General features: G+C 47.1%; 2 protein-coding genes across 2 annotated transcripts in view; one reads left to right on the top strand and one right to left on the bottom strand.

The window, feature by feature from the left end:
- The first annotated feature begins 17,074 nt into the window (after positions 1-17,074).
- On the top strand, positions 17,075-41,273 carry DET1 (DET1 partner of COP1 E3 ubiquitin ligase). The gene is made up of 5 exons (XM_052659483.1): positions 17,075-17,197; positions 24,492-25,584; positions 29,738-29,925; positions 36,856-37,047; positions 40,621-41,273. Exons 2-5 carry the CDS (start codon positions 24,502-24,504, stop codon positions 40,808-40,810), a joined length of 1,653 nt encoding a protein of 550 aa, XP_052515443.1. The 5' UTR covers positions 17,075-17,197; positions 24,492-24,501; the 3' UTR covers positions 40,811-41,273.
- A 26,696-nt stretch (positions 41,274-67,969) lies between these two features.
- The window catches only part of MRPS11 (mitochondrial ribosomal protein S11), a 10,795-nt gene continuing 7,543 nt past the window's right edge, over positions 67,970-71,221 (bottom strand). Inside the window, exons 4-6 of the mRNA XM_052659821.1 lie at positions 70,556-70,685; positions 69,023-69,088; positions 67,970-68,355 (exon numbers count right to left, since the gene is read on the bottom strand). Coding sequence (XP_052515781.1) covers positions 68,248-68,355; positions 69,023-69,088; positions 70,556-70,685 — 304 coding nt within the window. The 3' untranslated portion in view covers positions 67,970-68,247. The remainder of the gene's footprint in view (positions 68,356-69,022; positions 69,089-70,555; positions 70,686-71,221) is intronic.

Here is a 71,221-nt window from a genome sequence, read left to right as displayed (position 1 = left end):
TAGACACAATCCTTGCACAAGGTTGCTTCATGGTAGAAATTGATATTTGACCTTGGAGAGCCCTTTAAGCTCTGTGGCACAGGTTCTCAAATAGGACTGGTGACCCTTCCTTTTCTCTCTAATAGCATTTGACTGAGCATCAAATACACTTAGGCACAAGAGAGCACTTTGAAAACTATAAATTCTGCTTAATGCTGATACTATTATTATCACATAAAATGAAATGGCAAAAATATAATGAGCTAAGAACAGCTTAATCTAAGATTTACAACTAGAGCACACACTAATTTTAAATTAGGTTATAGACAAAGAGACAGCACTCAATTTTCCCCTTCATGTGTCCCCAGGGTGTTCTAAGCAGTGCAGATAAAGGCGTTTTGCCTAAGGAGGTGGGTGAGAAGGTCCTGGGTTTAACGGTGGGCATAAATCACTCCTTTGGCAGTCTTCTGTGTTATCCATCAGGGGAGCCTTTTAGTGGAAAATGCCAGAGGCTGCAACAGAAAGAAGCAGGTAGAAGTGATCTAGGAGGCAGACGTTCCAGAGAGGATACTAGTGAGTTCCCGGCATCCTTGAGGCCGGAAAGCTCAGGAGACTTGCCTCTGGGCCTCTGTCTTCTCTTGCCCTTGGGAAGGTAATTGATGAATTAATTAATATGCACAGGAGATGCACCTCGCTGACTGACTGCTGCTGATCCTCACTGTTATTACTAAAATGAGCTCAGCCCTTCAGCTGGATTGGGAGAAACCAGTTTGCTGGGGAAATCACAGTAAAATTGTTGCTGTCCTCTCATCAGGTGGGAAATCTCATTAAGTGCTCCAAGGACCTTGGTTTTATAGGTTTGTGCTCCACAGCCCCTGGCAGCCTTGGCTAGGATTTCATTCTAAAATAACATTTCCTTTTGGTAAAAAATGTTTTGCTGCTCCAGGCTCTGCTGCTCAATGACCTTTCTGAGCTTTTGACTCCAGGGGACCCAGAGGTGAACTGGAAGTTTGCAATTTATGTCAAACACACACATGCACACACACACGCACACACACACATCCTCTTAGTTGGCCTACAAAAACAAGTGGGGACTTCCGTAACTGTCCAGATGGGAGAGATCCTGTGTTCTCATCGCATCATATCAGGGGGACCACAGTGGTATCATCTTATGGCTGATGACGTTAGCTTTTTATGACTGCACTGGGTCTTCACGGCAGTGCATGGGCTTTCACTGTGGAGAGCAGGGGCTATTCTTGGTTGTGGCGGGCAGATCCCAGAGGGTGGGCTCAGTAGTTGTAGTGCACAGGCTTAACTGTCCTGCAGCACGTGGGATCTTCCCAGACAGGGGATAGAACCTGTGTCCCCTGCATTGGCAGTTGTATTCTTAACCACTGGACCACCAGGAAGTCCAGGAGATCTTCACATATAAAGAAATGATCACTTTGTCTGTGATATAAGTTGCAATTTTTTTCCCCAGTTTATCATTTGCCCTTGCCTATTGAGGTCTTTGTCACGTAGAACTTTTAAAAACTGTATGGTGGCTGAATATATCAGTCTTTAGGGGTATCTGTGGTTTATGTCATATTTAGAAAGGCCTTTCCTATGCTAAGATTATTTTTTTAATTATCCATAATTTGTCTAATTTTGTTTACATTTAAATCTTCAAACCAATTTGGTGCCTTTCACTCCTATACAAATTGTAATTTGATTTCTTTTTCCTACCCTAAGAATTATTTGAAGTGAAGTGAAAGTCGCTCAGTCGTGTTTGACCCTTTGCAACCCCATGGACCCCTCCAGGCTCCTCTGCCCATGGGGATTCTCCAGGCAAGAATAGTGGAGTGGGTTGCCATGCCCTTCTCCAGGGGCTCTTCCCGACCCAGGGACTGAACCTGGGTCTCCTGCATGGCAGATGGATTCTTTACCACTGAGCCACCAGGAAAGAATTATTTAGGGGAATATTTAATTTTTCTAGGCAGATAATATTTTGGTTATCCCTTTAAAATTATTAATCTTGAATATTATTTCATTGTGTTCAGAGGTTTTGTACTCTGTATGATTTTTGAATTTTAGAATTTGTCCAGTTTTCCTTTGTAGCCTAAGACAGAGTCAGTTTTTTGAGACTGCTCTCTGTATGCTGTGTATGTATGCATCATTTTATTAAATTTTGTATGTCTTTGTGTGTATATATGCATGTACATATAAATGAAACATACATTTATATATTATCAAATTTAATTATGTTAAGTGAAAGTGTTAGTCTCTCAGTCGTGTCTGACTCTGTGATCCCTCGGACTATAGCCCACCAGGCTCCTTTGTCTATGGAATTCTCCAGGCAAGAACACTGGAGTGGGTTGCCATTCCCTTCCCCAGGGGATTTTCCCAACACGGGATTGAAACCATGTCTCCTGCATTGCAGGTGAATTCTTTACCGTCTGAGCTATTCCCTAAGTAATTGTGTTATCAAGTCTCTTATTTTTACGTAGTATCCAATAAATATGGTCAAAACCTTCTACCACATGGGTTTATTGATTTTACTTTATTTTTCTATCCATTTTTTGGTCTATATATTTCAGTCATGCTCTTAAGTGCATAAAGAATCATGATTTTTATTTACTTTTGTAGCTAAACTGGTAAAGAATCTGCGTGTGATGCAGGAGGCCCTGGTTCAATTCCTGGGTGGGGAAGATCCACTGGAGAAGGGATAGGCAACCCACTCCAGTATTCTGCCCTGGAGAATTCCATGGACAGAGGAGCCTGGCAGACTAAAGTCCGTAGGGTCACAAAGAGTTGGACACGACTGAGCAACTTTCAGTTTCACATACACAAGTTAGTACACAAATACATCCTCATTGTTAAAATGCGAACAATACAGAAATGGAAGTGAAAGATCGCTACTCAGTATTCTGTACACTAAAACAACAATGAGATACCATTTTCCCAATAATAGATTGGCAAAACTTTTACAGACTGTTACCATTCTCTGACGGCAAGCACGTAGAACATATACATAGTCTCACATTGCTGGTGTGTGTGTGACTAGGAGGGCCCTTGCAGCATTGCCTGGCACGTGTTAAACGTACAGTGAATGCAACCTCTTATGACAAGTGAAATTGCTGAGTGTGATACCACCAGGTTGTCCACCTAAAGAGCTTTCCCCACTCTACATCAAACCCACTCTGCCGAGTCCCCATCTGGCTTCAGTGAGGGAAATCCAATATAAATCATTGTTTCCTCTCCTACCATCATGCTTGTGCAAAGGTTCGGGGTTGCTGGAGATGCTAAGGCATTGGGGTGACTCCCCAGCTCACCTGGGTTTCTCTGAAGCCAAGGATCACTGGCCGCCCACGTGGTTACTTCTCACCACGAGGTCTTGTGCTACACGTGGCTTAAGGAACCCTTTGGTGAGGTTGGGAGCCCAGGTGCCTCAACCCACCTGAAATTGAATCCGAGCAGAATCCTGTGGGACTCTCCCGGGGACAGGCTCTACCCCCCGACCCCGCCCCTTCCAAGACTCCTCACATTATCCCTTGTTCTGTGGCTTAACATTTTCCTAGAGGGGAAAGGCCTTTGCCTATAGGCTGTTTCTGCATTCTGTCCTGTTCTGATTAAGGAATTTCAAGTCCTCCTCAGCTACTAGAATTAAGGAGACAGAAAAGAAAAAGTGTAAACAGATAAAGTGTGATATTTCATAAATAATTCTGGCACAATATCCTTCATGGTGATTCCATCTTAAAGCCTAATACTCCTTTCTTCTTTCCCAGCTCGATTTGCGTATGTACCCCTAACACACAGACACACACACACACACACACACACACACACACACACACACACTCCATTTAAAAAGACAGCTGGAGCAATGTGAGTCAATGCCAGCCAGGCCTTTCTTGCACCTCTCAGTGGAGCAGAGGCTCACGTTCAATAGCTGCTAACTAGGCTCTCTGACCATGCCGCCCTCTTGGTCTTTTCTGTAGGATATTCAAGGTTGCCTGGCAACCACAAGCCCGTTGGCCTATCACATGGTTTCCTTGAAGAAAATGGCAAAGCACTCGCTCCTGACGCAGTCCCAGCAAGGCCTAATTAGTGTGAACCAGGAATCAATCATAGAAGGGGGGAGGCGCTATAAAAGGGTTTAAAGAGCACAGAGGACAGTCTGTGATGAGTGCCTGGGAGCTGGTGTGAAAATGGCCATCGTTTCTTAATTTTACCCCTTGCTGTCTCCATGATGGAACCAGGATGGGGCATAGCAAGGTGGATGGTAGCAAGACTCCTGTCTGAGCTACTACTGAAGGAATTGAAGGAATCTTTAATCTGGAGAAGATTCCTTTAGAGAATTGGAGACATGGTTGTCTTTAAATATTTGGAATCTGAGAGTGTAAAAAAGGGATTAGTCTGGTCCTGGGTGTAGCATGAGGGAGAAGTAAATGTGGGCCCATTATGAGGTAGTGTTTTTTTTTAACTTTATATTTTATATTGTAATATAGCCAATTAACAGTGTTGTGATAGTTTCAGGTGGACTGCAAAGGGACTCAGCCATACATATACATGTATCCATTCTCCCCCAAACTCCCCTGCGGCCAGGTTGCCGCATAACACTGAGCAGAGTTCCCTGTGCTATACAGTAGGACCTTGTTGGTTATGTGTTTTAAATATAGCAGTGTGTACATGAAGGAGTGGTTTTGAAAACTACATGTTTCCTAGAGGAAGGGGCTAGTCTTGGGGAGGTGGTGTATTCTCTGCGGCACAGGCATGCTTGCTGGGGAAGGATGTGCTCAGATGGACACTGATACCCTTGATATGTGCACGTACATCCACAACACCTCATCTTGGACAGGTCAGCATTCCTGAGTGGTTGCAAGTAGCTCAGCGTGTAGGCACTGAGTCTGTCTCATCCATATCCTGGGTCCTAAGAACCAGACACCCTCTGGTCTCCATTGGCAAGTGCTGGGTATGCTGTTGACCTCCTCCTCATACACCATGGAAATCCCAGCCCAGGGTCTCCTGAATGCACAGATGGGGTGGGGACCAAGGCTGGTGTGACCAGGGCTGCTGCTGGGAACACTGAGCGCAGCAGTGGGGTTTGGGTGATCTCATGGGTTGGATGGTAAAAAGATTCACCCACTCTTGCTGGGCAAGAGTGAACAGGGCACAGGTCAAAGGTTATAAGAAGGACTTCTGAAGTTGGAGTCAGGGCCAGAAAATTATGGAGTACAAGAGAGGAGATGGAGAGAGAGAGAAGTTGGTGCCACACAACATCAAAATTCATTTCAGGTGCTGGGTGTGTCAAACTGAGATAAGAATAGGTAAGCAGGAGAAGCAGGCTCCCGAGGGGCAAGCTACTACACCCTGACCAGTGCTGCCATTTCCCGCGTATCTGCCACATGCCAGCATCTTTCCATTGAACTGTCTTTGATCAGTTACAACTGGTAAGGCAGTCAATAATATCCCCTCTTTACAGGTGTGGAAACTGAGGCATGGAAGGGCCAAGTGACTTGCCCAGAGTGACTTACAAAGAGAGGAGTCAAGATGCAAATACAGATACGCCTCCTCCAAATGTCATCTTTGGTACTGATCGACCCCCACCCCACCCCCTCACTCCCCCTACCCCCCCCACAGCACCCCCTTCACCCCACCCCCACCCCCCCGCATCAGCAAGCAGAGATCCAAGCATCAAGGCTCCAGTTGTGCACACAGAGCCTGGGCTCCTTGGTTGTGGGATGGAGGTATGTGTTAACCTAAGAGCTTGGCAACATTCAGTTGTGCGCTCCTTTTTTTAAATAGTTTTTTTTTTCTTTTACATTCTAAAGTAGAAGGATAACAGAGACGGTACGTGTGTAAAGGACATTTAGGCATACAGCTGGATGATGTTTTACAAATGCATACGTCTGTATAATCATCACCAAGACAGGATATAGGCTATGCATTTGTAAAACATCAAATCATCCAGGGACTTTTCTGGTGGCTCAGTGAATAATAATCTGACTGCCCAGCAGGGGACGTAGGTTCAGTCCCTGGGACGGGAAGATCCCCTAGAGAAGGAAACAACAACCCAGTCCAGTATTCTTGCCTGGGAAATCCCATGGACAGAGGAGTGTAGCGGGCTACAATCCATGGGGTTGCAAACGACACGACTGAGTGACTAAATAACAAGGCAAGATACAGGATATTTCCAGCAGCTCCACTTGTGTTTTTCTTAACACAAATCGGAACTCTATCAGAACAGCTAAGCATATACATCAATGGGTCATACGGTGCTAGACAGAGCCTAACAAGGTTTGCTAACACAGGCACTGTTTTCTCCCCCAAATGCTATGGTTTCCAGAGCCCAGCAGAGGTGGGAATGAGGCTGTCGGTCAGTAGATAAGATCCTCAAGCCCAGCATCTGAGATGGTTGATCATCTCTGGGCTGCAGTTCCTATTTTGTCTGATAATGGGGAGAGGGCAGTCTTGTTTAAACTCTCCCTGTTCCAGCCTCTGTTATCCAAACATGCTGCCCTGTTATCTCACTGAGGCTAGAATTAACCTGTGTTTAAACTCCCAGGAGCCTCAGGGAGGGCGCATCATTGCTAAAAATCCATCTCTTAATGAAATTAGAGCAGTGTTCCTGAAGTGTTACCTGAGAACCCAGAACTCTGTCTTATAGCTCTGGGGGTATTGGGGGTTTTCATTCCCCCCGGCAGTTGTTCAGGATCCCTGCAGCCCACTGGCCTCAAGAAAGTGAGCAAGGAGGCCTGGGTGACCCTGTCTGGAGGATGCAAGTGCCAGATGGCAGGGCAGGTGCTCCAGCTGACTTAACCACTTATCAGATGCCCCCAGCGGACAGTAATGTTTTCAGAAGGTGGCAGGAGAAGGTGTCCCACTCCACCATCTCCTCCTCCCATTTCTTCAACCTGCCCCATTTGGTCAGAAGGCCATCTACTAGTGCCTAGCTGCTGGCTTCACTTGGTCCCCATCGTACCAGATCCCTGACAAAGGCTGCTGGCTAGATCCCTAGAAGGACATTGGCTGCCTCTGAAACTCACCATTTATAGACTGCCAGGGGGGTGCACTATGAAACTCACTCCCTGGCTGCCTATAGGGGAGATTCCTGTTGGAGTAGAGGGTGATTGGTCTTACTGCAGTCTCGTTGAGGGGCTTGGACATCTGCCGAGGTCATCCTCTATCTTCTCTGCCCTCCTGAGCTGAGCCAGGACTTCTAGTCTTTAGTTTTCATCAATGGGGTGGAAGGAAGAAGAGTGTAACTCTGGGAGGCCTCACCCATGGATGGGGTGGCCAACCTCACATCCAGCTACTGTGGTTATTGGCCATGCGTGTGTGTGTGTGTGTTCAGTGGGTCGGTCTTTTCTGACTCTTTGTGACCTCGTGGACTGTAGCCCACCAGGCTCCTCTGTCCATGGGATTCCCCAGGCAAGAATACTGGAGTGGGTAGCCCTTCCCTAGGGAATCTTCCCCACCCAGGGATTGAACCTATGTCTCCTGCATTGGCAGGCAGGTGTTTTTTTTTTTTTTTTTTTTTTAACCAGTGTACCACCTGGGAAACTCTGTGGTTTTTGGTTACAGATGGCAAATATCAATTTCCAGTTCCAAATGCCCAACCCAGTGTCTTGGGACAGAAGCCAGCTTCTTTATGAATATACCTAAAGTGATCCTTTTTTTATAGTCAACCTCTGGGGAAGGTGAATGTCCCCAGGGCCACAATCTTTCCCAGCACCTCTGCTCCTGTAAATGGCAGAAAGGAGCCTCCAGGTCAGCGTGGCTCCTTGCACACTTGTGTTTTCCTCTCACCTTCTCTAACTTCTGCGGTGATGGAAAGAAGGAAACAGACTCATAATGAGGAGAACAGGAAGAGGGACCCACAATAGATTAAGTGATTAACAAGTTTCTGGAAGCCAGAAAGTAATGGGTAATACTGAGCCCAAACAGCTGAATACTCTCATAGGACACAGTTATCACTTCCCCCAGAAAACTGCCAAATTCAGAGTCTGATCAAGAGAGTGGTCGGCGTGGTTAAAGAAAAAGAGAGTGAAGTCGCTCAGTCGTGTCTGACTCCTTGCGGACCCATGGACTGTAGCCTACCAGGCTCCTTTATCCATGGAATTTTCCAAGCAAGAGTACTGGAGTGGGGTGCCATTCCAAGCAAGAGTACTGGAGTGGGTTGCCATTTCCTTCTCCAGGGGATCTTCCTGACCCAGCGACTGAACCCAGGTCTCCTGAATTGCAGGCAGACGCTTTACTTTCTGAGCCACCAGGGAAGTTACTTAGCATCAGTGTGGTTACTTAGCATCTATTCCAGGAGGAGGTGGAGCACTTGTCTGGGCACAGACCCCTTTGTCTCCTGCTGCGTTGGATGGTGCTTAGAACAGTTGCTCTCAAACTCGACTGCACTTTAAAATGCCTCCAAAGCTCTGAAATATCCCCAAGCCCAGGCTGCATAGCAGATCAGTTAAATCAGAGTGCTTGCTAACGGGCACTTTTCTGGCAGTCCGGTGGTTGAGACTCGGCTCTGTGTTTTCCCAGCAAGGGGCGCAGGTTTGATCCCTGATAGTTTATTTTCTTGGGCTCCAAAATCACTGCAGATGGTGACTGCAGCCATGAAATTAAAAGACACTTGCTTCTTGGAAGAAAAGCTATGACCAACCTAGGCAGCATATTCAAGAGCAGAGACATTACTTTGCTGACAAAGGTCCGTCTAGTCAAAGCTATGGCTTTTCCAGTAGTCATGTATGGATGTGAGAGTTGGACCATAAGGAAGGCTGAGCACTGAAGAATTGATGCTTTTGAACTGTGGTGTTGGAGAAGACTCTTGAGAGTCCCTTGACTGCAAGGAGTTCCAACTAGTCCATCCTAAAGGAAATCAACCCCAAATATTATTTGGAAGGACTGATGCTGAAGCTGAAGTTCCAATACTTTGGCCATCTGATGCGAACTGACTCACTGGAAAAGACCCTGATGTTGGGAAAAATGGAAGGCAGGAGAAGAAGGGTCAACAGAGGATGAGATAGTTGGATGACATCACCAACTTGATGGACATAAGTTTGAGTAAACTCCGGGAGTTGGTGATGGACAGGGAGGCCTGGCGTGCTGCAGTCCATGGGGTTGCAAAGAGTTGGACACGACAGAGCGATTGAACTGAACTGAGGGAAATATGATCCCACATGCATGCAGTGTGGCCCCAAACAAAGCAAAACAAAAGAGAATACCGGGGGGAGGGGTACCCAGAGTTCAGCATTTCTAAAGTTCCCTGGTTGTGTTTATCAGGCAGCCATGGTTGAGAACTATTGGTCCAGGGGACACTCTTCTTTCAGGGCATTGAAAAGGGAGAGATTCATCTTGCTCCCTGGCTGCTGATCCATAAGAGGGGATCCCTGGACATACCTCCTGGCCTGGGCCCTCATCACCTGGAAGGATGACCCAGACTCTCTCGTCACTCTGATCCCTGTTCCCACCCTCTTTGTCTGTCTCTCGGCCCTTTGAGTGATCTTCCTAAGGGTCAACGCTATTCCTGTCACCCGCTTTCCGTTCTTCCTACAGAACAAGTCCAGGCAGTGGAGACCCTTCAAGGATCCCCGTGCTTTCCCTTCCTTTCTTCCACCAGCCCTGAGCTCTAATCTCACTGAGGAGCGAGCTCATCTTATTCTTGTGTTGCTTCCCCCATCCTCAGTGCCTAGCCAGGCACCATGCAGAGAGATGCTCCCATAAACAGCTTGTCAAGCTGAATTTTTTTTAAAAAGTATTAAATAAGAATTGAATCGCTAGTCTATGTCTGACGCAGGATACAGCATGCTTGGGGCTGGTGCATGCGGATGACCCACAGAGATGCTATGGGGAGGGAGGTGGGAGGGGGGTTCATGTTTGGGAACACATGTAAGAATTAAAGATTTTAAAATTTAAAAAAAATAAATTAAAAAAAATTAAAAAACAAATAAAACAAATACATTACCCTATGTAAAAAAAAAAAAGTATTAAATATAGTTGATTTACAATGTTGTGTTAGTTTCAGGTATATGGCAAAGTGATTTGGTTTTATATATATATACCTTTTCAGATTCTTTCCCATTATAGTTATTAAAAGATTTGGAGTAGAGTTCCCGGTACTGTACGGTAGGACCTTGCTGATTATTTTATACTTAGTAATGTGTATGTATTAATCCTGAAAGTGAAAGTGTCAGTTGCTCAGTCATGCCTGACTCTTTTCGACCCCATGGTTTCCCTGTCCTTCACTATCTCCCGGAGTTTGCTCAAATTCATGTCCACTGAGTTGGTGACACCATCCCACCATCTCATCCTCTGTCTCCCTCTTCTCCTCCTGCTCTCAGTCTTTCCCAACATCAGAGGTTTTTCCAGTAAAATACCTTCTATCGTTCTTAAGTGAGGAATTCTACTGTTCTTAAGTGAACAATACAAAGAAATAGAGGAAAACAGTAGAATTCCCTTGCTTAAACACAGTAATGAATATTATTTCCAGTCAACACAGACTCATCTGAGACCTTTTAATCGCTGCCTGATCTTCCACCCTTCTCTTTGATAACCAGCATCCTCTTGCTAGCTGTTCCCAGTCTTACCTATAACATTTTTAGTACTGAAAACACAAAGTGTAAAATGCGAAAAGTGAGAAACATTCGAAGGTATGTCTCGTCTTGTGCTTTCTCACCTACCGTCCCCTCCGCTGCCCGCCCCCTGGACAGCCGTGCTCCAGACCTGGTTAGAGATCACTTCCTCTTTCCCAGCTAGGGAACAGTGGGACTGGCTGTCACCTGCTGTGTGTATCCTCGTGGCCCGGTGCCGCCCTAAACCAGCACCTTCCCCGGCCCACTTTCTGTTTTCCTGTGTGAGTTACTTATCCGGATCCTCCGTGGGTGAAACAGAGGGAAAGAGAGGGAGGGGGTGCCGGCCCTGGCTCCTCCCAGCTCCTCTAGTGGCCCGTGGTCTATTAAGCTGATCGGAGCCCTGGCTTAGGCACCTTTGTTAGCCTTCTGCCCTCGCAGCCCCACAGTTCATGGGCTCCAGGCCCCCAGACAGGGGATGGTGGCTATGGACAGGCTTGTGCCTTGTGGGTGGCCAGGCCACCTCTCTCCTCCTCCTGTTCCAGGTGCCCCCATTACAAGGCAGCCCGGTGTGGGGCCAGGAAGGACTGTTTGTTCAATTGTCACAGCAGAGGGGCGATTTCTGGGTGCTGGAGGGGAGGACCAGCTGTTTCATCTCCAAAGCTAGTCCTGGTTCCCCGACCTGAAAGCCTCCCTAGGTTTGATCGAATCTCTGTGTCTCACAATTGCCTCTAATTTCATTGCCTTCATGGGAAGAAGAGTGCTTTTCCTTGCAGCTAAGATTATTTTTATGTTCCCATTTTTAAAAAATGTTTTTTGCCTCCTGGGGGGAGGTGGGAACCCAGACTCTTCATTTCCAGCAAGTAACATGAGAAATCCTCTTCTGGGATCTCTTCCTGTAACCCACCCACCCCAACTCACACCCCAGCCATCCTCCCCTGTCCTGCTCCTGAGAAGGTGGAACAGGCTGGCTGGGAGGCCCGCTGGGGACCCCTGGTTTAAGGGACACGCTCCACAGGGCTCTGCTCTGTGGTCGAAGCAGCTACAGGCACAGTAAAGGGAGGGGCTGATGTATTTCCCATTTTTCCTTCCTCTCCAGAGACCTTTTTCAAACCTCCCATCTCAGGAACACCCAGAAGGACTTCAACTTTGGCTTAACTCATCCATCCATTCACTCACTCATTCAACACCTACTCATTAAGACTCTAATATGTGCAAGGCACTACACAGTCAAAAACTTCTTATTTAACAGAGACTCTGCTCTTGGCTTCCCTGGTGGCTCAGACGGTAAAGAATCTGCCTGCAGTGCAGGAGATGCAAGAGACCTGGGTTTGATCCCTGGGTTGGGAAGATTGCCTGGAGGAGGAAATGGCAACCCACTTTAGTATTTTCACGGACAGAGGAACTTGGTGGGGGCTACAGTCTACAGGCTCACAGAGTCAGACACAACGGAGCACACACACATCCTTCCAACTAGACAACAGGCTTCTCTGAAGCAGGAAGCATGGCTTATTCATCCTGGTCCTGCCACACTCATCACAGCACCTGGTACCGAGCCAGTGTTCTAGAAAGATTAGCTGAACAAGAAGAGACTGGTGAAGTCACTTGTCTAAAGTCACACTTTGAGCATAGGGTAAAAATGAGATGTGAATCATGGGTTGCTGCTACCAGAAGGCACCTCTGTGTGAATTAGGACAAGGCTCCCTTTCTAAGGGGATTGTCTGCAAAAAAGGCAAGACCTCTGGACCAGAGAGAAAAAGACACTCCTTTCCTAGCAGATGCAGCCCTGTGCCGGGGTCCCTGGGTCCCAGGGTCTCAGGGCTTGGCTGAGCCAGAAGAGCTAGATTTTAGCCCCTTCTCACTCCCCACGGTTTCCAGCCGGGGCAGAGTGAGGGATGGCCTGTTTAAATGCAGATCAGCCACATTCCGAAACCTGTGTTTTTCTTTTCTGCCACTCAAACAAGAGCAATTCTCCCCGGACAGGTTCAAGTCAAGAGAAAGCTGTGTGTGTGTGTGTGTGTGTGTGTGTGTGTGTGTGTGTGTGTGTGTGTAAGACGGACAGGTTCAAGTCAAGAGAAAGCTGTGTGTGTGTGTGTGTGTGTGTGTGTGTGTAAGACGGACAGGTTCAAGTCAAGAGAAAGCTGTGTGTGTGTGTGTGTGTGTGTGTGTGTGTAAGACGGACAGGTTCAAGTCAAGAGAAAGCTGTGTGTGTGTGTGTGTGTGTGTGTGTGTGTAAGACGGACAGGTTCAAGTCAAGAGAAAGCTGTGTGTGTGTGTGTGTGTGTGTGTGTGTAAGACGGACAGGTTCAAGTCAAGAGAAAGCTGTGTGTGTGTGTGTGTGTGTGTGTGTGTGTAAGACGGACAGGTTCAAGTCAAGAGAAAGCTGTGTGTGTGTGTGTGTGTGTGTGTGTGTGTGTGTGTAAGACGGACAGGTTCAAGTCAAGAGAAAGCTGTGTGTGTGTGTGTGTGTGTGTGTGTAAGACACACAGAGAGATTTTTGCTAAGAAATAGTAAAAGCTCAAACAGCTGCTGCCATGTTCCTCTTGACTGCAATTTGGATAGTTATTATCCCCCCTACCCCACCTAGAAACCGAACAGAACAAAACTCATCCAGTTGTCTGAGCACTGAGTCTTAAGTGCAAGAGGCAGTGGGAAAATGTCTGAGAAAGACTGAAGGTTGCAGACTCACTGAAGGTTAAGGAAAAAAAAAAGCTTCCTCGGGCAGGAAGCATTTAGCCAAGAGCATGGGGGAAGGTACATCTTCACACAGTTGACAAGACTTTGGGTTTGAAATCTGAAAGCTGAGGAACTGCAGGCAGAAACTGAACACTTCTTGCAAATATCAATAAAGTAAGATAAAATAAAGGCTTTCCAATAAAGTAAGACTTACAAAGTGAGCCTCATAAGGCAAGAATAGGGTGAGGTTTCCACAGGAGGGCTGACTGAGACTTAGTCTCGGTTCCTGTGTGCAAAGTGGGCATAATACCTAACACACAAGGTTACCCAGGGGAGTGGATGGGATCACCTAAGCGAAATGACTGACATGTGCTCTGGTGTACAGTAAATATGTACTAAATGACAATTTCAATTGTTTCTTGGCCCCGCCACGTGGCATGTGGGATCTTAGTTCCCAGACCACGGATGGAACCTGTGCTGCCGCCCCCCACCCCACCCCCGCAGTGAAAGCACAAAGTCTTCACCACTAGACCACCAGCGAAGTTTCACAGTTTCAATCATTTTGATTAAAGATTGATGATGATGATGATGATGGTGATGGGGTGGTGGTGATGTAACTCTCAGGATAAGAAATGTCTGCCACTGAAAAGAGAAGTGAAGAGAGCTCACCAGCCTCCGCTAGAAAGGGAGAAAGAACAAGAGCCTCTTGTCCTGCTTTTTGTTCCCTTCTCCTCTCATGGCAAATGCAGAAAGCAAGTAGAGCTGCTAAAAGCCTTGGCAGAAGGGCCACGGGAGGACAGAGTGAAAGGAGAGAGGCTCTCCAGCCCTTCAGCACCCCCATCACTCCAGCATCCCACCCCCCAGGGACCCTGTGTGTATGGAGACTCTGGAGAAGGGCAAAGCAGGCAGGGGCCTGGGGTGCAGTGGGGGTGCAGGACTTCCTGTTTTTCCCAGGGTGAGAGGACAGTCGTCGGGGGGAGTGGAGAGGAATCAGAAGTTGGAACGTCTGGGAGAGGCAGTTCTGAAGACCTGTGGCAACAGAGAGTGGCATCCACTGTGCTTGAAGACCGTGGCGCTGAGGCGCAGCCCCGCAAAACAGGAGATGCAAGACAGAAATGGCCCCTCTCCTCCCACGGCATGTGCACGCAGTCCTGTCTCACTCTCTGTGACCCCACGAACTCTAGCCCGCCAGGCTCCTCTGAGCTGGCTTCAAATGTACCCCAGGCTAAATATTCTGGTCCTTTCTGAGCAAAAGCATGCAATTACTTAGGCCCAGTACCTTGGCATATGTTTGCCTTTTCCCTTCCTTCCACACTGCTATCCGATCCATTGGCAAGTCCTATTGACTCCATCGCCGTATATATTCCAAATTTGACCACTTCTCACCACCTCCACCTCTCTGACATCAGTCCAGGTTACCATCATCATCTCTTGTCCAGACTGTGACAGTAGACTCCTGGCTGGTCTCTTAATGGCCCTCCTTTCCCTGCGGCAGCCAGGGTGAAATTTCTAAAACGTAAGTCTAGTTGTGCTTGTCCTCTGCTTAAATCCTTTTGTGCTCTTGATTTCATTCAGAATTGAAGACAAAGTCCTTGCAAAGACCTACAAAGTAGGCATGGTCCTGCCTCCGGTTGCTTCTTCAACCACAAACTCCGATAGCAACAGCAGCTGGAAAAATGAAACAGAATCCACTTCCTAGAAAAGGCAGGGAGAAAAGACAACCTTGGGCCTCCTCTGCCACTGGCAGATTTCCAGGAAGCGCAGTGTAATGACCTCCCCACATGAGACTCTGCAGTAAATAGACAAATAGCAAGAAAAGTCATGGGAGGTCGGGGTATTTTCAAGGCATCACTGTGAGTAAAGTTAAAAATTAAAGACAAGTCTCACACAGGGAAAAAATGCTTACAGTCCTAACAAAGGATCGATATCCAGAATATAAAGATACTTTCCATATATCAATAAGAAATAATATCCCAGTAGGAAAATGGGCAAAGGATATGTAAAGGCAACTCATAGTAAAACTGTAAATGGCCAATAAACACCCAAAAAACAGTCAACCTCATCATAATGAGGAAAATTCAAGTTAGAGCAACGAAATACCTTGTATAAATAAGAAAGATTGATGACATGAGCAAGGGTGTGCAGAAAGAAGAGTGCAAATTAGTACAACCTTTTTGTAATGAGCATTCTCTATCTCAAAACTTTTTAAAGGCTTCCCTGGTGGCTCAATTGTAAAGAATCTGCCTGCCAACGCAGCAGGTTCAATTCCTGATCCAGGAAGCTCCCACACGCCACAGAGCAACTAAGGCTGGTGCCATAACTACTGAAGCTGAGCTCCAGAGCCCAGGTTCTGCAACAAGAGAAGCAACTGAAATAAGAAGCCCATGCACTACGGTTAGACAGCAGCCCCTGCTCGCCACAACTAGGGAAAAGCCCGTATAGCAACGAAGACTCAGCACAGCCAAAAAATAAATCAATAGTCATTTAAAATAGAAAAAAAAAACAACAACAACACCTTTTAAAATGCCTGACTTCCCTGGTGGTCCAGTGGCTAAGATTCCACTGCAGAGGGCATGGGTTGGATTCCTGGTGGGGGACGTTCCTCATCTGTAAAAACCAATAAACATTCCTTACTCACTGAGATGCTGTAATGGACAGAGGCGTTCTTTCATGGACTGACTCTTCCTTGAGTGCCAGCAAGATGCCAAATACTACTGAAGGTGAGGATAGACGAGAATACAGAACTAAACCCCCGCTCTCATGGAATTTACATTCTAGTGGGGGCAAAGAAAACAGAACAAAGAAAGAAAACAAAACAAAAAACCAAAAAGGGGACTATCAGATAGAGATGAGTGCTATTAAGAAATAACACGATGGAGGTGAAATGAGAACTGTCACAAAAGCCTTCTGAGGAGCTGGCATTTGCTCCAAGATCTGAATTGTCTGGAAGAGGCTGACACCAGGAAGTTCAGGGGCAGACTCTCCAGAAATAAGACAAAGCAGTGGCTTCTGGGGAGACAATGTTCTTTAGACCCTCAGTGGTGTCCGACTCTTTGGCAAAGCCATGGACTGTAACCCGCCAGGCTCCTTTGTCCATGGGATTTTCCAGGCAGGAATACCAGAGGGGGTTGCCATTTCCTTCTCCAAAGAGACAATGATATTACCTAAATGAAAGTCAAGTAAAGGTTACAGGATTAATTTAGCGCAAGACATTTTTACTATACATCTGCTGTGTGCTAGTAAATATCTTAGGCATAGAGATCAGTACAGCCCCAGTCTTTAAAGCACTCATTATTGAGGAGGAAACAACAGAAAACCGATAGTTTCTCAGCTGATGAAATGGTGCATATAATCAAGAGGTGACCATTTTTAATTCATATTTTTGCAAATGTGCCCAGAGGGTGCAGACATTGCCATAGATCACTCAATTGCCCGGTTTAGGGTTGTTGTTCAATCGCCCAGTCGCATAGGACTCTTCACGACCCCATGGACTGCAGCACACCAGGCACCCCGTCCCTCACCATCTCCTGGAGTTTGCCCAAGTTCATGTCCATTGAATCAACCATCTCATCCTCCGTCGCCCCTTTCTCCTCCTGCCCTCAATCTGTCCCCGGATCAGGGTCTTTTCCAATGAGTCGGCTGCCCGCATCAGGTGTCCAAACTATCGGAGTTTCAGCTGCAGCATCAGTCCTTTCAATGTTTAGGGTGCCTGGTTCCATTTTTCTTTCGCAGCCACTGTAACTGTATTGGCTTTGACCCTCCCTCCGGGCACCAGGGTGCGCTGTAACGTCCCTTAGTGCCAGCTGGACTGTGCCGCGCTCTCCCCACTTCCTTTCTCGTTGCGCCGCAGTTCCGGTAGCTCGCGGAAGCGAGAGCCCGCGGCTGCAGGCGCCGGGTCCCACGGCATGGCGGGGGCGGGGCCGGGGCCGGGGCCGGCGCGCGCCCAGCAGGACGGGGTGTCCCTTGCCCCGGCCCTTTGATCCCGGACCGGACAGGTGAGGACTTCTCCTTCCTTGTTCCAGCCTCTCGGCCCGTCAGGCTCTCTCCGAGGCTATGGGGCTGCCCCCTCCCCGCGTGACGCCTAGGTCCTGCGGCCCCCGCCCGCCCTTAGAATGCTCTTCCCTTTGAGGCCCCGCCCCGGGCTTTTCTTTCCGGGGGCGCCCCTTTGGGCATGTGTGCCCGCCCCTAGGTGTCCCCTTCCCGTTTAGGAAGCCGTCAGAAAGAAGAGAGGGTTACGTGCACCTGCAGGCATAGGGAAACTGACCGGGTACCCAGCTTAGTACCGCACCATGAGTTAGTGACCACTTCAGCTAGGCTTTCTTCTTTCGTTCAGTTGATAAAGTGCAGATGCATGTTTCAGTGCTAGGCTCTGAAAAAACTAAGGTGACCAAAGTAGGCATGTTTGTTACTTCCTTTCTGGGGAGTTTATGGGGGAGTCGAGCAGTAAGCACTTAGCCGTGCAAACGAAAGTACAGATTCACATTATGGCGATGACTAGTAAGGACTCAAACAGGAAAAGTATAGGTAAAGCGAAAAGGATCTCTCAGCCAGGGTGGTCAGAGAAGACCTCCTAAAGGAGATGACCCTCAAGCTGCAACTTGAAAAATGTGGCAAGGGCCAGAGAAAATACCTGCTAGGTAGAGGAACAGACCCTGTGGATATTTGAGTTGGTAAAGAACGTTCAGAAAAGGAGGCTTCAGTTCAGTTCAGTCCAGTCGCTCAGTCGTGTCCGACTCTTTGCAACCCCTTGAATTGCAGCAAGCCAGGCCTCCCTGTCCATCACCAACTCCTGGAGTTCACTCAGACTTATGTCCCTCGAGTCGGTGAGGCCATCCAGCCATCTCATCCTCTGTCGTCCCCTTCTCCTCCTGCCCTCAATCCTCCCAGCATCAGAGTCTTTTCCAATGGGTCAACTAGGCCTACGATGGGTCAAACCCATGATGGGCTTACAGGATATAATGTTTGTGTACTGGTCAGGAGTTCACCATGTAGCGCCAGTGCCGTTTGTTGTATAGTTACTTAGTCTTGTCTGACTCTTATGACCCTGTGAACTGTAGCCTGCCCGACTCCTCTGTCCATGGGATTTCCCGGGCAAGAATACTGGAGTGGGTAGCCATTTCTTTCCCCAGGGGAATCTTCCCAACCCAGGGATTGAACTGGCATCTCCTACACCACAGGCAGATTCTTTACCCCTGTGCCACCTGGGGAGCCATCTAGTGCCACAGACAGAACTAAAATGCAGAGATGAAGTTGCAAGTGTGGTGAGTGTTAATGAAGGTGAGATATGAATGGTGTACCTGATAGAAAGGTGAAGGAAGACTTCCCTGAGGAAGTGATGATTAGGCTGATGTCTGAAATAGGAGTTAACTTGGCAAATTGAAGAGAAGAGCTTTTTTCAGACTGAGATGAAGAGCACGTGCCAAGGTTCAGAGACAGGAGGTGGGCTGCCTGTTAAAGAAATGATTAAGCAGGCAAAGAGAAGGCATGTAAGGATTTTGATGTTAAGAGCAATGGGAAGATACTGGGTTGCCCAGAAAGTTTGTTTCTTTCCCCCTGTGGAACTTCCCTGGTGGCTCAGACAGTGAAGAATCCATCTGCAATGTGGGAGACCTGAGTTCAGTCCCTGGGTTGGAAAGATTCCCCTGGAGGAGGGCATGGCAACCCACTCCAGTATTCTTGGCTGGGAAATCCCATGGACAGAGGAGCCTGGTGGGCTACAGTCCATGCGGTTGCAAAGAGTTGGACACGACTGAATGACCTAGCACAGCACGGCACACGGATTAAGACAAGATGTAACAGAAAAACCTGAATGAACTTTTTTTTTTGCCAATCCAGTACTTGTTTTAATCCATAGGGGAAAGGATGTGATCAGAAACAAATATTGAAAAGATTGCTCTGGTTGTTAAGCAGATTGGAAGTGGACAGGAATTTAGGGAGACCACTTATGGAATGGTCGCAATGATGTAGACATGAAGTCATGAACATTTTGGGTAAGGGTGCTGGCTGGTCGTGACAGAAAGAAGGTAGAGCATTAGAGAACAGTTGAGGAGGTAAAAGCTGCAGAGTTCGGGGACTGATTGATCAGGTACGGCAGCTGAGGAAAAGAGGTCCCAAGGGAGACTCTCAGGTTTCCGGTTCCTTTGGCAGCAGGTGAGTAGCTGTGCCATTAACTAGAGTAAGGGAAGGGTAGAGGGTCAGCTTTTGGAAAAAATATTATAAGTCATTCTAACATTTTTCGTAACTCCTACTCTGACTGGAAGGGACTTTCATTATGTACTTTTTCTATATTGTCTGCGTTTTTATGAGCGTGTAGTTCATAATTGGAATAACAAGACAGATTGAAAAAGACCAAATTCCACCATCTCTAAAAACTGTCATTGTGTGATAGGAAATACGGAGCAGGAAGAGAGCACACTGAGAGAAGGGTTAGGAAATTAAGGGAGGATTTTCTGTACAACTTGGAGCTGAAGCTAGCAGGCCTTCACCTCTACCCACCCCACTCCTCTCCCCCCATCACAGTACTGGTGGCTTTTCCCTTAAAGAGACAAGTCAGAGAATTTAAGGTGGGACTATTCAAAATGTATACACTTTTTTTTTTTTTTTTTAAAGAATTAAGCATCTAGTTTGGTTAACATGATATGTGACTCTAAGTCAAACAACTAGTATGCTTTATCTGATTCGGTTATTTGTGGTTAGTCTGCTGTGCACGCTCAGGCACTTCAGTCGTGTCCGACTCTTTGCAACCCTATGGACTGTAGCCCACCAGGCTCTTCTGTCTTTGGGATTCTCTAGGCAAGAATACTGGAATGGGTTGCCATGCCCTCCTCCAGGGGATCTTCCTGACCCAGGGATTGAACCCAAGTCTCCCGTGTCTCCTGCACTACAGATAGATTCTTTACCTTTGAGCCACCAGGGAAGCCAGTTAGTCTGCTGCTGCTGCTAAGTCGCTTCAGTCGTGTCCGACTCTGTGCGACCCCATAGACGGCAGCCCACCAGGCTCCCCCGACCCTGGGATTCTCCAGGCAGGAACACTGGAGTGGGTTGCCATATCCTTCTTCAATGCATGAAAGTGAAAAGTGAAAGTGAAGGCACTCAGTTGTGTCTGACTTGTAGCGACCCCATGGACTGCAGCCCACCAGGCTCCTCTGCCCATGGGATTTTCCGGGCAAGAGCACTGGAGTGGGGTGCCATTGCCTTCTCCTAAGTTAGTCTGTCTGCTAGACGGTGTCAAATGCCTGTTCCTTCTTCCATTCGTGGGCCATACTTGGCTCTCATTCCCTGCTGGTCTCCCTGTCTGATTTCAGCCCCCATCTTGGGTTTGAAGGATGAGAGTGGCAAAGATGTCCTGGACAGGGAGTGAGTGAGGTAGTTTTGTACATTACTTGGTATTTAAAACTGCTTAAACCTTACTAGTATTTTTTTTTTTTTGGACTATATCAAAATGTGCCCATGAACTGTGTCACTGTGAAAAGGAGCAGCTGTGTGAAACTCACTATTGTTTATTTTTGCTCAGAAGTGGAGGATATTGGTTGCTGAATCATGCCAAAATCCTTTTAGAAAACTCATGAGAGAGATTTTTTTAAAATTCAGTGCTGGGAATTTCTGTGCTTCTTCCAAGCAGCTATTAAGTTTTTATCTAATTGGCAGTGTAGAGTCTGTAACTGTGTTTTCCTGTGCCTCGTCTGCTGAGAAAGTCAGAGCCACCTTGGCAGTTCTACAGTTTCTCATGGTTTGCATTTTTGTGTACTTCAGACTTCATTTTATTGTCCTTTGTTTACCCTTCACAGTGATTGTTTTCTAATTAAGAAAAATTCTGAGTAAGCACAAATATTACTTAAAAATATGTAATTTTAAAAGAATAACAGTACAATGAATGCTAATTCAAGGAAAAAAAAAAATACACACTTCAGAATGCCACCAGGGTGTCCCTAACTCCCATCCCATTTCCTAAACTTCCTCAGAGGTACCACTTTTGAATCTTAGGTTTGTAATTCCTTTACTGTTTCTAATTATATGCCATATGTGTTTGTGTTCTTAAACTAGAAATGGTTTGAAACTTATATAAAGGAAATCACACCGTATGTATTCTGTAACTTGCTTCTTTCATTCAACACTGTGTCTGAGATTCATCTGTGTTGTTATGTATGACTGTAGTGCATTAATTCATTGTTTGCGTGGGGGAATTGCTGGGCAGTCCAGTGGTTAGAACTTGGTGCTTTCACTGCTGGGGCCTGTGTTCAATCCCTGGTCAGGGAACTAAGATCCCACAAGTCTCATGGTGCAGCCAAAACTAAATAAGAAAAAGATCCCCTGCATGAATGTGCCTGGATGAATTTAGCTAGTCTACTGTTTTTTTGTTTTTTTTTTTAGCTATGATGGACATTTGGAGTATTGTCAAGATTTTGTTGTTGCCAGCAGTCCTGCTGTGGACATCTTTGTATGTGTCTCCTGTTACATACATGCAGACATTTCTCTAGGTCAGGATTTTAAGCTCGTGGGCTGTGTGGTCTTTGGTCTTAACAAATCAACTACGCCGTTGTAAAGCAAAAGCAGGCATAGGCAATGTGAATAAGTGGGTGTGACTGTGCTTCAATAAAAATTTATAAAAATAAACAGGCAGGCTAGATTTGGCCTGAGAGCAGTGGTTTGCAGTCTTTTGCTCTATTCTAAATCAGTAGGAATATATTAATGAATTGTGATTAGTAGTTTGAGAAACTTGATTTGTTTAGTCATACAAGTATGCACATTTTTAACTTGACTAACTCAGCTGCTAAAGAATCTGCTTGCAGTGCAGGAGACCCTGGCTCAATTCCTGGGTTGGGAAGATGCCCTGGAGAAGGGATAGGATACCCACTCCAGTATTCTTGGGCTTCCCTGGTGGCTCAGTGGTAAAGAATCTGCCTGGCAATACAGGAGACATGGGTTCGATCCCTGGATCGGGAAGATGCCCTGGAGGTGGGCATGGCAGCCCACTCCATTATTCTTGCCTGGAGAATACCCACAGTCAAAGGAGCCTAGCGGGCTGCAGTTCACGGGTGCAAAGGGTCAGATACGACTGAGCAACTAAGCACAGCACAGATAGTATATATACTTACACCAGGCATTTCTAATTTCAGGAGACAGAATGTAAACAAATTCCCATTGTCTGTATGTTTTTAGATTGGATCAGTCACTCCTCTGCTTAAAACCTGTAATAACTTGCATGACATGGCACGCAAAGTATTTTCTAATCTGGCTCCAATCTACTTTTTTAGGTTTCTCTTATCACTGTGTTTCCTGTGTTCTAACCACTTGGAATTGTGTTTCCCAAGTGTACCACACTACACTCTTTTTAAGTGTATTTTTAAGCTATTTTCTTTCTGAAATGTTCCTCCTTTATTTTACCTAATGTGTTGTTTATCCTGGACAACCTTTGTCAAATGTTGTTCCATTCATTCATTTCTATTTGTGAGCACTTGCTGTGCTTTAGGCGCTGTCCTAGGTGCTAGAGATTCAGCAAGGAGTTAGACAAGGCCCCTGCTTGCTGTCCAGTGTCGGGTGACAGATACTAAAACAGTAAACAGGTGGTTTCAGAAAGTGATAAGGGCTGAAGAAAATAAAATAAGGTAAAACAGCAGATTGATGTGGATGGAAAAAGGCATGACTTTAGGTAAGGTAGAGACAAACTGAAGAGTTGCTATTTAGCTGAGATTTGAATGATCAAACCGACAGTTGGTTCAGCACTTTAAAAATGTTGCTTTGCTTCTTTCTGGCCTCCATAGTTTCTCATGAGACATCCACAGGTATATGAATTGTTGTTCCCTTGTAGCTAATGTATCATTTAAGTGGTTGCTTTCAAGGTTTTTACTTCATGTTTTAGTTTCTCACAGTTTGACTAGGATATGCCTGGGCGTGGATTTCTTTGGGTTTATCATGTTTGGAGTTCTCTGAATTTCTAATCTTGGGTTTATGTGTGTATGTGTGTGTTAGTCGTTCAGTCGTGTTGACTGTGACCTCATGGTTTGGGGCCAGCCAGACTCCTCCGTCCATGGGATTTTCCAGGCAAGAATACTGGAGTGGATTGCCATTCCCTTCTCCAAGGGATCTTCCCAAGCCGGTATCAAACCTGGGTCTCCTGCACTGTAGGCGGACCCTTTACCGTCTGAGCCACCAGGGAAGACTTGGGTTTATGCGTGGGAGGGTTTATTTCTCAGGTCTTAATTCTCTTCATTTGGTATATTTTTCTATCTTATGTCATGCCACTGTTTTTGAAATCAGTAAGTCTGAGTCTTCTAACTTTGTTCTTTTACAAAATTGTGTTTTAGGGTCCCTTGAGGTTACATGTACATTTTAGGATGAATTTTTCTATTTTTGCCAGAAATGATTTTAGAATTTTGATAAGAATTGCATTAAGTTTGTAGATTCTTTGGGTAGTATGGACATCTTAACAGCCCAGTGAATGTGTTTTTTATATGAATTACACAGTGAATATGGTGTTTACACTGAGAAAATTTGATGTAGTTGAAGGTTTGTTCTTTTGAATATTCCCAACAGCTGAGCATGCTTTGAAAGTCTTCCTAGAGAATTCATCCTTCCCTCAAAAATTGAGTTTTGATAGACTTAAAGCTATCTGGACCACTTACTAACTGTAACTTGGGAAGGAGAAATGCCAATCACTATCATGTTGGGAGCTCCTCCACCCAGGGTATATGGAGGAAATGTATTTGACTTGTGTATACACAGTTGATCCTCAAACAACACAGATTTTAACTATGCAGGTCCGCTTACACATGGATTATTTTTTAAGCCGTTCATAATTTTTATTTTATTCTTAGTGGAGGATGATTGTTTTACAATGTTGTGTTGGTTTCTGCCATACAACAGCGGGAATCAGCCCTAACTATTTCTATATTGCCTTCCTCTTGAGCCTCTCTCCCACCCCCACCCCACCCCTCTAGGTCATCACAGAGCGCCAGGCAGGACTCCCTGTGTTGGACAGCAGCCTCCCACTAGCTGTCTGTTTTACACAACATGCTACTTTCTCAGTTCATCCCACCCTCTCCTTCTCCTGTACACGTGCGTTTTTTCCAACAGTAAATACTGCAGTTCTGCACGTCGCTTGAATCCACGGTTGTGGAAGATCTGTGGACAGGAAGGAACCACGTATACTGAGCCAAGTATAAGTTATACTCAAATTTTCAGGTGCAGAGGGTTGGTGCTCCTCACCCCTGCCTTGTGCAGAGGTCATCTGTATTTATGTTTTGGTAAATTTTTGTTTTCTTGACTTCTCTTTTTTACTTTCCCATGCAGAGATGTGATAATGGATCATCATGTTTCCACCATCAAACCTCGAAGAATCCAAAACCAAAATGTCATTCACCGCCTGGAGCGCCGGCGGATCAGCTCGGGCAAGGCAGGCACCCACTGGCACCAGGTCCGGGTCTTCCACCAGAACGTCTTCCCCAACTTCACGGTCGTCAATGTGGAGAAGCCGCCTTGCTTCTTGCGAAAGTTCTCCCCCGACGGACGCTACTTCATCGCTTTCTCTTCCGACCAGACCTCCCTGGAAATCTACGAGTACCAGGGCTGCCAGGCCGCCGAGGACCTCCTGCAGGGCTACGAGGGGGAGATTCTGGCCAACGGCAACGACCAGCGGTCCGTCAACATCCGCGGCCGGCTCTTCGAGCGCTTCTTCGTCCTGCTGCACATCACCAGCGTCGCGGCCAATGGCGAGCACCTGAACCGGGAGTGCAGCCTCTTCACGGACGACTGCCGCTGCGTCATCGTGGGCTCCGCCGCCTACCTGCCAGACGAGCCGCACCCCCCCTTCTACGAGGTGTATCGCAACAGCGAGTCCGTGACCCCCAATCCCCGGTCCCCCCTGGAGGACTACTCCCTCCACATCGTTGACCTCCACACCGGCCGCCTGTGTGACACGCGCACCTTCAAGTGCGACAAGGTGGTCCTGTCGCACAACCAGGGGCTGTACCTGTATAAGAACATCCTGGCCATCCTGTCGGTGCAGCAGCAGACCATCCACGTCTTCCAGGTGACCCCCGAGGGCACCTTCATCGACGTGAGGACCATCGGCCGCTTCTGCTACGAGGACGACCTGCTCACCGTGTCGGCCATGTTCCCCGAGGTGCAGCGGGACAGCCAGACAGGCATGGCCAACCCGTTCAGGGACCCCTTCATCAACTCCCTGAAACACCGGCTGCTGGTGTACCTGTGGCGCCGGGCAGAGCAGGACGGAAGCGCCGTGGCCAAGAGGCGCTTCTTTCAGTACTTTGACCAGCTGCGGCAGCTGCGCATGTGGAAGATGCAGCTTCTGGATGAGAACCACCTGTTCATCAAGTACACCAGCGAGGACGTGGTGACCCTGCGGGTCACAGACCCGTCACAGGTAGGAGCTGCCGGCCCGCCCGTCACCCTTCCGCCTCCTCGCGGAGGCTTCTCCTGCCTGTGCCCAGCCTCTCGGAAGCAACGCCTTTTATGTGGATCTTGAATTTTTGCTCCCCTAGGGCCGAACTTAGAACAGCTCCACTTATCTCTAGCCATATGTATTTGTTGGGACAAATGGAAGCTAAATCTCAAGCCACTGACATATAGGTAGTCAACCCTGTGAATATTATCCTATTTCTCTTTTTTTTAATATATATTTTTTTGCAACTTAACTCTTTTGGGGGCTGCGCTGGGTCTTTGCTGCAGCAAGCAGGGCCATCTTGCTTGCCCTGCAGCATGTGGGATCTTCATTCCCTGACCAAGGACCAAATCTATGTCCCTTGCATTGGAAGGCAGTTTCTTAACCACTGGATCACCAGGGAGGTTCCCTACCCTAATTCTTCTGCAGAGCATTTTCAGTACCCTGGAGATGGAAGCCCCGATGCTCTAAGGTTAAGATTTGACTCCCTGTGGATAGTGCCTTGGTTTTGTGGAAGATTGTACTTATTGGTCTGTTTTAGTTCTGGCAATGAGAATGAACCCACCATACAAAAAAGGAAAATCTTCCAAAAGTCTAGTCTTTTTTCTTGTTTAAATGATGTCAATACTTTCTCACAATATCTTTACATTGTAACTAGTCTTTTTCTTACTTAAATGAACTCAGTATACTTCCTCACAAAATCTGTAGATTGTAACCAATGGGACAGTTTATTTAACAGAGTTAAGCTCTATGACTTTACTCTGACCTTGCCCTCATGCTGGCACATAGACTGTGGAGCAGTGATAAGATGGGAAGGAAGTAAAAGTTTTTGATCTACCAGTGAATCACCAGGACTGCAGGTTCTGAGGGTTTTTTAGTTTGGGTGAAAGATGTTGATGGGGAAGACGCATTTCACAAATAGGAATAAGGTGTTGTGTTAAGAGTATAGAAACCGTGAAGACGGTTGGGTTGAAACACCATGCTGAACCTCAGGGCGATGTGGACATTTACCTTTGAGGAGCTGTCTACTTTATTGTTGACCAGTTCAGTTCAGTTACTCAGTCATGTCTGACTCTTTGCAACCCCGTGGACTGCAGCATGCCAGACTTCCCTGTCCATCACTAACTCCCGGAGCTTGCTCAAACTCATGTCCATCAAGTTGGTGGTGCCATCCAACCATCTCACCCTCTGTCGACACTTTCTCCTCTTGCCTTCAATCTTTCCCAGCAACAGGGTCTTTTCCAATGAGTCAGTTTTTCACATCAGGTGGCCGAAGTATTGAAGCTTCAGCATCAATCCTTCCAATGAATACTCAGGACTGATTTCATTTAGGATTGACTGGTTTGATTTCCTTGCGGTCTAAAGGACTCTCAAGAGCCTTCTCCAACGCCATAGTTCAAAAGCATCAATTTTTCAGTGATCAGTTTTCTTCATGGTCCAACTCTCACCATACATGGCTACTAGAAAAATCATAGCTTTGACTAGATGGATCTTTCTCAGTGAAGTCATGTCTGTTTTTTAATATGCTGTCCAAGTTTGTCATAGCTTTTCTTCCAAAGATCAAGTATCTTTTAATTTCATGGCTATAGTCACCATCTGCAGTGATTTTGGAGCCCAATAAAATACAGTCTCTCAATGTTTCCACTGTTTGCCATGAAGTGATGGGACTGGATGCCATGATCTTCGTTTTCTGAAGTTTGAGTTTTAAGCCAGCTTTTTCACTCTCCTCTTTCACTTTCATCAAGAGGCTCTTTAGTTCTTCTTTGCTTTCTGCCTTAAGGGTGATGTCATCTACATATCTGAGGTTGTTGATTTTTCTCCCTGCATTCTTGATTCAAACTTGTGCTTCGTCCAGTCTGGCATTTCACATGTTGTGCTCTGCGTATAAGAGCAAGGTGGCAATATACAGCCTTTACGTATTCCTTTCCCAGTTTGGAACCAACACCCCACCCCCCATCATTCTCCTATTTCCACATTGTCTCCTTATATACGAGTTTGGAAATGTACAACAGAACAAACCAGTAAACTGCCGTCAGCTGAGTCTGGTTTCTCTCATTGACTTGTAGCTGATTCTGCCCTTAAGAGAAACTGTACAGAAAATTTTCTCCTGAGACCTTACCAACCATCAGTGGAAAAATGGTTTCTAATATTTTTCTTCTGAATCATACCTTGTGTATTCTAAAAAAAAAAGGAGGAGGGGGAGGGGAGGTGACGAAAATGGTGGTTGTTTAGTCACTAAGTCATGTCCCACTCTTTGCAACCCTATGGACTGTAGCCTGCCAGGCTCCTTTGTCCATGGGATTTCCCAGGCAAGAATACTGGAGTGGGTTGTTATTTTCTTCTCCAGGGGATCTTCCTGGCCCAGTGATCCAACCTGCATATCCTCCATTGGAAAGCAGGTTCTTTCCAGTGACACCAGGGAAGCCCATTGAGATCTGAGTAATAAATTCGTTAGAGATTTTTTTTTTTCTGAATTTTTTTACTTCCTTATTAATGATGAAGTCACCATTGAGCCAGTCACCATTGTGGGTGAGCGTCCAGTTCATCTCAGGCATCATGAGAGGGTGTTGGTAGAGCCCTTGACTTCTGTACCCTTCTGTCGTGTATTTCCCAGTCTGCCCTGGTGGGAATGTTAGTAAATATTTGTGTAATTCTGTATTCACACAGTCACGATGGATCCTGGTGAAGCCCTCATGTGATCCAAGTGTCGTCCAGGTTTATAGAAGTGACATGAGTCCATCTTGTATTTAGGTTTGAGCTATAATTACCTTTTTGTTTTGGAGGGAGTATGTTGTCTGTGACTGCCGCATTCGAGATTATCCTTTTCTCCTTCACTAAAACGTGACCTCCTTATGTCTGGTAGCTACAGTAAGTCATAGCCAGCAATATTGCTAGGGCTCTGTGCTTTGCTTACAGAATTTGTAACTTTAAACCCAAACTCTCCCCTCGTTGTCCTTCAACCTCCTTCCCCAATTTAATTTGATAGGTTCCAATAACGTTAATGAGTAAAAAGTGTACCTCAGCACAAAGCCTTGCTAATATTATGGGTATTATTCTCAGATTACCCTCCAGCCTCTTTAATTTACAGCTAAATTTAATTTCCAGGTGACCGCAAAAGTCATGTAATATAAGCTCTGGGAAGGACTAATTACTGGTGAAACAGGTGGGCCAGATGTCTCCAAAAATTGGTAATGAAGATTCAGGTTTAATCCTAGGAGGCAGAATGCTAATCCTAGCGTTCTGGAAACTTCTAGAGCCCTGGTGGAAGACCCACACTGCCACATTCACTGTGACAAAAACTCGGGGTACCTCGTGCTTCCGTGTTAAGCTGAGCAGAACACTGGAGGTTCAGAGAAGAGGACCAGGCACCTAGGGACCCATTCAGAGAAAGCAGTAACTCTGCCACCCAGAGCATCTGAATGCTTTTCATGTTTCCCCCTCTGATCTGAATTGCTACAAATGTCCAGCATGTGTTACAAACGCTCTTGGCTAAAAGAACATTTATGAAGAAAGAAATGGAAAATGCTTCTCTGATTTTTTCATTTGTCCAGCAGCAGTCCCCCGCTTGGTTACAACTTGCCCAGGTGGACATGGTGTGCTTAAGACGTCTCTCTGCATGTTAGAAATATTAAGAAAGAAAAGGAAGTGCCCCCAAATTGAACTTTCTGCTATACACATACAAGAGAAAATAATTTGCCAACAGGCAGCTCCTGACTACAAATCACTTTCTCAGCAGGAAGGAAAATTAAATCTGGCATTTTAGAAAAGTGTTTTTAATCTCAGAGTGGGTTGGGGCATAAGTAGGGAATAAGCACTTGAAAGGAAACATATTAAATGTGCACACAGTTTGAAATGAAAGATTGAAAGCCCTTTTATACATATATGCTGAGCAACTCAGTAATTCCAGCAGCACAGGTACAGTGGGGAATCAGGCAGCTCTGAGGCCCTTGATGGCCCAATCCCACTGAGGCTTCCTCCTCTTCCAGAACCTCTAGGCATCACGTTGCTGCTGTAGTGCCGGAGTGGAGGTGTTTGCTTGTTTCACTTGGGGAGTTTGAGTTTTCAGCCGAATGGTGAACATGTTAGGTGAGGTCTTATGCTCAGCTGTCCCTCGGGTCTCTCTCTCCTTCTGCAGGCATCTTTCTTTGTGGTGTACAACATGGTAACAACAGAGGTGATTGCTGTGTTTGAGAACACGTCAGATGAGCTTTTGGAGCTCTTTGAGAACTTCTGTGATCTCTTCCGGAATGCTACCCTGCATAGTGAAGTCCAGTTTCCCTGCTCAGCTTCCAGCAACAATTTTGCACGGCAGATCCAGCGCCGGTAAGCTGCTCCCCTGGACTTGACAAGCTTAATTTTTCTCTAGAAAATGTGTTGGTGTGGAGCCAGTAGTTGTTTACTTCGGGAAACCTTCCCATGTTCTTTCTGCCCACCCGGCCTTGGGTCAGTCTGCCTGTTGTAACCTCCTGTGTCATCCTAAATGTCTCTCTCTTAGCACCTGAGCGATTACTTGTGTGTTGTCTGCGATTCCTCCTAGACTGTCTGTTACCTGCAGAGAGAGAGAGACTGTGTCTTTGTTTAGTTTATTGCTGTATCTGCAGTGGTTCACTGTCAAGCACTTAAAATAATTTTTGAATGAATCAGCGCAGTTGGGTTCAGTCGTTCAATTATGTCTGACTCTTTGCAATCCCATGGACTGCAGCGGCCCTGTCCATCACCAACTTTGAATGAATAAGGAAGTAATTTTATAACTTTTGGTTAAACATGTGCATTGAACACATGCATTTATCTCTGCTGTATCCCAAGACCCTACTTAAAGTGACAGTAAAGGATGAAGAGATGTAAACCTACAAGAGCAAAGAGAGTGGGGAGGAGATATCAATAGAGTTTTAGAAGCTGAAGAGCCAGTGGATGGCTGATAACTAACTTGACATACCTCAAAGAACAAAAGAAGACTACAGAGCTTGCCCATCAAGAAGTAAACTGTCTTGCACCAGAGAACTCTGGAAAAAGTCAAGAAACTGGAGGTCCTGTATACCTCTGGAGGATTGGATGACATTCTTTTTTATTTTTGCTGTGCTTTGAAGCTTGCGGCATCTTAGTTCCCTGACCAGGGATCAAACATGTGTCCCCCTGCGGTGGAAGCGTAGAGTTTTAACCACTGGACTGCCAGGGAGTCCCCTAGATGACATTCTTAAAGGCAACTGTCAGATACTCTAGTTCCTTTCCTTAAGCCTCCAACTGCCAAATGACTGTCTCTTCCCCAGCTCAGCAAAAGGCTAGAGGTTTATTCTCTGGAGAAATCGAACCATGCAGGCTCTGGTTTCAAGTTCATGAAACATGGCTGAGAATAGAAATGAGACTCATCATGCTTAAACCAAGAATTAAGTGAAAATTGATATACTGATGGGGTAGACTCCTATTCCTCTTATCAGATATGGTATCCAGGCATATACTTTTCAGGCAGGAGATTAGAGTTAATTCCCTAGGGAAACTGACCAACCTGAAGAAGAGACCCTTGGAGGCCCTTCTCAGAACACCTAAGTCACCCTCAGTGGATACCCACCTGCTAAGAACCAGAGCTTCTCATAATCATCTGAGTATATTATTGTGAAATGACTAGTTGTTTTGGACCAAAGGCCTGCCTGCAACCCTACTGAAGTCAGTCGGTGTTTCATCACGTTCCACATACCTTGTCAGTTATAGAAAACAGCTGCTTTAGGTTCCAGTACAGATCAGATCAGAGTGGATGAATCAGAATAAGCATTACTGCTGCAGGGGGAAATGGGCAAAGCAGCTATCTCATTCACTGGCATCGTATTCCTGTAGAAGGATAGTACATGATTAAAAATAAGTGGATATTGATTTTTGGACAAGTAAACATGCCCTTTTATTTTTTCTGGTTCACACACATTTTCAGCCTGACTGGCATCTCTCTTCAGTATAGAAGGATTTTGGGGAGCAAAATATGGATCAGGTTTTGCTTTTTTCATTTTGAAATAAATTTTTGTCATTTAAAATTAAGTAGATTATTATCAACTAGTAACAAAAGCTGGGTACAGTTAAAATATCACAGAGATCACCAGAAGGTCCAAGCTCCACGAGGGCAGGGGTGTTTGTCTGTTATATATACATCGCCATACCCACAGCACCTCGGCCAGTGTCTGCCGTTAGGGAGGAGCTCATTAGGCATTTGTTGAATGAATATCGTCAGGAATTAGAGGAGGCTATGTTTTCTGAAAATTTATTTCACAGTGTACCCATAATTAAGTGAAATTGTAGGAAGAGAAAATAAACATTCTCGCTTCATGATCTTCAAAATTTTGCTTCTTACCAGCAAATGGTTCTGAAAACTGTAGATCTCACACATTAATGTTTAAGTTGCTCTTTAAATTTCTTACTATTAAATTTAAATAGTGGCAGAGGATGCAGTTTTCAGCATATTAAACACTGACATTTAAAAATAAAAGTATTACAAGATATAATTGGCATATAACATTGTATAAGTTTAAGATATTGAGACTTTTAAGTATAGCCAAGGGACTCTAATACCATAGTAATTTAGTATTCATAGTTGACATAAAAAGCTCAGGGTAAGTTTTTCCTGTACTGTTTGAACTTTTATATTTCTTCTTATTTTCAAATTTATCCATCTTCCCCACAAAATTGTGCCCTAATAACATTTTATCAATCATCTTATCATACTTTGCTGCATTGAAAATACAATGTACATATAAATCAAAATTATTTTTGTTTCTTGTGAAGGCTGGTTCTAATGGGTCAATTTTACAGTCTTCAAAGAACTTCTGATAAAATGAGTGAAATGGATTATTTTTGTTACTATTATAGCTTAGAATAAATGGTTAAGAAAAAATGCACATCGGAGATCACGAGTCACTTAGAGAAAGCCTTTATTTTGAAAGATAGAGACCAAAATAAAACAGTATAAAAAATGAACGTGGTATTAACTGAAATAATTTAAACTATAAAAACAAGAACATTCCTAGAATAGTGATACTAAGTGAAATACTTTAGAAATCTAAACTCTGTTAGATATAGTTTAGAAATTCTCCAAAAAAGTAGGAAAAAAAAGATAAGAGTAAGAAAATGGGAGAGAAATGATTTTTTTAAAAAAATTTAGAGCAGTTCCCCAGGAGATCCAATATGTGGCTTCCAGAAGGAGCAATAAAAAAATGAGAGGGAGGAAACGATGTCAACCATTTCCTAATATTAAAAGATACACATTTTCATGGGAGTTGCCTGGTGACCTAGTGGCCCGGCTTCAGTCCTTGGTTGGGGAACTGAGATCCTACAAGCCACATGACATGGCCAAAGGAAAAAGAAGAATACACAGACACACACACACACACACACACACACACACACACACACACTTACAATCATGCCCTCAGAATTCTGCAAAAAAGGTTTTAAAACTGGAATTCTACATCGAAATAATAGGGTTTAACAAAGACATTTTCAGACACATAAGGTCTCAAAAAATTACCTCCCATGTTCTCTTTCTAAGGAAACCTCTGAAAAACATTATCCCCCAATAAACCATGAAAGAATGATACAGAAAGTAGAGTCAAACAGTGGAGAGAAGCACAGAGAATTCTGAGGATAATGTTAAAGGGAGGGTCCAGGATGACAGGCTGCAGGTTGAACCAGGTGGAAACAGGAAGGGGGAGGTTCCCATCACGGATGTGCCCAAGGACAGGTTACAATGTCTAGAATATCTGTTGGCTTTGAACGTATTAAGGTGAGGTGGTCCGTGCTGTCCTAGCAGGGTTCTCAGCATAGGCCTCACTGAGAAGGTGATATTTGAGCTTTTGAAGGCGGTTAGGGAGCAAGCCATGGGGCCATCAGGGGAAGAATAGAGCAAGCCAAGGGAAAAGTAAATGTAGAGGTCCGGAGGTGGGTCTCAGGCGTTCGAGGAGCAGCAGGGAACTCAGGGTGGCTGGGCTGGAGGAAGCAGGAGGCAGAGTGCTAGAGGTGTGTGGTGAGAGACAGGACCAGACACGTATGGCCATTCCGAGGCTTTGGCTTTAACTATAGATGAGATTGTGTAGTGTTTGAAGTATCTAAGCAGAGGAGTGACGTGGTCTCACGGACATTTTTTTTTGGCCACACCCTGTGGCATGTGGGATCTTAGTTCCCTACCCAGGGACTGAACCTGTGCCCCCTGCAGTGAGAGCTTGGAGTCTTAACCACTGGACCACCAGGGTGGTCCCTCCCACTTACGTTTCAACAGAGTCACTCTGGCTGCTGTTTTAAGAATAGATCTTATCCATAGGAGGATAGGCTGGAAGTTAGTAAACCACTGCAGTGATCCAATAATAAAAGTGCTACATTCTGTTTCCTGATGGGAGCTTTAAAAACTTTTCTTTTCATGGCTTCTGTCAGTTACGAAGAAGGCTGTGCCATCCAGGAGGGTGAGCATGGAGGGTGGGGAGGATGAAGTAGCCATCTAAGGGAGAGGGTGACTTGCCGGACTGTGGGAATGCAGCCTGAGTGCCTTGCAGCATTACGGCAACATTCCTATCCATGAGTTCATGGGTATAAAGTCTGTGATTTCAGTGACTGTGAAACGTAAGCTGGCTCAGGAAGGAAAAGAGTTCATGATGAAGGCATAGGATGGCGAGAAGTTGGTAGATCAGTGGCATTTTGGTCCCATTTCAGTTGAAGGATGTTGAAGCTAGGATAGCAGAGTGAGTTATCTGGAAAATTAGGAGAGAAGATAACTGGAGTCTGTGTGCTGCTCCCTGAGATTATGGAGGTGTAGTCATTGGTAATAGTGAGATTGAGGGTATGATGTGGGAATGCGTTGCTGAGGCAGAAAGGAGGTCCAGGAACTAGGAAGCCATGGTGTAGGAAGGATCACCTCTGAGAATTCTGAAATCGTGAATTGAGAGAAGGGTGGTTGGACAGAGGGACAGTGCGCCAGGAGTTAATCCGCTGAAGGCATCAGAGGGGTGACAGCTTCATCTTCTAGTTGTTGGGCATCTGAGAGTAGAGGTGGTGGGCGCTGTGGGCAGTGGGAACGGCTTCAGCCTGTGGGTGGTCACGGAGGCTTTGGTTTGTGGTCATCACAGCCACGGGCCAGCCCCGTCCTTTGAAATCACCTTTTGAAGCCAGTGAGCCACGCAGGGTGGATCTAGATCTTGGCTGCCAAAGGGCTGAAAACCAAGGAGCCCAGGATCTTTGATACCAGCTCAAGTGAAAAGGAAAGAAGTAAGTTTCGTGTGGCCCAGGATTTAATTTTATGATTTACACCAAGGCTGTGAAAAATTACTGTTAAGAGAGGTAATGGAAAAGCACTGTTGATGCTCGGCTTCCTTCTAGGGGAACTGAGAAGTGTTAATGTCCATCTAGCCCTTCAGGTTGACAGTGAAAACAAAAATCAAAACCCATCTCATCAACCTCTCTAGTCTCATCAAAATTAGGAACATTGAGTTTTTTTATACCATTAGTTTCAAGGGTGAGATGTTATATCGCATTTCTCCTGGACTAAAAAATTATTTATTTTCCCTTTGATTATTAAACTGTGTGATGTACCTCAGTGTCGAGATTTAAAAAAATAAAACTGATAAAACAACTATGACCATGTTGATGTATTTCTACTGTTTTTTTTAAAGATGTTAGTTTTTTTTTTTTCGTTTTTTAACTTTATTTTGCTTTACAATACTGTATTGGTTTTGCCATAAATTGACATGAATCAGCCACGGGTGTACATGAGTTCCCAATCCTGAACCCCCCTCCCACCCCATATCATCTCTCTGGATCATCCCCGTGCACCAGCCCCAAGCATCCTGTATCCTGTATCGAACATAGACTGGCAGTTCGTTTCTTACCTGATAGTATACATGTTTCAATGCCATTTTCCCAAATCATCCCACCCTCTCCCTCTCCCACAGATAAAGACGTTAGTTTTTGTGTGTGTTTTCAATCATACTGTATATACAGAACATAGCTTACTGGTTTTTTGGGGGAGGGGGAAGGCGTGCTGTGTGGCTTGCAAGATCTCAGTTCCTCAAACAGGGACTGAACCTGGGCCACAGGCAGTGAAAGTCTGGAATCCTAACCCCCATTCCACCAGGGAGCTCCCTGTACCCTACTTCTTTTACTTACCATTATGATAAACATTTCTTCTGTTACCACATTATCTTTGAAAATAATAGTTTTCCATTAGGTTTTTAATATTCCTGTCATTTTTTTTCATTGTCATGACCACTGGTATATTGAATGTACACAGGGATTTTTCTTCCCTAGGGCAGATTTCCAGAAGAATTGAAATACTTCGTCAAAGGATATTAAGTTTAATATTTATTATAATTGTGAGAAATAACTTCCATTGTTATTACTACTATAATTAAAGATAAGTGAGATAGATGACTCTGTGTTCGTATTATGTACTTCCAGATTCTGGTGTTTCTGCAGAAGTATAGGTAGCTAGTTTCCAACTTTATTTTTATTTTTTGGCCGCACCGCATGGCATATGGATCTTGGTTCCGCAACCAGGGATTGAACCCGTGCACCTGCCAGTGGAAGCACAGAGTCTTAACCCCTGCACTGCCAGGGAATTCCCTCCCCAACTTTAAACAAAGAATCAGTAATTTTTCAAAAGATTTGATGCAAGTTGGCTTGTAACTGATCCCAAGAAGAGTCAGACACTACTTCTGTCCAGGATTCTTTGCATCTCCTTGTTAATGCAGTCGAAGGCTCTAATTTGGGAGAAATATATAAATTTCAACAGAAATAGTTGTCAGAGGTTAGTTATACTCATTTTTAACTTTTGTAGGATCTTTGCTAACTTTTCTTAAGTAACTTTGTGTTTCCAGTTTTTCATTCTGTTTTCTGCTTTTTTGAGAGTATTTGTAGGTATGCAGAGGGGCTTCCTTGGTAGCCCAGATGGTTAAGAATCTGCCTGCAATGCAGGAGACCTGGGTTCAATCCCTGGGTTGGGAAGATCCCCTGGAGAAGGAAATGGCAACCTACTCCGGTATTCTTGCCTGGGAAATCCCATGGACAGAGGAGCCTGGTGGGCTACAGTTCATGGGGTTACAAAGGGTCAGACAAGACTGATCAACTTTCACTTCTTCACCTTGGAGATGTGTAGACTTGGGAGGTGTGAGAGTTCAGTATCTAGATTGTGTTTTCAGGATATGTTGTTTTTAGACATGTTTGTCAATTTAAAACCAAGGCAACTTGTGCGCCGCTAACACAGCCTTCCTCCCTGGTGCTTTATTTCAGGTTTAAAGACACTATCATCAACGCCAAGTACGGAGGACACACGGAGGCCGTTCGCCGGCTGCTGGGCCAGCTCCCCATCAGCGCTCAGTCCTACAGTGGCAGCCCTTACCTTGACCTGTCTCTCTTTAGCTACGACGACAAGTGGGTGTCAGTCATGGAGCGACCGAAGACTTGCGGAGACCACCCTATCAGGTGCTCCAGCTGCGTGCTGCCTCTGGGCGTGGGCGGCCACTTCCTCTTTCTCTTGAGCATCACTTCACTGTGACTCTGTCGACTTGTACTAACAGGTTCAAGTCACAGGGCAGGCTGTTTCTTTAATGTGGGTGCTTTGGCTTCCCTGGTGGCTCAGCTGGTAAACAATTTGCCTACTGTGTGGGAGACTTGGGTTCGATTCCTGGATTGGGAAGATCCCCTGGAGAAGGGAAAGGCTACCCACTCCAGTATTCTGGCCTGGAGAATTCTATGGACTGTATAGTCCATGGGGTCGCAAGGAGTTGGACACAACTGAGCCACTTTCACTTTGATCATGTAGGCATTAGTATCAAAAATGAATTAGTTCTGCTCTTTGCCTCTCCTCAAAATATCCAATTCAGATAGGTATTGTTCTCTTTTTAAGGTAGCCAGGGAAGAGAACCATACTTTTCAATTTAATGACCTAATACCATTTCACATGAAACTTAAAAATAATTGAGACTTACATTTTACTCAGCTCAAATTATTTTATCCCCTCCTGTTACCTAATGGAAAGGAGAGACAGTTTGGTGAACAAGTAGGTTTTGGAGAAACTCACGCTTCCTCAGTTGGAAGAATGTTGGAACGCAGGTTGCCGTGTTACTCTTAGCACCTTGCAGTTCCTTTGTCCCGGGTGTCCAGCTCACAGACCCCCCGTCCCTCCGTGCTGGGAGCTTGGGTTCTGTTTTTGCTTTCACAGATGCTAGAGAGAGGAGCTGGCACCACTTCCACTGTGGGGTTATTTCAAGGGAGGTGTGAGCTGGGTTCTGGAAGGTCTTCTTCACATAGAAACAGTGGTAGTTAGTATTTCAGAATCCAGCTTCATTGTGTATTAAATAGGCTTGTGTAACATATTCTGTGCGATTATTTACTGTTTGTAATATTTCCTTTGGGAAATTGTAATCGAGTTCTGGAAACCAGTTAATTTTTTTATTACGGACATTTTTAAACATGTAAAAGTAGAAGAGTGTAATGAGCCTCTCTGTCCCTATCACCCCACCTCCGCAGCTGTCAGTGTTGTTTCATCTCTTTCTGCCACCACTGCTCCCCTCCCACCTGCCAGTCTGGATTCTCACAGCCCAGGTATCATAGCATTTCACTTGTAAATATTTCAGTATGAATTTCTAAAAGATAAGGACTTAAAAAAAATATAACCTCAATACCATTATTCCATCTTACGAAAATTAAACCTTTATTAAGATCACTGATATCAAGTGACTTTTCACGTTTTCCTATTGTTGTGTATATATTCTTTTTACAGTTTGTTCCAGTCAAGACCTAAAGAAGGTCCGTATGGTTTTTTTTGGTTGCTGTCCTCCTAAGTCTTTTTTATTTTGTGAGTTCTGCTTCCCGTTACTTTCTTTGTAGTGAAGTGGTTGAAGAAACCAGGTTGTTTGTCTGGTAGTATTCCCCACGTTCTGGATTTTTGCTCATTGCATCCCTGGCAGTTCTCATTTCCCCCTGTTTCCTGTAAACTGGTAGTTAGATTTAGGATCAACAACTCGCTTTACATTATAAGCCCTTTGTGTGCTGGGGACCCTGTGGGTGAGGGGAAGGTTTTCACACATAAAAGCAGATAATTGGGCTCATTTGACATTGTCATGTAGCCGAGATAACATTTCTCTCCCTTTTGACTGCCCTGCCTTTCTGATTTGAAAAGATTAACTTAAGTAACAAATCTGGAAATGCCATTGACCCTGACTTCTTGTAATTCTTATTTATTTTTTAATTTAAAATGAGAAATGTAGGGATATTAAAGTCATTTGAAGAGATACTGCCGTTACTCTGACACCTTTATTGTATTAAATATATTCCATTCTAGCCTTTGCCAGTGTGTGTGTTTACATTTATGCAGTTGTAGTTACGGTTGGCATAGTACCTTGTAGCCTGCTTTTATTTAATAAATATTTTCCATATTGTTACATAGTCCTTAAAGTTACAGTCCTGATGATGGCATATTATTCCATAAAATAGATGCGGCATAATTTATTTAGCTGTTCCCCTATTACTGAGCATTTATTCTCTACCTGCATTTTTACATTAGAGCTAATGCTCTGTGCGTGCTAAGTTGCTTCAGTCATGTCTAACTCTTTGCAACCATGTGGACTACAGCCAACCAGGCTCCTCTGTCCGTGGGATTCTCCAGGCAAGAATACTGGAGTAGGTTGCCATGCCCTCCTCCAGGGGATCTTCCCAACCCAGAGATCCAACCTTATGTCTTCTGCATTGGCAGGCAGATTCTTTACCACTGAGCCACTGGAGAAGCCCAAAATGCTTTAGTAGCCATCTTGATTCACGTCACTATTTACTTCACTTAAATTCTGAGGATATAAGCTCTTGAATTATTGAGTCAAGGGATATGAATATCTTTGTATCTCCTATATATTTCCTTTCCAAGAGGGAAATGCATTGTAGAGCTCTTTATTTCAGAGCTCCTTGTTTTCTTGAGCTTCCTCCAATTCAGCCCCAACCCTGCCAGTCATCTCTAGTTCCCAAGTTCACAGGGCACTTGCTTTGCATATGGGCAAAAGGCATTTAAGTCCTGGGATGAATGGAAGCATCTTTGTTCTTACCATGTTAGATGAAAAAGTAGAAACTAGTTAGTATTTTGTTTTTGTGTGTGCAAAAGAACCTTCCAAAAGAATTTCTTCTTAACAGTTAAAAACTCAGGACTTCCCTGGTGGTCCAGAGGTTAAGACTGCACTGCAATTACTGAGCCCACTTACCTCTACTGCCAAAGCCTGAGCTCTAGAGCCCATGCTCCTCAGCAAGAGAAGCTACTGCAATGAGAAACCCTCACACTGCAACTAGAGAATAGCCCCTGCTCGCCACAACTAGAGAAAGCCTGTGCACAGCAACAAAGACCCAGCACAGCCAAAAAATAATTTTTTTTATACATAAAATAAATTTTAAAAAGAGGAAAGAAGAACTCAAGATATAGGCCTAGATCTGCACTGTCCTCTAGTAACCACCAGCCTCCCATGGCTGGTGAGCACTAACGTGAGATGTGCTCAAGTGTCAAATACACACCAGATTTCAAAGACTTAGTACAAAAAAATGAAATATCTCTTGAGTATCTTTTATATTATTGGTTGAAATGATAGTATTTTAGATGCCGATGTTAGGTTAACTAAAATATTATTAAAATTAATTTCACTTTTTCCTTCTTACTTTGTTTGATGTGGCTGCCTGAACATTTAAGCATGCCTGCTTGGCTTACATTATCATTTCCAGCCCTGGCCTAGGCAGGTAAGTAGCTGGGCAGATAGCTGCTAGAGAAAGGGAGGCCGTAATCAAGGCCATCACTAAGGGTCATCTTGGGAAAGACAAATGACCCAGTGATTCGGGCCAGCATAGTGAAGTTCATAATCTCCCTGCTCGTAAAATGAGCTGATCAGACATAGGCGATTTTGACTGGGGGCTGACGTTAGAGGAGATTTCATCGGTGAGGTTAATTCATGAGTTTCCTGCTATTCAGGTTTTAAGGTGGTGGTGAATGTCTGTCCCACGCTCTCCTCTCCTTGTTCTGTTTAGGTTCTACGCCCGGGACTCTGGTCTGCTCAAGTTTGAGATTCAGGCGGGCTTACTGGGCCGCCCCATCAACCACACGGTGCGACGCCTCGTTGCCTTCACCTTCCACCCTTTCGAGCCTTTTGCCATCTCCGTGCAGAGGACTAATGCCGAGTATGTCGTCAACTTCCACATGCGCCACTGCTGCACGTAGGTGCCTCACGGAGCCGGCGCCTCTGGCCCGCCCACCCCTCCACCCCATTGCATCTCAGTGGACTGTGAAGCAGAAGCTCCTGTCACGCAGCCTTGGGGTCCCAGGCTGTGCCTCCAATGTGGAAAGCCGGAGACAGGAGGAAAGAGGCGTGAGGGCAGCTCAGCCCTGTGTGCAGCGCAGCTACTGTTCGATTGACTGAACAGTCGTCTTGCCTTTCCCTGTGGGGATGCCCAGCATTAAGTCCATTTAACTTTTTGTCTTATTTTGCATTTTTTTGCTATGAAGATGAGAGCATTACACCTCTGCCCCCTTCATGTCACTTCTTTGGCATTACAGTATGCAGCCTGCAGCAGAAACTCTTGTTTACTCATGAGAACTCTACATCCTTTCAATTAGCCAACAGCAGGGCTGTCTTTATAAGGAAAAAAAAAATAAAGCCTTGGTATTTTCTTACTTAAATATATTCTGCTTGAGGACTGACTTGTGTTCCGATCTCACTAAATGCTTTCCAGATACATGGGTTCTAGCAAGGCCTGTGAAAGGGACTAGAGGCATGGACCCAGCAGCGCCTGCTGGTAGGACTAAGTTGGGGTGGGCCAGCGTGGAGGCCGGCTCTCTTCCAGGCTTATGTCCTTCTCCGGGGTGTTCGCCCGGTAATTGTTACAGCTGGAGGAACGGAGCCTAATTGCCCATCCCCGTGTGGAAGCATGCTCCCATCTGTGCCATCTGTGTTGTGCAGGTGGAGAGCAGGCCGTCCTCTCCGGCTGCAGCAGGGACAAGCTCTGTGCAGCACGTACTGTCCTTTGGAGGGGTGGGAGCTGACAGGCCCGAGGCGTCCCGAAGGAGATCAGCAGGCTGTTCCTGGATGGCTGAGCCATCGCGACACTCCTCCAAACACCTGCCAGGCACCAGGCAGCATCCCTCTCACATTCTCAGCTGGTCTCCCCCGCAGGGATTGTCAGGACGGGTATGTTTCATCCTCATAAATGTGTCCGCCATTATGAAGTGAGTTTGTTGCGCAGCCTCTGACTTTGAAGCTCACTCTGGAGTGTTGGGTTTCAGAGAAGGCAGGGAAAGGAGCCGTGGATGCAGACAGCTGGATCCTCCATCCCTCTCCCGTCTAGGGACGAGCTTCCCTTGGGAGCATAAGAAATGTGATGTGAGATGCTGAGCCCCACCAAAACCAGTTCAGCTAATTTCATCATCTTCAGTCTTGAACAGCAAAATTCATTCTCGTTCAGCGTTCAGTATAAGATTTGAGCACCTACTATGTGTCCATTTGAGCACCTATGTGTCCGGTAGATGCTGTGCTGAGATGTTGAGAATGAGGAGAGGAGTACGCAAAATGCTAAAAAGAAAACCCCGAGGTGTGTGTCTGGGATCCGTAGAGGAGGTTGGAGGAGAAGCAGAGAAGGACGACCGTGCTGGGGAAGGAATGCTGAAACTCGGTAAGTGAGAGTATGTCATGTGGGCCACGACAGAGGAAGCCTTGAGTCCTCACCTCTCTTTCTCTATATATTCTTTAGATGATTTCATCCATTTTATGGTTTTAAATTCTAGGGATAAGCTAATGATTCTCAAAACACTAACTCCAGCCCTGACTCCTTCCTTGAATGCCAAATTCACATATCCCTTGGCTTATGTGGCCTCTTCATGTGCATATCTAACAGGCATATCAGAATCCGTGCATCCTAAACAATATTCTCCATTCCCACGCCCACCCCCAACATGTTTTTCCTACAAGGTTCCCAAATGACTTTAGTATCTAGCCATTTACTTGCAAAACCTAAGGAGTTACTCTCAATTTCTTGTTTTTCCCCCACCTCCCACTCATCTGACTTCAGGGAAGTGCCCTGAGCAGTCTCAGCAAATCATGGTGGTCTCATATGAATTGCTAGTTACTAGAACTAGGCTAAGACCAGTTGGCATAGGGGTTAGTGTAGGAATGCCTTAGTTCAGGTGATTAGTTCAGGTGACTTAGTTCAGGTCAGTGATACCCTGAGATAAAGGTGTCTAGTGCCTTTGAGGGAACATTTCTCTTTAGAATATGCTGCTGCTGCTGCTAAGTCGCTTCAGTCGTGTTTGACTCCATGCGACCCCATAGACGGCAGCCCACCAGGCTCCTCTGTCCCTGAGATTCTCCAGGCAAGAACACCGGAGCGGGTTGCCATTTCCTTCTCCAATGCATTAAAGTGAAAAATGAAAGAGAAGTCACTCAGTTGTGCCCGACTCCTAGCGACCCCATGGACTGCAGCCCACCAGGCTCCTCCGTCCATGGGATTTTCCAGGCAAGAGCACTGGAGTGGGGTGCCATTGCCTTCTCCGTTAGAATATGCTAGTGAGGGGGAATTCCCTGGTGGTCCAGCTGTTAAGAATCTGACTGCCAATGCTGGAAACGTGGGTTTGGTCCCTGGCTGGAGAAGACTGCACATACCACGGAGCCACTGAGTCCGTGCACTGCGACTACTGCGCTCGGGAGCCCAAGAAACACCTGCTGCAGCCTGTGCGCCACAGCGCCCTGCTCCACAGCAAGAGAAGCCACCGCACTGGGGAACCTGAGCGCTGCAACAAAGGGCAGCCCCCGCTCCCTGCAACTAGAGAAGGCCTGTGCACAGCAGTGAAGGCCCGGTGCAGCCAAGAATGAGCAGATAATCTAAAAAAAGAATATGTTGGTGAGGAAACATGTAGCCCACACTCCTGCCATCCAACACCCTATGATCATATTTCACTGAGAATCAGCCTTGGGATGAAGCTGGCCTTCTGGGTGGTAAAATGCAGAGAGAACCTGATTCATGGATGACAGAGCTGGCTGATTAGATCAGCCAACCCTGAAACCCACTCTACATCTGGATTTCCAGTTCTCTGAGACAGTAATTTCCTTACTGTCTAAGCCGCTTGAATTGGATTTGCTGTTTCTTGCAGTTGAAAGCAAATTAATAGATGCAAAGAGAAAGGCAGGTTGCCCATGGAAAGAGTCATAAAGTTCCTGGTGTCTGGGGACCTTCTTAGATCCCGTTCCAGTGTCCATGAGGCCCCATTATGATTCCTATTCTTAGATCCCTGTTCTTGAATTTCTGCCAGACTTCTGGTTCTCCTGTAGGCCTCTGCAGCCATACCTGAGCTGGGCTGGCTGTTTCTCGTCCCTAAAAGGATTTAACTAAAATGGGTGATAAAGCACTCAGCACATTTACTTGACCCATACTTAATTCTCAAATCCTGTGTATTTGTTTACATTAACTTGGTTTCTAAAGGATTTAAAGCTGTGTTAAGTAAACTCTAGTGTCTTCTCTCCGCAAATGTTCACCCAATAAACCTCAAGAATCTTTGGAGAAACAAGCTCTTTGAAACCAAAATGTTAAAGAAATGCAGAGACTTCAGATTTAAATTCTTCTCTGAACCTCTTTCCTCTCGTTCCTACTCGGCAGGGAGCTGGCATGTCAACAGTCAGTTTGAGGCTGCTGTGGACCTTTGAGAGAAAGCTTCCATGTAAATTCAGCAGAACCTCTTTCATTTAGAGTTCTCACAGAGAAGCACATAAATCAGTGAAAAGCCTAAATTAGATAATTTTTAAAAGAACCGTAGCTTCATTATTTTCAAGTACACAGAGTAACTCCATCTCAGCTATGAAGTGTTCTTTGCAGAAGCCCTTAGGGATGTTCCTTAATGAGTCGATCATAATTATTGGTAATCAGCATAACGGTTCTCCTCAGTGCATGCTTCCAAAGCATTTGAGTGTATTAAGTGGTTTTATGTTCTGTGGGGTAATTTTGTTTACAACATTAAACAACATTGCTCAGTGGATACCTTCATAGCTATAACCCTCTGTTTAAAAAAAAAAAAATTCTGAAGGCTGTCTCCATTGTACAACATTTGATTACCAGAGGCAGAAATAATGTAGGAAGCAGAGAGATGCATAGTAAGACTCAGATGCCTTACAGATGGAGCCCTGATAGAATTATGAGGACAGCTCAGGTTTGCAAATGAGGTCTGTGCTACTAGTTTTGTGACCCTGGGGTTGATAATGAGAACCTGATGGAGTCTTAGGTTCTCCTCTGTCAAATGGGGATAATTTCTCATTTGCAGGGTCAGTGTGAGCACTGAATGAGCATTAACTAAACGCTTCTTCATTCCTTGGTGACCAAGCAACATAAGCTTGCCTTCTCCAGGCCCAGCTCCTGATCACCCCCAGGAGACTGGTAATGTTACCTCTGTCCACACTCGCCCATGTCTGAGAGGATCAGAACATCCCTAACCCTCTTTGCAGCCAGACATGTTGGCTAGAAGGGAACTTTGTTTGCTGAAAGTTTGTTATTATTGATCGTTAGCATTTAGTAAGAGCTTATTATCATGGAACTGGTGGTTCAGACAGTAAAGAATATGCCTGCAGCATGGGAGACCTGGGTATGATCCTGGATTGGGAAGATCCCCTGGAGAAGGGACTGGCAACCCACTCCAGTATTCTTGCCTGGAGACTTCCATGGACAGAAGAGCCTGGCGGGCTATCATCCATGGGACTGCAAGAAGTCAGACATGACTGAGTGACTCACAACGTCTGTCATGGACCAGAAGCTCTGTTAAGCACTTCACACAGGAAGGGATCTGTGTACTACTGCGTTCATTCTGGGATGCAGTTTTCAAAACCGGACCCGATCTAAAGTTGGCGTCTTCGAGCGTCAGCCAGGTGACAGTTGTGACGTCACTACTGTCAGCTCCTCTGAGTGATCACGTCGAGCATAGTCATCGTGTCATCGTTTCTACCAAGTAATATGCATTACTGGTGTGACGTGTTAAAGTTCTGTGCTGTGTAACGTGTCTTCCAAAAGACTGAACTATAATACTAGGTTTTCTCCTTCTGACTTACTTTACTCCATATAACAGACTCCAGGTCCATCTACATCTCTGCGAATGACCCTGTTTCACTCCTTTGTGTGACTGAGTAATATTCCATCACATGCACGTGCCACATTGTCGCCCGCTCATCTGTCGCTGGACATTCAGGTGGTTTGCATGTCCTGGCTAATGCATATATGTGGAATCTAGAAAATAATCTATTTCCAGGGCAGGAATAGAGACACATATGTAGAGAACAGTCATGCAGACACAGAGTGGGAAGGAGAGGGTGGGATGAAATGGGAGGTTGGGGTTGACATACATACACTGTCATATGTGAAGTATATAGCTAGTGGGAACCTGCTGCATAGAACGGGGAGCTCAGCTCTGTGCTCTCTGGTGACCTGGAGGGGTCGATGGGAAGTGTGGGTGTGTGTATGCAGATGGCTGATTCGCTGTGTTGTACAGCAGCAACTAACACAGCATTGTAGAGCAGTTACACTCCAATTTAAAAGAAAAAGGGCGTTGTACCGTGATTTGGTATTACAATGAAAGGTTATTTTGTACTCAGAAAGGTACAGAGCAGTTTGAAAATGTAAGTGTTGGCCGCTCAGTTGTGTCTGACTCTCTGTGACCCCATGGACTGTAGCCCGCCAGGCTCCTCTGTCCATGGGATTTCCCAGGCAAGAATACTGGAGTGGGTAGCCATTTCCCTCTCCAGGGGATCTTCCCTACCCAAGGATCAAACCCACATCTCCTGCATTGCAGGTAGATTCTTTACCATCTGAGCGACCACGGAAGCCCATAGAAGCAGAGCAGTGGGATTCATTTTGGTATTCTCGAAGCAGAGGTTTGCCATTTTAGGAATGAACATGAGGTAGTATTTTTTGCAAAACAGCAATCAGGTGCATCTTGAAAGCGATTGAAAGTGTTAGCCATTCGATCATATCTGACTCTTTGTGACCCCATGGACTGTAGCTCACCAGGCTCCTCTGTCCATGGAATTCTCCAGGCAAGAGTACTGGAGTGGGTTGCCATTCCCTTTTCCAGAGGATCTTCCTGACCCAGGCATTGAACTCGCATCTCTAGCGTCTCTTGCACTGGCAGGCAGGTTCTTTACCAGCTGAGCCACCGGGGAAGCTTATATCCTTCACTGTTTTTTAAATTACTTTTTCTTGGAGTATAGTTGCTTTGCAATGTTGTGTTAGTTTCTGCTGCACAGCAGAGCGAATCAGCCAGAGGCCCATTATACAGGTAGACCCTCTTTTTTTGGACTTCCTTCTCATTCAGGTCCCCACGGTGCATTAAGTGGAGATCCCTGTGCTATACAGTAGGTTCTCATTAGTTATCTATTTTATACGTGATATCGATAGTCAACTAATTGTTGAAAGAATAGAGTGGGGTCTATATTTCTACTAAAAAAAAAAGGAATGGAAATATTCTGAACAGTTGGAAAAAGTAAAAGGTAATTTTCAGGCTTCTCCCTAATAGTTTTTGTTGGGGGTTATAAGGATTGAAATATATCCTTATGGAGGAATGTGTTGCTCAAAATAAATTACCTCTGGACTGTTTTCCCAAGTCAGCAATGTTTTTAAACTTTAAATGCCATTCTATTTATAGTTTTTAAAAATAAAGTTTATCTGAAAAGTGATTCTCAACTCAGCATCGGTTAAGATTAAGATCGAAGCAGTGGGCATGTTCAAATCTTGAGGGAGAGTCTGTTGGAAAAACAAGTTGGTAACCATTTTTATTGAAAAAATGAAAAATATGCATAAATTTTCACATTACAAACTGGAGACATTGGAAAAAGTCTTACCTGATGAGGTTAAGCAAGAAGACACAGGGATTCATAATTGGGACACATCCTTTAACACATCTAGAGGGACAGAAGATTTTCCTGATTATCAGATAGGGAGATGTGTTTTGGGAGGCTGGAAAGCATTGTGTTAGAAAGATGTTGGATTCCATTAAAAAAAAAAAAAAGGTAGAATGGAAAAACCTGGAGAAGGAACATTTCTTTCTTTCTGTTTTTCAATCTTTTGGCCTCACCATGGGTCATGTGGGATCTTAGTTCCCCTACCAGGGACTGAACCCCACCCCCTGCATTGGGAGGCAGAGTCTTCACCACTGGACCACCAGCAAAGCCCCTGAGAAGGAACATTTCTATGAGCTCCTGAAGAGAAGATTCAGGGATGGGCAGGCAGCAAGGTCAGAGAAAGATAAGCGATACAAAACGAACACGTAATTGCTGAGGTGCTGTTGTCTTCTAGATTTCTATTCATGATTTTGCAGTGAATAAGCCCCTTTTAAAAAGGGGGGAAAATCCTCAATAATACATGCACATGGAAACTTGGGGAAAATTGCCAAAATAAAATCAACCCGTTTGTCAAAGGATTGATTTGCTTAGTTTAAAAACATTTAAAATATTGACTATAGTTCTCTGGGCTACACAGTAAACCTTCGTTGCTTGTTGCATATCTGTTTTTTTTTTTTTTAATTGGAAATCTAGCATTCTCTTCATTCTAAGTCAAACAAAAAGATGAACTATCCCAAAGGAAAAATGGGCCCAGGGTATTATTAGCAGGGTGTTCACAGAAAAAATAAATGCATGGTCAAAAACTATATGAAAAATGTTTATAATATTTATTTTTCACTGATCAGATTAGCAAAGGTTAAAAATATTTGATGACCCAGTATTGTCAAGAAGGTAGAGTACTGTCACCCACTGTTAGTGGGAGAGAAAGTTGATTCAGATTTCTTGAAAGACAAACAGCAGCGTCTTAATAAATGTGCGTATCTTTTAGCTCAGTTAAATGTTACGTTATTAAGCCAAAACATATGTATATGTGCCTGAGATATATGCATGAGGTTTTTCATTGCAACTTTTTTATTATGAAAAAGTGGAAACTACTGAATGTACGTCAAGAGAGACAAACTAAATAGATTATGAAATATCCATAAAATGGGATCCGATACCGCTGTTAAAAGTAATGAAACAGATCCATACATATTGATTTGGAAAGCTCTCTGAGACATATTAATTGAACAAGTGTGTTTAGTGTGATGCTCTTTTCTGTAAAAAAGAAAAACGAATCTGAAATGAAATTGAAATCAATATAGACATAAATACACACATATTCTTAGAGTCATAAAACATTTTTGAAGGCCCACGGAAGACACGATTATGGTGGTTCCCTCTGGGCCTGGGGCTGAGGGAAGGCGGACATTCACTTTTTAGCTTATCCTCTTTATCCTTGTGATTCTTTTACTGTGAACCTGTATTTCTTAAAATTTTTAAATGAGTTTATTCCTGATTTGTGGCTGCGGTAAACAAACAGATGGCATGCAATTTACCATCTTAAACGCGTGTACAGCATTTCTGAGTGCAGTTCAGCAGCATTAAGTACACTCACACTGTTGAGCAGCCCATCTCTACATTTTCACTTTGCAAATCTGAAACTACAACTGTTTCAGCTTGCGAAACTCAAACTTCTATACCCATTAAACAGTAATCGCCCTCTTTCCCTGTCACGCCACCCCTGGCAATCACTGTTCTACCTTCTGTCTCTGTGAATTTGACTACTTTAACTACATCAGATAAGTAGAATTATACAGTATTTGTCTTTTTGTGTCTGGCTGTTTTCACTTAGCACAATGTCCTCAAAGTTCATCCATGTGAGAGCATCGGTTTCAAAGGCTGAATAATAATCCATTATATGTATATACTGGGGCTTTCCTTGTGGCTCAGATGCCCGAAAGAATTTTCCTGGAATGCAGGAGACCTGGGTTGGATCCCTGGATTGGGAAGATCTCCTGGAGGAGGGCAGGGCAACCAACTCCAGTATTCTTTCCTGAAGAATTCCATGAATGGAGGAGCCTGGTGGGCTACAGTCCATAGGGTTGCAAAGACTGATAGACTAACACTTTTTCACTTTCAAATGTATATACTATTGAATACATTTTGTTTAATCTATTCATTCATTGTTGCTGGACACAGGTTACTCTGACTTCTTTGCTATTGTGAATGATGTGTCTATGAACATAAGATGAGCATCTATCTCTTTGAGATCCCGCTTTCAATTCTTTTGGATAAATACCCAGAAGTGGGATTTAAAGAGCTTTTTAAAAAGTGTTTAACGTGAATTTCCTTGTAGCAACAGAAGTAGCCACTCTGTGGGCTTAGTTGAGCCGAGTAGTGTGAGGTCATGATTTTCTTTACTTTACCAGCCTCCTGGAGGTTGAGCAATTTCATTCCTGCCCCCTGAGCCTTTCCTTTGCCCAGACAGAGAGGCCTTAACATGCTTGTGAACTTGCTGCTCCCTGCCTGCTCCTACCTGCACTGATTCGGCACATTTCTATAGCTCCCTGAAGGAAGAGACGTGCAGCAGCATTTAATTAGAGGCCGAGAACATGCTTTCCCAAGGACACGACTTATTCCTCAGCCAGCTGTTGCCAGTGGCTCCCTAGCAACGAGGGGCACTGTCGCCTGATTGCTTCTCCCCAGACCAGGTGGGTGGCCTGCCCACCTGCTGTCACAGCCTGGGGTGGGAGGGGGGTGGTCCTGGGTCTCAGGCTAATTCTCCAGGGGAAGTGGGTGATCTGAACCTATTATTCCTGTAAAGCCAGAAAGGGGGCTTAAACCTCTGACCTACCTGCTCCACCCGGCTCCCTCAAGTTCATGATTAGAGCAGAGAGAAGGTCACCAGTTATAACACAGATGGAGCAATGTGATCCAGGAAAGTCTGCAAGGCTTGTGAAGTGCAGCTGGGAGACTCTGGGGCAAGAGAGGGGGAACTTGCCCCACAGTAGGCAGAGCCTGACTTTTGGGATGGTCGTGGGGGTGTGTGTGGGGGGGTCTCTGGGGCGCCTATCCTGGGCACAGAGAGAAAGGAAAGCCTCATTCTAGGTGGCCCCAACTGCTCTGGGTCTCCTGGGCTTTTGGAAAGGGGCTGGGGATGGGAAGATGTCAGCAGAAGCCACACACTGTATCTGAACTTACCACCCTCCAGAGTGTGAGCAATGGCTACCTAGGAACCAGACTCTAGGCCTGATTCCACCCAAATGCTTGCACAGAGTTTGCAAACTGGACACTGTTAGATGAGATGCCATTCAGTGACATGCCTTTATGGTGTATGTGGTTTTGTTTTTTTTTTTAATAATTATTTGGCAGGGCCAGGTCTTTCGTCGCGGCGTGTGGGATCTAGTTCCTTGACTAGGGATTGATCCCAGGCCCCTAGCATGGAGCGTGGTCTTAGCCACTGGACCACCAGGGAAGCCCCATAGTGGTATTTTTACAGATTTGAAGGTTTATAAAATATCCTGCATTTTCACATTGCCATTAGGTAGCCCGAGTCCCATGGCTGGGGTCATCTTAGACCAGGCATGTGTGTCTCCAGCTTGCGTAACCCACTTCACTTGTGTATTGGCCCGTTTGCCCTGTGACTCCTGCACCTTTCTGTATCCATGGTGTGAACAAGGTTGCTTCTGCAGTGGTCCACTTGTATTTACTGCTTAATTCTTCTTTTTTTTTGACTTGGTTCTTTCCACAAACATTTCTTGAGCTTCTTCTGAGCATCACAGCCTGAGCTAGGCACTGGGTTGAAAGGACGGGAAGGCATGGTCCTTGCAGATCTGAGTTTATGGACTGGATGGGGAGACAGAGAAGGAAGCAGGCTGGGGTGAGGGAGGTCACTGAGAGCAGGCGGGAGTTGGATACACAGGAGACAGGGGAGCAGAGACTCAGGCACCTGCCCCGGCTGGTGGTGTCCAGGAACGTTTCTGGTAAAGCTGAGACCTCAGCTGAATTCTGAAAGATGAGAAGGGTTAGCCTGACGAGAAGAAGGGAGAGGAGGAGACTCCACCAGAGGCCCTGATCATCCCAGAGGGAGGGAGGCCAGGGAGTGGCTGGGACTCTGTTCTGTAGAATTCTCATTCCATACCTTCTCAGTCTCTGATGCTAAAGTGTGGCCTCTTGGAGCCTGTTTCTTCACATAGAGGTGCATGTGAGCTCAGTCATGTCCGACTCTTTGCAACCCCATGGATTGTAGCCCGCCAGACTCTTCTGTCCATGGGATTCTCCAGGCAAGAATACTGGAGTGGGTTGCCATTTCCTTTCCCAGGGGATCTTCCTGACTCAGGAATTGAACCCACATCTCTTGCGTTTCCTGCATTGGCCTGCGGATTCTTTACCAGCTAAGCAACTGGGAGAGCCCCATAAAAAGGCATAACAGTACTGACTTTCGAGGGCCATTGTGAGGATGGAATTAGAGCCTGCACATCTGGGCCCCACCCGCATTATAGTGGGTACCCAGTACCTGGGGCAGAAAACGTTTGTCAAACGCCAGGCTGGGCAGCCCCTGCCTCCCTCCCAGGGAGCACACGCTCTCTCCCGGGGCCCGAGTGGGTACAAGTGAGCATTTGAAGGGTTAACCTGGCATTTTTCAAGTCATTCTACCCATGGCGAGCCAGGACTAGCTTTTCCCATTTCTAGAGAGGCCATGGGAGATGGCGACCCATGTTCCTGCTTGTAGTTGAAGTGAAAATAGGAAACCACTCCCTCCGGGTTCGCCCACCGCGAAGGCAAAGGCCAGCTTGTCTCAGCCTGTGGACACCTTCTGGGTGTGGGTTTTAGATTGTGCAAGCCACAGCACAACAGGATGCCCACTGAGGGGTGGGTGTGGAGGAAGGCCGGGGAAGAGTGCGTCCTCAACACACCTTCTGTAGGAAACAGAACAGAGCAAGTGGGCTCGGGCCACCGGTGCTGCAAGAGCACAGGGCGAAAGGCAGTCGGGCGTCGCAGCATCCCTGTGCTGACCTCATGAGAGGCCATGAGATTCAGACACACCCAACAGTTTCAAGTTCAAGGCCTCCATTCACCCTTATATTGACTTCAGTGGGCTCTCCCCCACGGTTCTGCTTTTCAGACCACGGAGTTGCCTTCATCATCTTGACTTCCCCTGGCATTTGACCCTCTTTCTGGGTTTGTAGATTCTACATTTTATGAGTTCCAGTAGGGGGCCAGGGCTTCCCTAGTGGCTCAGAAGTAAAGAATCTGCCTGCCAAAGCAGGTGACATAGGAGATGCAGGTTCGATCCCTGGGTCGGGAAGATCCCCTGGAGAAGGAAATGACAACTCTCTCCAGTATTCTTGCCTGGGAAATCCCATGGACAGAGGAGCCTGGTGGGCTTCATTTCATGGGATTGCAAAGAGCTGAACATGACAAAGTACAAGACAAAACAATAGGGAGCAAAGACCAGCTTACTCCATGGGGCCTCACAGCTGAGGCTCTGCCACTTGGCCTACCGGTGCAGACTTCCTGGCCTGCTGGACAGGAAGGATACAGGGGCACCCCCCTTCCTAGGGCAGTAGCCCCCAAATATTGATATTTAGTCTAAAACTTTGTTTTCTAGATCCAGTTCCCATCAGGCAGCAGCGTCAGTTATTGAGATGCTGCTGTTGGAGTGATGGGGCTCAGGCAACATGATTCCCAGGTTATGGACCAGGAAACCAGCTAGAGAACAAGAACAAGGGAGTCACTGACGGGGCCAGCATCAGCCTGCAGCCTTTCCACTAGATTCTTTTTTAATAGCTTTAAAAAATTATTTTTTAATTTATTCTTGGCTGCGCTGCATGTAGTTTTTCTCTAGTTGCTGCGGGTGGGAGCTAATCTGTAGATGTGCTGCGAAGGCTTCTCCTTGCGGTGGCTGCTTTTGTTGCAGAGCATGGGCTCTAGAGTGCTGGCTCACGGAGCACCGCGCTGGTTGCCCAGAGGCAAGTGGAATCTTCCCCGACCAGGGATCTAACCCATGTGTCCCCTGCATTGATTGGCAGGCGGACTCCCAACTGCTTGACCACCAGGAAAGTCTCTCCACTGAATTCTTAAGGTCCTCATAGACTTCAGGACCCTTTCCAAAGAGTTTTAAAATGACTTCTTTGGCTCTCCTTAAGAGAGTGCAGACAGCTGGAGTTGAAGGCTCTGCTGGAGTTAAAGGGGAGGTCAGCTGCCAGGGGTGCCTTCTAGAGGTCGTAGGGAATGCAAGGGTCTAAAGAGAGTGAGCCTTTCTGGGCATGTGAGCCAGGCACTGGGTCACACATTCTTTATGCATGTTAACTGATTGACTCAGTTCTCTGAAGTGCCTTGTCTCCATCTTAGAGACAAGGATTCAGGCACAGAGAGATGAAGTAGCCTGCCAAAGGTCACAGAGCTGGAGTCAGAATTCAAATGGAGTTCAGTGTCAGCAGCTCAGGCCTGCTCCACGCTGTGTGTGATCAGGGTCCTAGGGAAGGGGCATGAGATCCCTGAGGGCAGATGGCATGTCTGGGACTCACTGCTGGCAGCCAGCCCTCTGGGAAGGATGGAAAATCCCCATATGAGCTGCAGAGCCAAGGCAGGGGGACAGAGGAGGGATGCTGTGATGGATAAGTGCCATCTTAAGGACACCTGAGCATCTCTGGCCAGGAAAGGTGGGTGACAGATGGGCAGCCATGGAGCCCGGCCCTGACCAGCTGTTGTTTGCAGAGTGCATGGTGACAGCTGGATTAGGTGTACTCTGCAACCTCAGTGACCACCGGGGGGAGGGGGGAGGAGATGCACACTGGGCCCTTCTGGCTGGTCCCTCCAGCACCTCCAAACCTGGGGAGCTTAGTGCTTGCTAATCTCTGTCCCCATGGCAGCAGGGAGTGAGCAGGCCATTGCTAAGGCCGTGGAATCTTCCACTTCTTGATGGCCAGGGAGCTTTTCCAAATGATCAGAGAACCTCCTCTCTCCTAGAAAGTAAGGTGCCCAACTAAGACGATAAGCCCAGGGTCATCTGTAACTGTGGTGAATGGTCTCTCTCCTGTCCTACTCAGTCCCCCTTTGGTCCAGGTGCTTTGTATCTGCTTTGATTTGGGGCTGCAGATTTCATTGTGTTTTTTTTCTGCCCTCCTGTCTGTTTCCTGCCTCATTTCACAAAGGATTTGAAGCAGCTCTCAAAAAATATATTGAAAATAATGTTGTTCAGTTGCTAAGTTGTGTCCAACTCTTTGAGACCTCATGGACTGCAGCACACCAGGCTTCCCTGTCCTTTACTATTTCCCGGAGTTTGCTCAAACTCACGTCCATTGAGTCAGTGATGCCATCCAATCTCATGCTCTGTTGTCCCCTTCTCCTCCTGCCCTCAGTCTTGCCCAGCATCAGGCTCTTTTCCAATGAGTTGGCTGTTTGCATTAAGTGGCCAAAGTATTGGAGCTTCAGCTTCAGCATCAGTCCTTCCAATGAATATTCAGGGTTGATTTCCTTTAGGATTGACTAGTTTGATCTCCTTGCAGTCCAAGGGACTCTCAAGAGTCTTCTCTAGCACCACAGTTTGAAAGCATCAATTCTTCGGTGCTCAGTCTTCTTTATGGGCCAACTCTTGCTTCCATACATGGCTGGTGGAAAATAGAATGAAATATGTATTTGAGTAACTTGGGGCCAGAGCACTGTATGGGTAAACCATCAAAGGTGTGTATGGAAGGCCAGGATCCCTTAGTGACCCCTTTTCTCAATACTGCTTCGGGAACCACTCTAGTCTTTAATACTCCAATGCTTAGAATGACATTTGGGGCATATTTTCTTTTTCATGTAACAAATGAATTTGATTGATTCAATAAATATTAAGTACCTTTTTAAAAAAAGAAGCAGCAAAGTATTTCCACTATTTGCATTTCTAAATTCTTTTGTCATATTTTGGGGCCATCAGTATGATGGTCTTTCAAAATCAGATATGCTGGCTAGTATTTTAAATTCTAATTAACACTCCAGAATTCACTACTACATATCATTTTAAGTGTGCGTCTTGGTAAGCCAGAGTCTTTTCCTTATTGTCCTGGAATGTTTCTCCAGAAATGTTCTAGAAAACCATTTTAAAAATCACACTTTTCTAATGCTCACCAACTTTCTCATGGTATTATCTGGATTATGGCTGAGTTTGTAACTGGGTATTGGCTTCCCGGCAGCATGAGCCAGTCTGGGAAGTCCTGGGTGACTGAGGTTGGAGGCGAGGCCCCGACTCCAGTCACTGGTTTAGGCCCCTTGATTCAGTGAGGTTTACAGACATTTATTGATCCCAGGTGGTGCTGGTGGTAAAGAACCTGCCTGCCAATGCGGCAGATGTAGAAGATGCCAGTTCGATCCCCGGGTCGGGAAGATCCCCTGGAGGAGGGCATGGCAGCCCACTCTAGTATTCTGGCCTGGAGAATCCCATGGACAGAGGGGCCAGGTGGCCTTACAGTCCATGGGGTTGCGCAGAGTTGTGCGCGACTGAAGCGACTTAGTGCACACGTGTCCAGCACGTTCCTAGGCCCTGGGCGCTGTGAATCCACCAGTCCCTGCGCTCTCGGTGTGCCGTTTCCCTGCGCTCTCGGTGTTCCGTTCTAGCAGACGAAGCAGAGCACAAATGAGAAAACTAATAGAGTGGCGTGACGTCATCTGGCTTATGTTTTGGCAACCTCCCTTTGGCTGCTGTGTAGAAAATGGGTTGTGCTCAGAGCAGGGGCTGGTAGGAAACAGGGAGCCCACTTAAGAGGCCAAGGCAACAGGCCAGGCAAGACAAGGGTGTGGCAGTAGACGTGGTGAGAAGCCATCAGAATGGGACATATTTCGGAGGCAGGGCCGGCTGGCCCAGCTGCAGAGTTCTGCGTAGAGGTAAGACAAAGGAATCAAGGATGCATCTGCAGTTTTTTGGCCTGAACTGGGAAATGGTTCCATTAGCTATCTTATGTTAGACTGGGAGAGGGAAAGGGTTTCTGGGGAGGGGATGAGAATCAAGAGTTTTATTTTGGCCAGACTGGGTTGAGATATCTATGAGACAGTCAGTAAAAAGCTCCACAGACTTCTAGTGATCTGTCAGCTCGTCACTGAATCTGGGCTGGGTGTGCAGGGAGCAGAGGGATGGTCTGCAAGGAACAGGCTGCCCAGTGCCACCCTGCCTGTGATCAGGGCCACCCTGGACTCCCCTGGAATCCTCCTGCCCAAGGCAGCTTGCCCTAGACTTCTGCATTCATTCATTCGTGGGTCACATTCAACACATATTTATTGAGTGCCGTGATGGTTATTTTCCAGTTGCCCCTCAAAAGTGCATGTTTTTGTGTAATCTAAATGGACAACATGTTCTTTTCTGGTGTTCCATTTAGTGTTCTACTTTTGGAGAAAAAAAAAAGACAGGAAAGCCAGCAGAGTGAGTGCCTCTGTTTATAAGATAGTTAATAAGGCCGATGAAGCTGGGCCCCTATAATCCAGGGCTGGTGGAAGGACAAGTGACCTTGGAACCCTTTTATCTTATGTGTCTGCTCCTCTGACCCCATTCCATCCCCCGAATGCTGTCATGCCTCTGATCAGAGCCCTGTTCAGAATCCTTAGGGGTGCACCAGATTCCTTTGCCTGGCCTTACCAGCCTGGCCTCAGCCCCTTTTCAGGCCTTCTACTTGGCATTCCCAGCCGACCCTGCCCCCCAACTGCTCATCCTGACCCACCCGTGGATCAAGAGGGCTGTTTACAGAACACGCTGCCCAGCCTGACCTTGACGTTTTCCAGCCTTTCAGTCATGATTCCACTGCTCCACACCCGCTCATGATGCTTGGCAGCTGCGGCCCCCTGCGCCGTCCTCCCCTCCCCTGGTCTGCTGCCACCGGAATGAGCGCCTTGCTCTGCTGTGCTCCTAAAGTGCTCATCCACTGAGGGACTGAAACCCCCATCCAGCCGGGAAGTACTTGCTTGCTTTTGTCTGAGGAGCGGGATGAATCCTTTAGTTGCAAGACATGGAAGGTGGGAGGATGGGTCCCCAGGGCACATGGGGCTCTGTGCGAGGTACGAGCTGGCCCACCGTGATCCTGGGGGTCCCCAGTGTGTCTCATTCCCCGCAACGCCCCTCACGCACCTAACCCAGCCTGCACTTAGGCAGGATGGTAAAGGGGCTTCTTCATGCTGCCTTGGAACTTCCGCTAAAGGCCCCCAATGGGGGACCAGAGATGTTCAGTATCCTCCCAGGCTATAGCTGTGCTCTTCGCAGGGGGTGGCGGTGACGCCAAAAGCGCTCGCTGGGACTTGTCACAAATGCAGACTCTCAGGTCTCAACTGAGATCCACCACATCAGAACCCACATTTTAACAGGGTCCCCATGATTTTGCATGCTCAGTAGAGGATGAGAAAGGGAAGGACTTTCATACCCACACAGGACTTAATAAAGGATAGCAAAATGAAACCAACACCCACCACTCCAAAAGAGATTCGGGATTCAAAAAGGGTGTTCTATGCCAGTCAGGTTCACAGTTGCAGGAAACGGAAACCACTCTGGCGGTTTTAAGTAGAAGAAGATTTGTTCCTGGAAATTCAGTGTTTACACTGATGGAAGGAACCGGAACCCACCTGCAGAATCTCTACAGAGTTACTGCCTCAGCCTCACCAGGAAGGCAGGGCTTCAGGAATGACTGAGGCTGTGGGCAACCTCAGTCCACTGCCTCTCCTTGACCTGAGGATGGGGACATTGCCACAGCCACTGCCACAGCATCTCAACACTGACAGAAAAAAAAAAAAAATCCAACATCTCCCCAACCGAAGCAGCACGGAATCCCCCCTGCCCAAGGCAGCTTGCCTCTGCCTTTCTTCTTCCTTCCAAACCTAGCGCAACCATAAGTAATTTGCGGAACTGCTTGTGTAGCCAGGACTGCTTTCCCCTGCTTTGAGGTTAATTGATGGAAGAAGAGCTTGCAGAATTTGGAGCACTTGTCAGGAGAGAGTGGTGTCTCATGCCGAGGCTGGTAGCATACTGGGGTGGAAAAAACCAGAGCGTGGTCCGCGCCATCTCTAAAGCAGGGTTCAAGAGTGTTCTCGGGAGCAAAACACTGAGGATATCTCAGGAGTGTGGGCGGGGCGTATTCGTGGAGATGGAGGGTGGTGCCTGCTTCCGGCCAGGAGCATTCTGGAGCGGGGAAGTCAGCAGAGCAGGGCCAAGGGATATGGGGCAGCAGCTGGGTAAGCCACACTGCTGGCCTTTGGTGGGTCGAGGATAAGTGAGGTGTCCCTGGGATCCCTGTGGCTCAGTGGGGACTGTGGAGGGAGCTGGGCTTGAGTCAGCATTGCTGCTACCCCACTCACCTAATGGGGTTCAGAGGTCCCTGTAGGAGGACCCTGGGCAGGATGGGCCACAGGGTCAGGAGCTGAGACGGGTGGGGAGGGGTCAGCCAGAGAGCACGTGCTTCTCGCTAAAGGGGTCGTGTTTGGGTTCTCCAGGGAGCAGACCCTGGACACTCCTGGGTGGGGGATGTTTATTAGGGAGTGGTCCAGGAGTGACCCACGGGAAGGGAGGGAAGGGGGCATGGTGGGCAGAGAGAAGGCTGGCTGTGCTGCAGCCTAAACCGACCCCCAGGGGCCTGTCAGAGCTGGCCAGGCCGTAATGCCTGGGCCTCCACCAGCCACTGGATGGACATGCCATTGGAAGGGTGACTGCTTTCTGTGGCTGTCTCTGGGGCTGACAGCAGCTGGGCAACAGACCCTTCCTTTGTGGGGTGTCTGAGCAACATCTCCATGTCCACCACAGAAATGCCCAGGGTAGAGCTCTCTGCATGAGGCGGGGGTGGGGACTGGACCCAGAGAAGCCACCACGGGCCCAGGCGAGAGCCAGGCTGTCATGACGGAGGTGCGATGATGGCCAGTGTTGGCCAAGAGAGCCCCACGGAGGCAGGAGGAGCTTTGCATTTCCACCTCATTCCATCCTCCCTTATCCTGACCCTGGAGAAGTGAAGACAGACTCTACAGAGGGGCGAGGGGAGAAGCTTGGAAAGGCCTGGAGATCAGAGTTTTCTAAGAGATTTGACTGGACTTTTAGATCCCTGGAAGACCAGGATAAGTCAAAATGGGACCTCTTCTTTTTAAAAAGTTTTTGGCTTTGCTGGGTCTTCATCACTGCTTTTTCTAATTGTGCTGAGAGGGGGCTACTCATGAATTTCCATGGCAGACTTCTCACTGCGGTGGCTTCTCTTGTTTCAGAGCACAGGTTCCAGGTGCAGGGGCTTCAGGAGTGGTGGAGCATGGGCTTAATTGCTTCTCAGCACGTGGGATCTTTCTGGACCAGAGGTCAAACTCGTGTCCCCTGAATTGGTAGGTGGATTCCTAACTACTGGACCACAAGGGATGTCCCCAAGTGGGACTTATTCTTACAATTAAAAGAAGGCCATGGGGTTTTCCTGAGATAAGGGTTTAGGTCTGTATAGAAAAGGAGATCCGACGTAGTTAAGGTGAGGCAGTGATGGGAGAAAAATAGAGTTGTATCCCGAGAGTCCCAGTTCAGCCTGCTTCCTGAGTTGGTCCTCGCTGAGGGGCTGCCCAGAGCTGGCAGTGTCCCTGGTGGAGCAGCAGGGGTGTGGGCCTGTGCTCTTTGCTTCTCGCATCCAAGAGGCTCTGGAGCCCTTGCGGTGACCCAGTTTTCTGCCTCGACTGAACGACACGCGCTCTGATTATAGGGGTGTGAAGGCCCTAAATGACTGTGAAGAACTTTTCAATCGGACAGAAAATAGGTGAGAAATGCATTTCCAAGAATGCTCCAATTATCCCAGTCTCAACAGGACAAAAACTTGTGCTTTGCCTGCTCCCAGGGACGTGTCTCACGGTCCCCATGGTTTTCTCCCAGAGGCTGTGTGTGCTCCGCTCTCAAGGTTGAGGGCTGGAGAAGATCCTTGGAAGTACAGATTTTAATTTCTCGGGCTCCAAAATCACTGCAGACAGTGACTGCAGCCATGAAATTAAAAGACACTTGCTTCTTGGAAGGAAAACTATGATAAAACTAGACAGCATATTAAAGCAGAGACATCACTTTCTGACAAAGTCCTGTATAGTCAAAGCTATGGTTTTTTCCAATAGTCATGTACAGATGTGAGAGTTGGACCATAAAGAAGGCTGAGTGCCGAAGAAGTAATGCTTTTGAACTGTGGTGCTGGAGAAGACTCTTGAGAGTCCCTTGGACAGCAAGGAGATCAAACCAGTAAATCCTAAAGGAAATCAGTCCTGAATATTCACTGGAGGAACTGATGCTGAAGCTGAAGCTCCGATACTTTGGCCATTTGATGTGAAGAGCCAAATCACTGGAAAATACCCTGATGCTGGGAAGGGTTGAGGGCAGGAGAAGAAGGGGATGACAGAGGATGAGATGGTTGGATGGCATCACTGACTCGATGGACATGAATTGGAGGAAGCTATGGGAGATGGTGAAGGACAGAGGAGCTGGCATGCTGCAGTCCATGGGGTCACAAAAAGTCGGACACAGTCGAGCAACTGAACAACAACTTGGGGTAGCTGAGGCTCTTCTTCCCTTCAAAGGCCCAGATGCCTGGCCCGGGAAGGTAGCCCTGTCAGTATCGCAGAGGCAGGGCGCACCGGCTCAGGGCATCTGTCCACATGCCCACCTGCCCCTCCTGTAAGACACTCACTGTGGCAGCTCTGGTGGTTCTCAGCCCCCTTCAACCCAGACAGCAAGTGTGCCTCGTAAACCTCTCTTGAACGCGTCCTGCCCTGCAGTCCTGCCTCTCTGCTCTTGGTCCTACTCTCAGTTCCCATCTCCTCTCCAGGGGAGAACCTGTTCCCGGCTTCTACCAGCTTCTGCTGGCTGCAGGCAGTCCTTGGCTGGTGGCTGTCTGGCTCCAGGCTCGGTGGCGTGGTCACATGACCTCGTCCGCCTGTAGTCATGTCTCCTGCGGCCTCTGTTTCTTAAGGGCTCATGTGATCCCACAGGGTCCACCCTGATCGTCCAGGATAATCTCTCTTTTTTTTTCAAGATCCTTTAACTTAATCACATCTGCAAAGACCCAGTTTCCAAATAAGACGACATGTTCAGATTCTGGGGCTAGGATCTGCTGTCTCTGGGGGCTGTTATTCAACCTGCCACAGCGCCCCTCCCTGCAACTCCCCTCACATTATGCTGTAAACTGTTGGTAGTTTACTGCGCAGACTGTCATTTCTGCCCTCCACCGTTTGTCCATGCGTGCACCTTCTCTGCGGAAAAGGCCACCCATCGCCCCTAATTCCCCACACTTGTCTCCTAATGGTCACTCTTTTATTCATTTGGCTGCACTGGGTCTTTGTTACAGCGGGTGAGATCTTTAGTTGCAGCATGTGGGATCTAGTTCCGGACCAGAGGTCAGACCTGGGCCCCCTGCATTGGGAGCTTGGAGTCCTAGCCACAGGACCACGAAGGAAGTTCCCTAATGCTTACTCTTGTTTTGAGCTCAGGTTCACCTCCTGTAGGAAGTCACACACACACACACACACACACACACACACACACACACACACACACACACACACACACACACACACACACACTCTCACACACTCTCCTGTCTGTGGTAGGACCAGGGAGATTGCTCTGAATTGATCTCTCCTGCTAGCCTCAAAGCTGTTGAGGGGCAGCCACTAGGCTCTAGGCTTATTTTATCTGAGCATGGAAACACTTTCAAGGAAGGAGGGATGAAGAAAGACTCCTGGAAAATAGTTCAGAATCATTTGGCTTTTAAATTTAATTTTTGGCTGCACATTTGTAACAATCTGGCTTAATCTACATTTGAGTGGATTTAAGGGAGGAGAAGGCTGAGTGGTTGGCTCCTACAGAACATTTTCTGATTAAAATCACAGGGAAGAGAGCTTTGGGAATAGTAATGATAATCCTGGCAGCAAGATGGACTTGCATCCGCATCCACCACTGCTCTCTGCCAGGACCCCGTAGACTGGGGCCTGAGGAAGCAGTGTGGAAAGAGCTCAAGGGCCAAGCGTGTACACAGCTGTCTGGGAGGACGCACCTAACTGCCCCATGCAGGTGGAATAACTTAGGGTCAGACTGATGTTGAGCCAGGGTTCCAGCCAGGGCTGGCTCTCTCCAAAGCCCCAGCCCTCTCCACTGCAAGCAGGCTGGCAGGACTGGGCAGCCGGGAGCCCTGGGGAGAAACACACGGCAAGAAGAGCCAAGGGCATTTCCGGGGCAGCCAGTAGGTCTGTGTCGCAGCCCTGCGGCTTCCCTCTACCCGGTGTGGGCTTGTGCATCCGACCCCAGGCTGTCCTCCCCGCCACGGAGGGGCCGTGGCTCCCAAGTGCCATGTCCCATCAATCAACTGCCTCTTGGTCCCCAGGGGGAACCTGAGGTCCATCTTAGGGAGGGGATGTGGCTGACAGCCTGCTGAGTCGATACTCCAGCTGGGTTGAGACAAGTGTCCCACCAGCCAGGGCCCTCTCTGTGACACCACACTGCCCCTCAGTTGACATTTGCTTTGAATCCAAGGGGATTACATAAATCCAGGTGGTTAAGCTGCCTCAGGGTGCTATGGAAACGGGGTGCTGAGCTCTGTCTGCCCCCACCTTCCAGCCAAGCAGTAATGACACTGCTTTTCTGACTTTTCTGGCCGGACTTGTTAGGCTGAATTGCAGGGCATGTGCACAATTTAATTTGAACTCGGGCAGGGAGAGGAGAGAAGCCAGATTGATTACCAGAACAAACTGCAGAGCCAGGCCAGAAGACCTCCCCCAAATACCGGGCCAGCTGCAGGGTGGGGGGTGGGGGGTGTTACAGGTTTGAGTGTGTTAAAATGTCTATTAAAAAATGTGATCTGCTCACTTCAGGTAATTGACATAGTGCCTGACTCTGCAATTTCTACATGTTTCTTATAAGTCAGTTATTTCTATTTTATTTTAATCAGTTCATTATTTAATCTGAATAAGCAACAACATGGAAGGCTGACCCCTGAACAACAAGGACGGCTGACCCTTGAACAACACAGGTTTGATCTTCGAGGGCCCACTTACGTGTGGATTTTTTTTTTTTTTCCACTAAATCCGTTCAGTACTACGATGTCCAAGGTTGAATCCGCGGATATGGAACAGTGGATCCAGAGGGTCGCTGTGATGTTTTGTATGGATCTGCAAGTGTGTGGAAGGTGGGTGCCCCTAGGCCTGGTGTTCAAGGTCAGCTGTATATGGCACCTTCTTCTGAAGGTGAAAAAGGTAAAAAGTCTTCCTGTTTCCCAGTCACACCATTTCTCTCCCTGGAGAGAATGTTACCATTTGGAGTATGTCTTTCCAGATAACTTAATGCATATGCATTTATGTATACAAATCCTGCCCTTTTCTACAACAAGGCATGACTGTCCTCCCCATACTCTCCTGCCCATCCTGCCCACAACCTCTGCTTTTTCACTTAGCAGATACATCTTGGCTTGTTTCAGGGCTAACATGCCATTATACGGATAGACTGTAATTTCTTTAGCCTCTGTTGATGGGCATTTAGGTTCCAGTCTCCTTCCATTACTCAGAGCGTCAGTGAGCATGCATCTCTGCCTACGTGCACCCACATGGAAGCCCGTCTCAGCGGCACTATCCACTACGGCAGCCAATGGCCTCAAGTATTTATTGGGTTGGCCAAAAAGTGTGTTCTGCTCTTGCTATGGCATGTCACGGAAAAAATCCCAAATGAACTTTTTGGCCAACCCAATACATTCCAATTAATTTGAATGGAATAAAACTGAACTCTCAGCTCCTCGTACATGGTCATGCTGGCCGCACTGAAAGTGATGGCGCATCCTGGAGGTGCCGGGGGTGCTGTGCTGGCCCTGTGGCCCCAGGGCACGTCCATGAGCCGGGACTATACTGCTCCACTGGGGGAAATACCTCAGTGGGAATTGTGAATTCCATGCACAGAGGAGCACTGACATACGTACACTACCAAGTGTAAAGCGGATAGCTCCTGGGAAGCTGCTGTGGAACACAGAGGGCTAAGCTCCATGCTGTGATGACCTGGAAGGGCAGGATGGAGGTGGGGCTCAGAAGGAGGGGATATATGTACACATGGGGCTGATTCATGATGTTGTACAGCAGAAACTAATGCAACATTGTAAAGCAATTGTATTAAAAAAACAAAAACCAAAAAAGCAATGGGTCTATCCAGAGTAGGAAAAGCAAAGAATAAAGGAGGCCGGGGGAAGGCATACATGCATTTTTTACAAATGGACATATCAGAGTCAGGTTGCACGCAGAGGTGATTGGAAAGTAGTTTCTCCTAAAGTGCCTGGTTATATTCTGTGAGCATCCAGGCACCTGAGTTTTGCTGCTATTCAGTCACTCAGCTGTGTCTGACTCTTTGCGACCCCATGGACTGCAGCATGCCAGACTTCGCTGACCTTCATCATTTCCTGGAATTGCTCAAACTCATGTCCATCCAGTCGGTGATGCCATCCAGCCATTTCATCCTCTGTTGCCCTCTTCTCCTCCTGCCCTCAATCTTTCTCAGCATTAGGGTCTTTTCCAGTGAATTGGCTCTTCCCATCAGGTGGCCAAAGTATTGGAGCTTCAGCTTCAGCATCAGTCCTTCCAGTGAATATTCAGGACTGATTTTCTCTAGGATTGACTGGTTTGATCACTTGAGTGTTAAACAGGCTTATTTTGATGGTGCCGGTACAGCTCAGTGTCAGTGATTGACCTTGACTGAAAGAAGGGGACATTGCATCTATGCTGAAAGAAACTACATTTGCCTTTTCGCCTGCAGAGGAGAGAAGTGAAGGGAGAGGGGAGGAGAGGCTTTCCTCATGTAGCCAGTCCCAGGCCACCAGCTTTGAGCTGCAGACAAACTCATAGCAATAACTGGAGGCCCTGCTGCCAGGAAACAAGGAAGTGTGTCACACGTGCTGATGCCAACACTTTGCTTGCGCAAACACTCAGGACCCAGGGCCGGGCTCTGTCTTCTTGGCCTAGGGGAAGTGCAAGCACATGGCCACCTGTTTCTCAGGCCCGGCAGGCTGGCTTCAGAGAAGGGCTTGTGCCAGTGGGGACAAGGCAGCCTGGCATTTTGGGTGAACAATAAAGCCTTAAGTAGTCAGTGAAAATGCCTTAGTGCCCTCTGAGGAGGAGCCACTCTCTGAGGCCAAGACCCTATGATTAAGAGGTGATACAGTCTAAGAGGGGCTTCCCAGGTGATGCTGAAGTGGTAAAGAACCCACTTACCAATGTAGGAGACGTAAGAGACGTGGGCTTGACCCCTGGGTTGGGAAGATCCCCTGGAGAAGGGCATGGGAACCCACTCCACTATTCTTGCCTGGAGAATCCCCATGGACAGAGGAGCCTGGCAGGCTACAGTCCATGGGGTCGCACAGAATCGCACACGACTGAACTCATGCACAGCCTAAGAGAGCACAAATTCACTGGCTTCTTAGAGCCTGGACCCAGCAGGGCCCTGGGGCTCCCAGCAGTAAAGCTGTGTTGTCTTCCCGGGCACCCTGACAACAGCGCCACCCCAGCTGGCTCCAAGGCCTCCCGTTTCTGGTCTGAGACAGTGATCCTTTAAGGTCCCCAGCATGCTACTTGTAGGCACTCTTAGTATCATCCTTTTCAAAGCCCTCTTGGGAACAACACTTTCTAAAACGACAGCATTGAGGAGGACTTCACTTCTGGAATGATGGAGACCACCTGTGCTTCTTCTCCACATGCCCCTCTGGATCTGTTCCACACCCCCTGCCTGGGAGGCATGCCCTCCAAGGATGGACCAGAAGCTCCCCTGTGTTCTGGTTCTCGTTGGCTTCAGCCCTTGGGGATGTTGGGTGGTCAGAGGCTGGAGCAGTCAGCGTGTTTCTTCACTCTGCCTCTGCGGGGCTGAAGTTTTGGCACAGGCTGTGTTCCCGTGACTGGAGCTTTGGCCAGGCTCAGGGGACGGGTCCTTCTCCTGCCCCTGCTGGTCCTCAAGGGCTCCAATGTGCCTATCCCCTGACCCTGCCCGCACTTCTGTAAAGTGAAATTGTTAGTTGCTCAGTTGTGTCTCACTCTTTGCGGACCCAGACCGCAGCCCACCAGCTCCTCTGTTGATGGAATTCTCCAGGCAAGAATACAGCAGTGGGTTGTCCTTTTCTTCTCCAGGATATCTTCCTGACCCAGGGATTGACCCCAGGTCCATCTGAGCCACCAGGAAGCCCCTCTTTTCAACCACCTGCCTCCTGCTCTGATTAACTAACTGCTCCAGGCCCTCATGAGCCCTGTGTTTTTTAAGTATCATGTTTACATGCAGTTTTACGGTGCAAAGTGTTAACTCCCTCTGGCAGTGGCTTTAACACCAGAAACCTTCAGTTGGGTTCCTTAGTCACTGGCCACAAGTATCCTTCATAGGTCCTGCTCAGGATGGAGGAGGCTTCAGGGAGACACTTTCCTCCTAAATGCACATCTACATCATGGTCTTTCTCCCTTCTCTAGCCTGTACAGCACAGCAGCTTCCCTATTTGAGAGGGCGTTCGTGGACTTACTACACGGAGCTCAGGCAAATAGCAGAGCTTGGTGCTGGCTGGGCCCACGTGAAACCCATCAGGTCAGCAGGCCCTTCCTGTAGACTCACCTCTGAGGGTCGTGCACCTTTCCATCTCCTGTGATGCTTTCATCCTTGGTCCTCTTTGTCCGAGGAAGAGGGGTCTCTCTGGCTGGGCCCCTGGAGCCCCCACCTGTGGCTTCTGTGTAGCATCCAGTGACCCCAGAGCCCAGGCTGAGCAGTCAGTGCTACCTGGTGGGACCGGCTGAACTCACCTGGGTGGGGACTCCCTTTCCTGCACTTCTGTCTGGGCTCTGCGCTCGCCCATCCCACCATCCACACTAATTCCTGTTTCATACCACTCTCCCGTCCCTCCTTCAGGGCCGCACAATCTTGGGTGTTCGGACTGCTGACGCCCATGGAATGAGGAAAGATGCCTTGACTGTGGGGAATCTCTGATGGTTCACGCTGGTTATCTTTTTTACATGTAAGCGTTAACATCTTTATTTTTAAAATTTGTTTTGGAGTTTAGTTGCTTTATAATATTGTGTTAGTTTCTGCTGTACAGAAAAGTGAATTGGCTATATATATTCCCTCTCTTACTGGATCTCCTTCCCATTTAGGTAACCACAGACCATTTAGCAGAGCTGATGGCTCACGCTTAAGAAAACCCCATCCCAGGACAATTTTCCTGCATTGTTAGGGCTAACTTTAGACATTTCCATTAACACTGAAACCTACTATCAGAATACTCCAGAGGTAGGGGGGCAAAAACCTCTCAATTTGGGGTCAAATTACAAGTTAATAAGAAAAGTTGCTAAAGAGCTTGGGAAACCTTGGTTTAGGGGCTAAAGAGGAAATATTTGAAGCCAATGAGGAAGGTGTCTGGTGCTTAGTTGCCCATATTTACATCTTACTCCTTCCATTGAGGGTCTTACCTCAATTCATAGTCTTGTTTTCAGGAACTGGGGGGAGGTTTAAGTCTGCAATGCTGGAAGCAAAAAAAAAAAAACCAAACCAAACCAAAAACTCACAAACTACTACAGATGGTAGAAATAATTTTATTTTTTCAGAAGAGAAGCAGCATTTACTGCTGGGAGTCTGGGTCAAGCTGCCCTTTAACTCCCCTCGTGTCCAAGAGAGGCATGGCCTCACTTCTAGCCACGCTGCTCTCGTCAGAAGAACAAGCAAAGGCCACCGAGTAAGGAGGTGAAGGTCTCCCTTACTGCCCCAGGGTCTCAACGAGCCCTGCCTGGAGAGGCTGGACAGTGCGTTTTCCACGAGGCCCAGCTGGAGGCAGGACGACATCAGGTGCAGGCTTCCTGGCCCTCACAGCCTTCGCGCCTTCCTGGGGCGGCAACCGTTGTGTGGGATGGGGGTGTTGTCTGTGATTGAGATCACTTCCAGGCCCCCCATGGTCAGGCCCTTGATGGCAGACTGGAAGGGGCAGGAGGAACAGGAGGATGGCATGGACCAGAGATGATGCCCGGGTGTCCAGACAGGGCTCGGACAGGGATGGGGATGGGTAGGCTGGCTCTGACGCCTGCCATCCAATCCCCTCCTTCCAGAGGCCTCCTCCCAACCCCTCCCCCAGGCCCTCAGCGCTGCCCACGTCCCGGTCCCACCTGCCACGCGCCACCCTGCCCTTTACAACCTAAAGACAGACAACTCTTAAGCATTGCGCTTTTGTAGTTCCCTCTGCCTGGAATGTGCCCCTCACCCCCAAACTCATACACATACCTGGCTAGTCCCTCGTCATCCTTGAGAAATCAGTAGAAATGTCACCTCTTTGGGGACACTTTGGTGATCCCACCCAAGGGGCTCCCAGCACCCGGAGCACAAGCTTCACCACTGTACCCACGACTCTGTCCAGAGGGACTCATTTGTGACAGGCCCCAGGGACCCCCTTCCTGTCCCCAGCAGGCACTCAGTAAGCGTCTAAGAAGCTGAAACTACGTGATCAGGGCTGGCCTGGAGAGGCTCAGCGGGTCAGAAGCCACGGAGACAGGGAAGTCTAGTCCCCCCTCTGCCCCGACCCCTACTTCTCTCACTGACTGGAGGACGAAGCGCACAGGCTGGGCTGTGCAGAAGCGAGGTCACTCACCAAGCGCCCGGGCCCCAGGCCTTTGACCACAACTCGGACGTGGGTCACGCCTTTCCCTGTAGCTTTCTGCCAAGGAGCAGCAAGTGGTTAGTGCCCCTGGGAAAGAACCGCAACAGTCCCAGCCTTTGCTACCGCCCCCTGGAGTGACAGGGTTATGAGCTTCAGGGGACAGGAACCCACACAGGCAAACAGGAGAGGACAGGGAAGGAAGCAGAGGGCTGAACAGACGAGCAGAACAGACGAGCGCAGTCAGCTGGGGGCCCTTTCCGCCCGGGACGGCACTGCCACCTAGTGGATACTTCGAAATACTGCTCAGATTGCTCTCTGGATAAATGCACAATTTCAGACCATAACAATCCCTGGACTCCTGGCTGAGCCTCAATACCCTCTTAAAGAGTATTCTTTAATCATTTTAAATCTTTCATTACAGTTGAAAGCTTTCTTTCTTGATTATAAAGGCGGTTTATTACAGAAAGTCTGGAAAACTCACAGAAGTCACTCAACCCACCGTGTGGAAGCCACCTTTAACACTGACATTATTTTTTAAGTGTATATAACGTGTCCATCTAGTGGCCGTTGGTGGCATTTTGATGGTCACTAATGCAGTGCCGTCAGTACTTCGGGGCATGGAGCTTCGTTCGAGGGTCAGGGTCTCCTTCAGGGGACACTCCGGGTTTGGCAGTGTGAACCTTTGTGGGGCCTGTGTCGCAGCAGCCAGTGTACAGGCTCTGGGCCCAGACCTGGGCGTTCAGTTCAGGGAGCCTGACTGGCTGCATGGCTCTGAGCAAGTGACACACTCCGAATGCCAACTGACTCTTAAATCGTGGGTAGTACCGAGGGTCTTCGAGGATTCAAGATAACGAACATACAGTATCTGGCGTGTAGTAGATCTGCTCTGCCCTGCTCAGTCGTGTCCGACTCTGCGACCCCACGGACTGTAGCCTGCCAGGCTCCTCTGTCCATGGGACTTCCCAGGCAGGAACACTGGAGTGGGTAGCCATGCCCTTCTCCAGGGGACCTTCCCCCACAAGGGACTGAACTCGTACCTCCTGAGTCTCCTGCATCTGCAGGTGGATTCTTTACTGCTGAGCCATAAGGGAAGCTTGTATAGTAGATACTCCATAAATACACACTAACAGCGGCACACTGCCAACTTGCTTCTAGAAAGATCTGCAGCAGTTCATGCTCAGTCTAGTACTGCAGAAGCGTCCTCCCCAAACTACACCTTCTCCAGATGGACTATCACCACAACCCCACCCCACCCAGCCCTCTGGTCTTTAAATCCAGGAGGCCTTGTGCGACTTCAGCAGCTGGCCCCTGCTCCTTCTAGCTACCCTCACGTTAGGGGACCCGACACGAGTTGGCAAACTCGTGCTTCTGAAGGGCTAGCGCAAGGACAATCTTCCTCCTGGTGATCAGCCATGCAGAAAGTGGAGCCCAGCACAGAGGGAGCCGGAAAGAACACGCACGCACGCACACGCACACACACACACAGAGACACACACACACACACACACACACACAGATACCTACCGCCGCAGCAGCTATGCCCGCTGTCTGTGCTGCGATGCCCGTGCCCTTCTTGGCATTCCGAAACCCCTCTGTACCACAGGAGGCGCGGGCAAGGGGCTGGTGAGCAGCCGAGACCACCTGGATCTGTGTGCTGGGGAAGGAGGGGAGGTGTACAGAATATGATGTCTGTTCAGGGGAGTGAGAGAGCACCAACCTATGCCCAGACAAGCCCCAGTGAGCAAGGAAAACACCATTTAGCTGCTTCCACCCTGAACTTATCAGATGAGTTTTTTGAACTCTGGTAGGAGGTGTCAGGAAAGGTCAGAACCAACCCCTAAACCTCTGAAAACTGACAAGTCGCAAACTCTACAAGGAGCTATTATGCATGGAAACTGTGTTCCCCCACCTAGATTCATGCTGAAATTCAAACCCCTAATGTGATGGCTCTGGGAGGTGGGGCCTTTGGGAGGCGATGAGGTCATGAGGGTGGAGCCCTTGTGAGTATCAGTGGCCCGTCTCAGTGGTCTCTTCCACCACGTGAGGACATGAGGAGAAGCTGGCCACCTGGAGCCTGGAAGAGATCTCGCTAGAACCCGACCCTGCTGTCACGCTGATCTCTGACCTGCGGCCTCCAGACTGTGAGAAATAAATGTCTGCTGTTTCAGCCACCCAGTCTGGTACTTTGTT

This window comes from Budorcas taxicolor, chromosome 21 (genome assembly GCF_023091745.1).
Source record: "Budorcas taxicolor isolate Tak-1 chromosome 21, Takin1.1, whole genome shotgun sequence".
In the NCBI taxonomy this organism is placed as follows: domain Eukaryota; kingdom Metazoa; phylum Chordata; class Mammalia; order Artiodactyla; family Bovidae; genus Budorcas; species Budorcas taxicolor.
Note: the sequence above shows the minus strand (reverse complement) of the source record. Positions and strands in the feature narration are given on the sequence as shown.

Coding starts and splice junctions, on each gene's coding strand:
- DET1 (XM_052659483.1), top strand. CDS start 24,502: ATGGATCATCATGTTTCCACCATCAAACCTCGAAGAATCCAAAACCAA. Junction 25,585..29,737: donor GGGTCACAGACCCGTCACAG/GTAGGAGCTGCC, acceptor CTCCTTCTGCAG/GCATCTTTCTTTGTGGTGTA. Junction 29,926..36,855: donor GCACGGCAGATCCAGCGCCG/GTAAGCTGCTCC, acceptor GCTTTATTTCAG/GTTTAAAGACACTATCATCA.